Raw genomic sequence first — 72,089 nt, forward strand, 5'->3', positions numbered from 1 at the left:
GAGAGAACAGCATGCTCAAATCCCTTGTAAATTTTTTTATTGTGAATGTATTTGTCGAACTTCCAAAACAAAATAATGACTGCTAGATTATAGTTAAGTGTCGGTGGTGTCTGTGTGTAAACAGGAAGCTGTTATTAGGGAACGACTTTTACATTCATCATTGAAGTAATGATCAAAGAGTATTTGAAACAGAGAAATCATTATAATGTGACGAGAGATGTGAAGGTTCACAAAAATTGGGAGAGGGAAAAACATTGAAAAGAATTTCTGCAAGAACTCTGTAAAGAATTGGCATATCCTATATTTATAAATCAATGGCTAAGAGTTCCACAGAATATTAAGTTTGTTAAGACTAATTCAACAGATACACTTTTTCATGTTTGTTGGGTGAGTCAGAGATTGTTTTAGAAAGCCTGGCTTTCAACACAATACAATGGATCAGGGTACATTTAGTCAAATGATACGGTTTGTCCTTCTGTTGACTTGGTTTGGTTCAATAGCCATATCTTAGTTAAGGTGGGCTTACAAAGATAGATCAGTATGGATTAAAGCAGGAGCCCTTGAACCCTTCCGAAACAGGATGTAGAAGTGGCGGGCGAGCAGTGCATACATCCCCACTTGCACTAGCAGTGGGCGGGCACAGGCACCCATTACTCATGCAAATGGAGTTGCGCACATGTGCCTACCTGTAGCTCGTGTAGAACTATCCCTTCCTCCATAGCCAGTCCGCAAAGCTGGAAAGGTTGAGGGACTGTGGTTTAAAGAAATGAATCTACTTTTGAGTTATATAACTAAAACTTGGGATTGATTAAGAATTATAAATTTCTTGGGCATTAGAACAACAAACGCATTACTCCTCAATGGAAAAAATGCAGTCCTAAGACTTTAATTCAAATTTTTTATGTTTATGGAATGGTAATCAATTGACAAAATTGAAAGACGAATAACTCACCAGTTCAGGATTCAATTGTTCGTTTAAAAACTGGCCCAAATACTCTTATACAGAAAGGATTTTTTTTTATATTCAAGCAAAGAAAATAAAGGATGAAAAAAATCCTTTATTTTATTTTGTTTTTCTCACAAAACAGATTAAACGTGAAATATTTTTTTAATGTTTTAGTTTTAAATAATAGGGAAAGAAATTGATCTGTGATTTGATTGCTGATAGCAATAATGCTTCAGATTCAGAATATGAAATATTTTATTTTATGGGGCAAAATACTTATCCTGCATTTTCCCTACTTTTTATGAAAGCTAGTAAATTTTGTTAATTCAAACCAAAAAGGCATGATAGATGGAATGATTTATATGACATCTAATCATAGTTGCTACTACTCTGCCTAAGCAGAAATATTTGTCACAGAAGCTATTCTCTTTTGATTAATGCATACGAATCCAAGTTTTTATATTGATCTGGGAGAGATCCACTTTTATTTACAATGAAAAAGGAAGAATTGGTAGAACTTTCATTCTGGTATAGAAACATATATTTATTTGTTTGTTACAGTTATTTGGTGTCTATCTCGCTGTGAGGCTACTCTAGGTGGCTTACAACGATAAAAATGAAGAAGTGAAAAGTAGTGTAAACAAATCAGTAGCAAAATAATGGAACAATGGAATAAACAATGAAAAAGAAAACAAGGAGAATACATTGATAAGAAAATAATAGATGAGTGGGTGGGGAAGCAGGGAGCAAGGTGGGGTTTGCTATCAAACTATAAATGGTGCTAGTAGCCACCACCAATATGGTAACTCCCCATTGGATCCCCAGGCCAACTGGCAGAGCCAGGTCTTCAGGCTCTCACAATGCCAAGGTTAACATCAGTTGATGTCCCAGGGTTGCTTGGAGCAATCAGAAAGTTCTTTCACAGATCTAGAGTTAATAATAATAAGCTGTCAGGATTTAGCCCAGACTGCTGTCGAGACAATACATCCTTTCCCTCAATTTTGGAGGACAAGAGAATGGACCAAGATGGCAGACATTTCTCTGCAGAAAACATTTGCTTACAGTTGGATAGATTACATTTTCTTTTACCTGCAATTTACTTTGATGACGACTCTTTTATCTTGCTGAAGATGTACATTTAATACGTGTTTGTCTTTCAGTTCCCCTTATGTGATGGGTCTCATACAAAACACAACGATGAAACAGGAGACAACGTGGGACCTCTAATCATCAAGAGGAAAGATGTGTGAACAGCAAATAGTTGAGATACCATCAAAACGATATTGTCGCAATGTTTTCTGCTCACCAGTGATTGGTGTGAAAGAAGATCTTAATTTCACTGAAGATGTTTAGATGTGGTATACAATGCACTGCAGCACATGTAGTTCATGTTGCTTGCTTTAAAACACTACACTGTATATGTTAGAAACAATACCTGTGACTTGCTGATTTTTTGTGTCTTGTTAAATGCACATCTTCATTAAGTGTAAAAAAATAAAAAACCCTTTAGAAGGTACTTGAAACAATGGAGATGATACATTAAATTATTTTCAAATACATTCTGTTCTCCTAAACTGTCTTTTCCAACAGCCATGAGATTAAACCTATATTTTTGTCAATCTCTAATATATAGCTTTCTGACCTTTTTTTTTTAAAAAAAAGATCTGCAATATGCAAGGCATCAAAGACCACAATGAAGCTACGATTACTAAAATGTATACATTTTAAGTATGCAGAAACATTGCAGATGGAAATTATATTGCACAACACTGGCAGGCGCACATCTTACTGCCTTACATATCTCTTCTTTTCTTACATATCTATGGCAGGGTAAAAAGTGTCTTGCTGGAGATAAGTGGTTGGATCTGTGCCATGGTCATGAATTATTTTAAAGAAGGCAGATGACTGCGTAAGCCCAAGAACTTGTCTAAAAAGAGGAAAATGCTAGAATGACACACATACTTCCTTTAGGAATGTAAAAGAAAAAGCAGGAAAAGGACTTACATTTCAGATGCTGTAGAGTCGGTATTGGAGAGGACGGTACCACCACAAAACCGCGTTCGACTAAAGCGCGCTCGACGAAACCGCGTAGCTGATGTCATCACAGCGCGACAAAAAAAGCACGCTGTAAACGCTAAAGCTAAAATTAACACCTAAACCTAAACCTAACCCCCCTAAACCTAATCCTCAACCTAACCCTTAACCTAACCCTTAACCTAACGCTTAACCTAACGCTAAACCTAATCCTAACCCTTAACCTAACCCTAACCCTAACCCTTAACCTAACCCTAACCCTAACCCTAACCCTAACCCTAACCCTAACCCTAACCCTAACCCTAACCCTAACCCTTAACTTGAATCGGCTTGCTTTCAAAGCGCTATTTAAAGCGCCCTTTTTTCTCTGCGGTCGCTGTTGTCGCCCTGCTGATGACATCAGCGACGCGGTTTAATCGGGCGCGCTTTAGTGGAGCGCGGTTTTGTCGTGCCACGGGAGAGGACATCACCCTGTTAATGTGGAATGAAATAGAAAAAACAACCTAATCTGTCAAAAGTTCAGAATTCGAGCCTCTGGGATATTGGAGCTAACCCAAGTGGCTTGTGCGAACATGGAAAGATATGGAGGATCCACTAGATTGAATATGCAGAGCATCAGATACTGAACAGTAGAACTTTGCGAATCAAAACCTTTAGTAGGAAGACTGCAAGGAAAAATCTTAAGGGACATTCAGGGGCCACTAATGGGATAGGAGTGGAAGAAGAAAGCATACTTTATATACTTGTGTATATGCTGGGAATTTTAGGTGCCAAAATACACGCCAATAATGGCTCAGCTTATGTGTGTATGGGCTTGTGAGAATACTGGGTGTGGTAATACTGTGTTTTCCCAAAAATAAGACTGGGTCTTTTGACCCCCGAAGTAAGCACTTGGCCTTATTTTCGGAGAGGTCTTATTATTTTTGAGGTGCAGGATGTGGCACCTCATGGCTGCTACCACTTACAATATTTTCAAGGAGGGCTTATTTTCAGGAAAGGGCTTATTCTAGCGCTTGCGTGCAAAAGCCCAATTGGGCTTCTTATATAGGGAGTTCTTATTTTCAGGGAAATGATATTTTTTAAAAAGTACCCATGTTTCCCATATATATTGATGGAAAAACCCATCCATGGTTAAGCAAACTCAAGTTTTTAACCAAAATACCATGAAAAATGTGGGTCAACTTATCCACGGATGGCACATTTTTCATGGTATTTTGCTTAAAACTTTGAAAGCCAATTTAGCCTTAGATGGGCTTATATGCAAGTATATATGGTAATCGCAAGCAGAAATTGAGGCAAAGAGGAAAGGGGAATATTAAGGTTACAACTTGATTTGTGTGTATTATATTCTATTCTGAATATAGAAAAACTCTTGGCTCTGCAAATAATGTTTTCACTTGCATAAATCGCTAGATCATACTTCATTATGGTTCAGTAACCAGAATAAAATCCCTCATCTGTTTAATTACCGGCTCTGGGTGTGTATCTATTAGCTCCTATCCTGATCCACCCTCTCACAATATTGACTCTGAGCAATAAACCAGTATTCCAAGTCCTGCTATCTCTGCTGGCTAGTAGGAACCAGAATGCCTGGATTTTTGTCCTTAATGGTAGAGTAATAAACCAATTCTATATTGTTTACTGACCAGTGTATTGTGCTATTTATGAAATAAGGCAGTTCTGTCCAGTTTTTTTAGGGAAAGAATATTGGGAGGAAGATGCTTTGGGACAAGAGATAGCTGGAGTCCTAGATGAAGACCTCAGGCAAAACGAATTGTTTAATGGTTAGAATTGCATACGGTTTTTTTTTTTTTTTTTTTTAGCTATAGTGGCTTTTTTTTGGTACTCTCTTTTTAAACTCTTCTGTGTATCTTTTTGGCACCTTTAATAAAGTTGAATATTGTTTAAATCCTGGGATTCACTAGTTGCCCTCTTATTACCCATCTCAGCCTGGTTGAGCTATTGACTCCCATTTTTTTTGGTATGGTTTCCCTTTCTGCATTTAGCCACCTGAGGTACCCGGTTCCACCACAAAACCGCGTTCGACTAAAGGGCACTCGACGAAACCGCGTAGCTGACATCATCACAGCGCGACGACAGTGCGGAGAAAAAAGCACGCTGTAAACGCTAAACCTAAAATTAACCCCTAAACCTAACCCCCCTAACCCTAACCCTAAACCTAACGCTAAACCTAATCCTAACCCTTAACCTAACTCTAAACCTAACCCTAACCCTTAACCTAACGCTAAACCTAATCCTAACCCTAAAGCTAACCCTAAACCTAACCCTTACCTTAACTTGAATCGACTTGCTTTCAAAGCGCTATTTAAAGCGCCCTTCTTTCTCCGTGCTCGCTGTTGTCGCCCTGTTGGTGACGTCAGCGACGCAGTTTAATCGGGCACGCTTTAGTCGAGCGCCGTTTTGTCGTGCCACGGAGGTACCCCAGGTGGTGTGGAAAGGGAAAGGGGTTGTGGTAGCAGTAATTTTCTAGTCGCTGTTCACCCACAGATGTTGAAATATCTCAGGAGGGACAGATTCAATTCCAAGGCTCTTTTTCTCTTATTATAAGAGATTGGATTGCATGCCAAAACATAATAAGTTTTAAAATTAATATTCCATATGCAGTTCCTGATACCAGCTTTACCTACTGTTCTGAATTGCAAGTGCTGTTCCTCTGTGGCATTTAGCTAAATTACTCTGTACGAGTACTGTAGGTAATAATGTAATTGCACTCTTTTTTTGCACTAGAAAGAATGGAAAATCTTAAATTACTCTCCTGATTCTAAAATATTACAATCCCTTGCAGATGATGAGGATTTCTATTAGATCACTCAGTTTGGGTAATTTGTTGCTTGTAAGAGTTCATCCTGGTATGCATCACCTAATGGCTTGGGATACACATTATTGAGCCACAAATGACTAATTTGGTTCTGGTTTAAAATGCTGTTGAAAAACTATGGAGTGTGTGATTCATACACATACATGCAGTTTGTAGTGTTGCAGAGCTTGGAACGTACTGTTTTGATCTTGAAATACACTGTTTCAATTTCAGAAAGTGTTGATGATCTATGCTTAATGGAAGTGTTCAGAGCTCAGAAAATTTCTGGTAAAATCAGAATGGTTTCTGTAGGATCAGAATGTTACTTTTCAAACTTAAATATTTTGGAACGACAAAATCCAAATACTTCGGATTTAATTTGGAAATGGAAGGTGAGTCTGACTCTACTTCCAGCCTCATCATTATAGCGTTACACAAGATGGATCTTTCCAACTTTTTTGGGGGTTTTCTACATTCTCAAGTCCTGCATTTGTAAGAATATTCTGCTCCCTGCATTTGCTGTGCATGGCAAGACCTTATTTTGACAATGTGGCCCTTTAATTTCTTTGGTACCCAAACAGAATGGGTTGGTTTGCTATTTATTTTTTTAAACCCTACCCTCCTGAAGTAAAAGGGAAAAAAACCGTAGCTTATAAGGTTTTTTTACAGTATTTAAGCAGTCTGTGTATTTATATTAAAAATGCATGAAACTAACAAAAGGATTGGGAAAAATGATGAAAAGCAATTGCATAACTGAATGATTTCTTAGTTAAAACTCCATCATTGTTTGTTACATTGCACATTAAGCTGAAAGTCTGATTATTAAGAGCTCAGGTCCCATTGTATTATATTGTCTCTTTTGCTAGCTGTTCAACTATGCAGCTTTCTGCATTTTCTGAACCTGAAATAACTATGACTTGGTGTCTTACATCTTGACAAATCTCCATTTCTGCTCTTTAACCAAAAATGGTAATTACATTTTTGGTTTAAGCAGATATGATGGGGGTTAATGTAATAGGCCATTATGTGTCGTATTTACTAATATTGTTAAGCTTAGCATGCCACAGAAAAACTACAGTTTTTCTAGACCAATCAGGCAGCTAATTTATAATTCAATATGTTCTGCAAACCCAATCAACTCGGACAACTGAGTCAATTGCAGTCATGGTTAATTATGAAGCGTTGGCAAAACACATTGTGCTTTTATCAAGAAAACTATATATCCATTCAATCACCAGGAATCCAATTCCCTCTTTACCTTTTTAACCCCAGGAAACTACCAATTAATCAGTTTAAAATATATGTTGGGTATAGCTTACACCCTATTTCAACGAGACTTTTGGAGTGAAAGTTAGCAGGGTTTGTGAAATCTCCCTTTTTAATATTGGAATTACTGCACTGTTTTTCCAAGGTAGAGGGATTTTCCCAGCAACATTGATAATAATAAAGAAGGAAGCATGCATAGGAGCCCATCAATCAGGGAGTGCCATTTTTGGTGATAACATACACTCTCCTGGGCCTTTGCCAACTGTCTGTTGTGAAATTATTCTCTTAATTTCGGTAGCAGTTCCTTGGGAAACTCACTCCAACTGGATTTAATAACCCAATAGCAAATGACTCGAGACTTTGAACACAGCTTAGTTTATATGGCTAAAGGTGCTTTAAAAAATGAATAAAAGACAACTCAGATCTTTTTAACGCGCCCCAGTGAATGGAAAGGTGCATGAAATATTTAGCCCGGTTGCAGAGCGGAAGCCACTTTCGGAAACAGCAACGAGGAAACGGCGTATAAAACACCTCTCCTGCCAGTCTCTGAAAGGTGCTTCAACAGGAAACACACTCAGGGCACTCCGGCTTCAATCGCCACCAGCACGCAGGCGCAAAGCGCGACGCGCATGTGCAGTCAGCGCCTCGGGAAGGTAGTCTTTGCCTGGCCGAGCCGAGGAGCCCTTAGCTCCCTCAGGGAGAGAGACGAAGGCGGACGCGCTATGGAGCCGCGGGCCTGGCCGGCTCCACAAACGGACGGACGGGGCGACGGCGGGCCTTGAGGTTGAAGCGGAAGGCGTAACCCTCGCGGCTCTTTAAAAAGGACATGGCCACCGAACCGGCGAGCCGGGCGGAGAACCGGGAGGCCGAGCGCTTAGAAGGACTTCCCGGCTCGGCGCCGGCGGGGGCAGCAGCAGCGGCGGCAGCGGCGGCCAACGGGGGAGAGGTGGAAGCGACGGCGCGGCTCTTCGACGGCTGCGTGCCGCTTTCCCACCAAGTGGCCGGGCACATGTTTGGCAAGGATAAGGGCGGTGAGTGGCAGGAGGAGGAGAGGCGAAAGTTTAACAGTCCCAGAGTTGGAAGGGACCTCGGAGGTCATCTAGTCCGACCCCCTGCTCAGGCAAGAGACCTGTATTAGAGATTCGAACCGCCGAACTGCCGACCTTCCTGATCGACAAGCTCAGCCACTGAGCCGCCTAGTCAAGCCCAGGGGGCGGCTGTGTGCCTGTCGGCAGGCGGGCGGGGTGGCGGTCTGGGGGTCTCGGGGGGGTGTAACTCCCCCCCCCCACCCCACCCCGGCCTCCTGCAATTATATTGCAAGGGTTGCTGGGCAGTTAATTTTATAGCCATTATTCCTATGCTTATTATTGATACTCTCCTAAAGAAGTTGAAAACAGAGAATAGAATCTGGCATTTGAAGACAGAAGAAAGAGATTCTTCCCAGCGTAGACCAAAGGGTGTTTTCAAAGAATGTGTGTAATGTCCTTTCCAAATGCTTTTTTTCCCTTTGCATTTCAGCTTCCTTCCTTCCTTCAAGGCTCTCCGTTTTATAATAATTCTATGGAAGGGGGTATATTTGGATGAAAAGGGAGTTCTGACAGCTGACCTGGACATTGTGAACTGAGTTGTTTTCCCTAACAAATCTGTCAAGAGAATTCTCGGTTTCCCAACCAGCTCATCTGTTTCTCTCCTCTTTCACCGTTTTAGTATCCGATGAGGGCTGCAAGGTTTATTTTATTTTTGTTTTGTCAAGCATGTATAAATGATAGCCATAAGTACATACAAGATTATGAATACATGAAATGGATACGAATAAATGGGGACAGTAGGACAGGGATGGGAGGCACGTTGGTGTGCTTATGCATGCCCCTTACAAATCTCTTAGGAATGGGGTGAAGTTAACGGTAGACAGCCTAAGACAGTGCTTCCCAACCTTTTTTTGGCCATGCCCCACCTAAGCATCTCTAAAATCTTGATGCACCCATCCACACACATATATAATTCTTACTTTACTCAAAAAGTGAACTCTACTCACACAGAGGAAGCCTAAAAGGCCATTAACTTGGTTTAAACAAGTTGCCAAATTGCCCCCATTAAAAATCAAATTGTGGGGCATGGGCCTCACGTTGGGAACCACTGGTCTGAGGTTAAAGTTGTGGGGGTTTGGGGAAGAAACCACAGAATCAGGTAACGCATTCCAGGCATTGACCCCTCTGTTGCTGAAGTCCTATTTTCTGCAGTCGAGTTTGGAGCGGTTTACCTTGAGTTTGTATCTATTGTGTGCTCTTGTATTGTTGCGGTTGAAGCTGAAGTAGTCATTGACAGGTAGGACATTGTAGCAGATAATTTTATGTACTACGCTTAGGTTGGATCGAAGGCGGCAAAGTTCTAAGTTGTCTAAACCCAAAATTTCAAGCCTGATGGCATAAGGCATTTTGTTGCGAGCAGTGGAGTGGAGGACTCTTCCCGTGAAATGTCTCAGAACTCGCTCAATTGTATTAGTGTCCGACATGCAGTGCGGGTTTTATCGGGGTGAGGTGGTGGATAAGGACCGGGTGGATGTGGGAATAACTGCCCCAGAGGGCTGGGTGGGATCCAACAAACCAGTTTTTTATGGCACCGCTTGCATTGCTATTTTGCTGTCACTAAACAGCTCAGGGCAGCCTGAGGTGATGGACTTCCTTTTGTGTCCTAGACAATCCTGCTGGAGCTGTGAATAAAATAGAATAGAATTCTTTATTGGCCAAATGTGATTGGACGCACAAGAAATTTGTCTTTGATGATATGCTCTCAGTGTACCTAAGGAGAATAAAATACATTCATCAAGAATAAAAAGATGCAACAGTAATAGTCAAGGTTACTAATAAGCTATCAAATCATACTAGGAAACAAATAAAAACAATATAAATGGAAAGATACAAGCAACATAGTTATAGGCAATAAGAGCAAGGAAATAACAAGGGAGTGATTTTCGTGGGTTTTGTGTCTCAGTCATCCAAGAAAGAAAGGCTTATTATCCCAAAGGTTTTCTTTCAAGAGGCAACTGGACTTTCTGGTTTTTCTTTGAAGTTGTTTCATTTCTCATCCAAGAAACTTCTTCAGCTCTGACGGGAGGGTGGGTTCCCCCAGACTTGAAGAAGCTTCTTGGACGAGAAGCGAAATGTCTTCAAAGAAAAAACAGAAAGTCCAGTTGCCTCTTGAAAAAAAAAGTTGGGACAACCATGACCTGGATGACTGAGAATCTCCATAGTCAAGAAAGAGACTTGAGTTTTGTGAGGCGAGCAAGGTGGTTGAATAGGGACTTCCACTTGAATTTCCTTGTTTTTACCATTGATCGGGAGGAGCCCCATAACAGCTTCTCTGACACATTTTATTTTAGCTCACTTCCTCGGATGCATAGTGTGGCTAAATGGATGTAGGGTTTAAGTTGGGATGAGGGTGAAAAGGAAAAAAAAGAAAGGCAGATTGTTTATGTAGATGCCAGCGGGTTACAAATGCCTTTAGTCCTCAACTTATGACCACAATGGAGTTCGACATTTCTTTTACTAAATGAGACAGTTATGTGAGTTTTGCCCCATTTTACCACCTGATTTGCTATGGTTGTTAAGTGGATCACTTAAGTAACTAATGCTGTTTAAGTGAATATGGCTTCCCTGTTGACTTTGCTTTTCAGAAGGTCGCAAAAGGTGATTGCATGGCCCTTGGGACAATTGCAGCTGTCATAAATATGAACCAGTTGCCAAGTGTCTGAATTTTGATCATGTAGCCATAGAGATGCTGCAATGGTTGTAAGTGTGAAAAATAGTCACAAACCATTTTTTTTCCTTGTAACTTTGAACAGTCACTGAACAATCTGTTGTAAGTCGAGAACTACCTATATTTATATTCTGTATTTGATGAATGTTTTATTAAATTCCACTGTGGGTTCAATAATTTCTACCCCACCATCAACTTGGACAGGTATATATAGAACAGGTAGAAGTACTTGTACTTTGTATTTGATGAATGTCTCATCAAATTCCCTTGATTTCAACAACTTCCATTCCATTCTATCAACCTCAGACCTTCACCTGTATGCAGACTGCATCACTTCCTTGATGCCAGCATAAGGGCTTGTAATCTGACTCACATGTAACCTGCATCTACATGACTAGCCTGTCTTCTCCTTTCTTTCTCCAATCCCAGTTTTAATCCTTCAGTTTAGCTACTCTGTGCATCTAAAGTGCATAAAAGCTTTTTCCTTTTAATAACCTTTGTTAGTTAGAAAGGGTACTCACTTTTTCTGATTTTTTAGTAGGGTAAGGTGACTGTTTTTCTATTCTCAGACAGACCTATTTTACTGAGTTTTTGCATGAACCCAATACCAAACCCATGAAATTTATCACTTACAGTAATTGTTTTAGCAAAATGTATGAAGAAAAGTAATTGAAAAGTTAAAAGATCTGAAATTCATGTAAACCTGGCTCTTTGCTTCTAGCCTTTTATCAGTTTTATCGTGTTATTTATAATATAACATGATAGTTTATGGTAGATATATTTACATGTTTAATATTTATTAATGGATATAATAGATTGTTTCCCAAGAAACAGTTTAATCCCTCATCTTATATGACTTACATACTATGTATGTTGGGAAACCTATGCTTGGTCTAAATGGCAGGAAATTTACTTATTTCTCTGTTCCCCACAATATTTTTAACATGGCTTCAAAAGTAATGCTACTAATTCTCCAGGAGAAATTGTAAAATTAGTTATTTGGTTAGGAAATGTCTCTCTTGTAGGTTTCTGTAAGAAGCTGAAAAATGTAGGATAAGTAAAGTGCTTTTTTTTAAAGGATCTGTATTCATGTGTGTAACTCAACCATGTTGGTTTGTTTTTATCTGGGTGCTTTCTGTTTTATATACATTTGACATGGGTGGGAGTGACCAAGAGGAAGAATGAAAGCAGGGAGTGGGAAGAAGAAAATAATGAGCTATTAAAGAGACAGTCTTAGTTGTTTTTCAGTCAGTGAACTTCAAAAGGGTTTATTGTAAATGTTCTCATAAAACAACAAATGAAAGAATACCCATTTAGAAGAATTTCTCAAGCCGTAATTTTTGCTTTGCCCATTTTTCCTAGCCTGCTTTTCAGTGTCTCAGATGGAACACTGTAAAGCAACAATTTAGAAAGAACTTTAATTAGCTAATGTCACCATTTGAAATAAAAACTTTTTATTAGCTGCAGTCTCAGAAAAAATGTTCCTTACTCCTGTTTAGGTTCGTCCTCGTAGATTGGACTCAGTATTTTGTCCAACAGAATGTGTGTTTAAATTATCTGCCTGTTTAAGAGTAAAAATCTCCTTCATGTTGACTTCATTTGCTAGAGATTTTATGGTAGAAACCGTATAAAGGGGTTCTATCATTGCTTTTTTAGAATATGTTTTTCTTCTAGTGTAACCTGCAGCTCTGTTGTTTCTGTTGATCTCTCACATGTTAACTTTCTTGGCTTTTTGAAATCAGCCAGGATTGTGTGGCTGTAGGTACTATAAACCATGAGTAATAAGTTTATTACTGGAGAAGACTCCTGCAAGTCCCTTCGACTACAAGGCGATCAAACTGGTCAGTCCTAGAGGAGATCAACCCTGACTGGTCTTGAGAAGGCCAGATCCTGAAGATGAAACTCAAATACTTTGGCTACCTAATGAGAAGGAAGGACTCACTGGAGAAGAGTCTAATGCTGGGAAAGATGGAGGGCAAAAGAAGAAGGGGACAACAGAGAATGAGGTGGCTGGATGGGGGTCACTGAAGCAGTCGGCGTGAGCTTAAATGGACTCCAGGGGATGGTAGAGGACAGAAAGGCCTGGAGGAACATTGTCCCTGGAGTCGCGATGGGTCGGACACGACTTCGCAACTAACAACAATAAGTTTATATTCGGGGTGCTATGAAAGCCAGTTTGTATAGTTTTGATTGTAGAATTAAACTATTTTAGCAGCTTGGTTTTTAAAAACTTTAAAAATTATGGCATTCAAGATTATGATGATAGGATTAAAAATGCACAGAGAATAGATTCTTAATTCTAAGATGCCAAAGTGATAGGTGGAAAACATTTCTTGGTTACAGATGGGCCTGATGCTCTGCATGGTTTTCCCCATCTCCTCGAGAACTGGAAAAAGCAGAATTATCCTAGTTCTATGATAATGTTAAACAATTGTGTATACATCTTTTAAAATAAAGTTATGAGAATAAATGTTAATATTTAAAAGTACCACAACAATTATAAATTGAAAAAATACCACAGCTCACTAGTGCTTTGACATTATTGTTACAAAGTTCAGCTATACCTGCAAAACTTAATTTTTATTATGCTTTCTTTAGTCGTAGAGTCCAAAGAGTAATTTTAATAATCATGATACATATATTAAAATAGGAGTGTTGGTTATTTTTTAACTATGGGTGTAAAAATTAAAGAGCTAATTTCGGTTAATGATTAAGGTATTTGGACTAGTGGTAGGAAAACCTGGATTTTAGTGCTGCCTTAGATGGAAACCAAATGGGAGGCTTTGAGACGCTCAGCCTCTCTTAGCCCTAGGAAGAAGGCAATGTAAACTGTTTTTGAAAATACAGCCAAAAAATTGCACGGACTTTTCCATATAGTCATCAGGAAGCAAGACAGACTTGAAGGCATACACATGATGCAAGATCATTGTTATTTTTTCTAAAGAAGAATATGGTTTCAGTTAGGTTTATCCAGATGCATATTATACGCAATTGTGTGGTAGGATCTGGTGCTGAGTTGTGTAGTGAAACTGCTGACTAACCTTGAATCACTGGTGGGGAGGAAGTGGCTGAAGGGAGAGTCTCCTTAAAACTTTTTTCAATATTCATCAAGTAGCTATGTATGTAGTGTGTGCTTTAGATTCCTGTGTACAGGTGAGCAAGTAATAAAAATATTACTCTGATCAGCTCATTGTGTTGCTTCTTGTGCCTGGCAAATTGTTTGCAATAAATAGGATTTCTAATACCTAGTGTTCACAATATTTGGGGTAGTAGAGTTCTAATCTATGAAATTTTAAATGCCATAATGGCTACGGGTTACGTTTAGGATTACTATTTGGTTACTAAAATATTCATAATTTATTTTTTCTGTAGCCTGCTAACATGCTGTCTCTTTGACAAAACATTGATAATAGAAGAGACAGGTAGAGAAGAAAGGAAGTGGTAGTGGACTTGAAAGCTACATTACAGATGTAAGATGTATGGAAATGAAGGAATATGCATCACACATTCTTTTTTGAAGTATGCTGATTAAATGTCCCTCACCTTGGATACAAAGACCCACATCAATTCCACCAGCATTTCAAGATTCAAATGCTGAGGCTGCCACTTAGGAAATTTCTCAGTGTGAGGCAGGAGCCAAGAGTTCCAATCAGAAACTAGGATGAAGTAATACAGTCTACAGAGTACAGCCTATAGTACAGGGGTGGGTTTCTCGCCCCCGTTCCAACCGATTCGGTTGGAACGGGGCCGGCGGCATCCTCGTGCACGCGCGCAGTGCACGCATGCGTACTAGTGTCTGTGCGATGCTCCAGCTGCTCCTGGAAGATCGTGCAGGAGTTGTATGCATCTTGCGCATGCGTGGAAGCGCAGAACTCGTCAAAACCGGGTAAGGAGCGCGGGCGGGCGGGCGGGCCCTTCGCCGTTCCCAGAAGTTACTTCCGGGTTCGCCGACCAACCGGTTCGTGGGGACCGCCGCGAACCGGTTGAAACCCATCCCTGCTATAGTAGTACTGTAGATTGCTGTGAATCAAAGTGTCCCTAACTAAGGGACCCATTGGGCTATGCATAGATCTAGGTCAGGGGTGTCCAACTCACATCGTCATGGCGGTGCCACGTGACATCGGGATTTTTTTCCCCTTTGCTAAACCGGACATGGGCGATGGCTAGCATGTGACGCTTCCAGCCCGTCCGCCAGTAGTTTGACAGCCCTGATCTAGCTTATGTAATGCTTGTAATACAACCTTTCACCAACTTGGGAAGTAGAGCCTCACCCAGAATGAAAGATGACCTATCTCTGAAATAGGGAGGGGGGGGGTGCTCAAAAAACCCACAGCTAGTTAGTCTTGCCTGGCTTGAGCTGAAGTACTCCCACACCCATAGCCAGAGTTTCTAGACCTATTCCTCTCTCTCTCTCTTTTTTTTTTTGGAGAAAGAATCTTAGTGACATCACTTGGTCAGTCTAGGATAGAATTGCATAGCTGGGTATCATCAGCATATTGATGATACTTTATATTCATGTTGATGAATAACCTCACTCAGTTGGCTGCATGTAGAAGTAGAAAGGGGCCTTAGACTCAATCTCTCTCTCTCTCTCTCTCTCTCTCTCTCTTCCTCCCTCAACACTGATGAATTGGCCTTGAAAAATGAGGAAGACCACTGCACTATTGTGCCTTCCATTCCCAATCCCCTAAACAAATCCAGGTTACCACAATTGAAAGCCCTGAGAAGTTAAGGAAGCTCTGGGATGATTCTACTATCTCCCCCTCCCCACTTATCAGAGATCATCCACAAGTGCAGTCAATGCTGTTTCATTGCTATACCGCAGGGGTGTCAAACTTGCGTCGTCACGGCAGTGTCACATAACGTATCAAGACTTCCCCCCCCCCCCTTTGCTAAACCAGGCGTGGGCCGCGGGTTTGACAGCCTTGCTCTACCAGATCTGGATTCAGGCTTGAGTGGTTCCGGATAATTAATTTGTTCCAGGGCCTCTGGAACTGTAAGCCAAACCTCTTTTCAACAACTTTTCCAAGAAGGTTGAATATAACCAATAATTTAGGTTGCAAAATTGCCATATTCTTGTGATGCTAAGCACATGGATTACAGTTAACTTCTGTAAGTTATATTAAGTTTCAGCAGAAACTTAGATCTGCAGTTTGTAACTAGATCTGGCGTGTGTCTCTAATCAAGTTGAAAATAATGAGAAACTGCTTCCTTTTGTTTTTATGTAGCAGAATTGCATCTTTTTTTTTAGAAAATTTTATTAATTTCATATATACATTCACAATTTTATGCTCTCATAACTGTTATTAATAATATGTATTTATAACAATTTTCCCCCCTACAGTTGACAATATACTTGAAATTGCTTTCTTACCATCCCATAACTCCATCTTATCTTACAACATTCCTACTTCTTCTTCTCTCCGTCCCTCCTTCCTTCCCTCCCTCCTTCCCCCTTCCCTCCCCCCTTTCTTCTCTCCTTCTCTCCTTCCCTCCTCCTTCCCTCCTTCTTCCCTCCTTCCTTCCCTCCTCTCCTCCTCTCCTTCCTTTCCCCCTTCCTTTCCTCCTTCCTTCCCCCTTTCTTCTCTCCTACATTCCCTCCTTCCTTCTCTCCTTTCTTCTCTCCTCCCCTTCCTTCCCTCCTTCTCTCCTTCTCTCCTTCCTTCCCTCCCTCCTTCCCTCCTTGCGTCCCTCCCTCCTTCCTTCCCTCCTTCCTTCCCCCCTTTCTTCTCTTTCTTCTCTCCTTCCTTCCTTCCTCCTCTCCTTTCCCTTCTCTCCTTCCCCTTCCTCCCCTTTACCCTTCCCCTCATCCTCCCTTATCTCCCCTCTCTCCTACTCTTACATTCCCTCCAATTCTTGCAAGAATTGCATCTTGACAATATTATCGTTCACTAACTCTCAGTGAAGTGAAACTCCAGAACTAAGGCAGTTTGTTAAATATAAGAAAGGAATTAGTTCAAAAGCATTATTTTACTCAGTATGTGACAGGTTTATTTTGTCCATGGAGTGACTACTAGACTAAATGCTTCTATCATAAGTGTAATGATGACTTCTCTCTCTCCCTTTGCCTTTCTTCTGAGCATTTTGGATAGCCTCGGAAAACATTTATTCACTATGCTGGGGAAAAACCAATTCCTATTAAAATTCACAAGTCCTTCCTTGCTTTATTTATTTCAAATAAATAATTAGAAATTATTCTACATTAGATTTTATGTTAGAAATGTTCTTCTGTGTTTGAATTTCTGTTCATTATGAAGTAAAACTGAAATGATATCGTCGTTTGAAGATCATGAGCATATTGGGGTTTCGTTTCGTTTGTCTCAGGCATATTGCAGCATCCAGATGGCACTGTCCTCAAACAATTGCAGCCACCTCCTCGAGGACCCAGAGAACTAGACTTCTACAATAAGGTAAAATAATTCATTTCCTAAAACAACTGGAAGCAATTACAACTTTTTTGTAGAATCAAACAACCCATTTTGTGTACTGTCGCTGTAAACATGCCTTGCATTTTATTTTTGTGCTGCTTTCCGTTTTTATAAATTGTATAATCCAGTGTTTCTCAACCTTGGCTACTTGAAGATGTCTGGACTTCAACTCCCAGAATTCCCCAGCCAGCGAAAGCGAAAGCTGACTGGGGAATTCTGGGAGTTGAAGTCCAGACATCTTCAAGTGGCCAAGGTTGAGAAACACTGGTATAATGGTTCTGAAAGCTTTAACTTTTTGGCCTTTTTAACTGTTGTATGTCTCCATTCCTGATGTACTTAAGGACATTTTTCAAGGCTGATTAGAATACCATCTAATCAGATGGTTATGGAATTTATGTACCATCTTGGGACAGTAAAGACTTCTGTGTATCATTAAAAGTTTTGAAACAACTTCTTGACATTTTCCTCTATTATTTTTCTTATTTAGAGATTATGGCATTATTTTTTTACTACTTTTCCTTCTGAGAAAACTCAGAATATAGCTCACAATAATACAAAAATCAACCATAGGACTATTAATAAAGACAATAATTAAATCAAAACTAATTTAATATAGGAAATCATTTATCATCCGTAAAATTGTGCTTTGTCTGATCTAGTGCTTCTGTTTAGAAAGCATAGATAAGCCTCCTTTATTTAGACAAGTATTTATATTGGCTTAACAAGATTTTATATTAATTACACATATAAATTATAGTTATAATTTCCATGTGTGTCAGAGTTGAACCAATATGTGACATTTAAAAATAATCAAATTTAGTTGTTGAAAGCTATTTACAGAACCTATTATGTATCTGTCAAGCTTACATTCCGGAAAGAAAAAAAATATTATCAATAATATGAATGATCAATCACATTTCAGAAAATTAAACATTGTCAGAAGTGTTCATGGCTGTCTCATATGTTTACATAGCAATTATTCATCACTATAATTTAATCATGATTTTGTTGTTGCAGTTATTTATAGTGTTTATATCCTTTTATAATAAAATTTTAAAAAGTATATTTAGACCAGTGATGGCTAACCTTTTTTACCTTGGGTGCCAAAAGTGTGCGTGCATGTGTCCACACCTGTAATTAAATGCCCCCTCCCCGTTGTGCTCAACTGTGCATGTGCGGGTGACCCCACCCACTGCCCCCATGCATGCGCGCATGGCTTTTTTGAAGCCTGTGGAGGGCGAAAATGCCCCCCCCCCGGCCCTCCAGAGACCGGAAACAGCCCGTTTTCAGACTTCCGGTGGGCCCGGTAGGTCTGTTTTTCGTCCTCCCCAGGCTTCAGAAGGCTTTCAGGAGCCTGGGGAGAGTGAAATACGGCCCACTGGGCCCTTTGGAAGTTCATTTCTAAACTTCCGTTGGGCCTATTTTTTGCCATCCAGAGGCTCTGGAGGCTTTCCTGAAATCTGGGGAGGGTGAAAACTGCCCTCCAGAAGCCCGAAAATTAGCTGGCCAGCATGTGCATGCACGCTGGAGCTGACACAGGGCAACGCCTCGTGTCCCCTCAGATATGGCTCCATGTGCCATCTGTGGCAAGCGTGCCATAAGTTTGCCATCACAGATTTAGACATTTGAACATAAGATGAAGGTGAAACTGTGGTAGAGGCTAGTTTAATTTTAGTTAAATATTTATGTTCAGTTATTGCCCCAAAAGGGACGCAGTGGCTAAGACACAAAGATTGTCGATCAGAAAGGTCGGCAGTTCGCCGGTTCGAATCCCTAGTGCCACATAATGGAGTGAGCTCCCGTTACTTGTCCCAGCTTCTGCCAACCTACCAGTTTGAAAGCATGTAAAAATGCAAGTAGAAAAATAGGGACCAACTTTGATGAGAAAGTAACAACGTTCCATGTGCCTTCAGCATATAGTCATACAGGCCACATGACCACGGAGACATCTTCGGATAGCGCTGGCTCTTTCGCTTTAAACCAGAGATGAGCACTGCCCCCTAGAGTCAGGATTGACTAGCACATATGTGCGAGGGGAACCTTTACTTTACCCTTATTGTTCCAAAATCATAAAATCAGGGAGACTGTAAGCAGGTGTCCTTGAAATTGTTCGATTCTCTCTTCCACCCACAAATCATATTTAAAAATGACTTTTTTTTTAAAGAAAAAAAGAATGTAAAATCCTTGCCAAGTTGGAGAGAGTACATCATGTGTCTCCCACTGGAATTACCTAGTATAACAGTAGCATGAACTTAGAAAAAACCTGTAAACAGTTAATTACTGTAGACGTTCTTGAACAACTTGCTCTGAAACATTCAGTTCCCTTTTCAAACCAGTTCATGATTCAATTCCCTTTTCAAACCAAAATCAGGCTGCAGCTGACCCATTTAGAATTATTTTCATGTAACAAAGATTATTTTCTAGGCATGCTGATTAGAATCTGCAATTTCTGTAGTAAAATAATTTGATTCTCAATTTACTTCTGCAAATTGAGAGTTTGGAGAGGAAATGATTTTGAAATGAATAAAATAATTATGTTATAAGAAGTCTAAAACTTTAACTATTAGGGTTCTAAAATTAACTTGCTAACAAACTTCATCTCTATATCTTAATTTATATAAGAAACTGTAAGCCAACCTATATTCTGTCATCTTTTTTGTCGTCTGATTAGTTACATTTTCTATCAAAAGAACTGAAAAGAATTTTTGTTCAGTACTTTTCAGATAGCTTTCCAAGGTTATATGGTTATTGCAATGGAATGTAATTTTTTAGGAGTTTATACAAATAAAAATGTTTACGGACTCGACTAAACATTTTCCTCATTTTTGTTGCATTTAATACTTAGTGGGTCCCCATACTTTATTTGTCCTTACCTCCAGCCAGTTGTAAGGAGCCCATAAAGCTATTTAAACTATTTTGGTTAATTATATTTCAGAAATCCTTTAGGGAATGGTTATCAACCTGTGGTCCGCTGATCCCTGGGGGCCACAATCAGAGGTGGGTTTCTGCTGGTTCGCCCCAGATCAGGTGAACCGGTAGTGGTGGTGGCGGTGGGAGGCTCCGCCCACCCACCCGGACGTTTCTGTGCAGAAGCATCACGCACGAGCAAACCGGTAGTAAAATAAATTGAAATCCACCACTGGCCACAATGTCTTCAAGAAGGGTCCACAAAGACTTGAAGAATGTTATGATTTAAATTTTCAGTTAAGTCTTGGTGTCAAAACATTTAAAGGGGATCTGAGGTGAAGAAAAGATTGAGAACCACTGCCCTAGGAAATTGGGTGCTCTAAACTGTGACAAAAACTATTATTTTTTAATATAATAAAATATAAAACCTGTATTTTTGATAGGAATAGGAAGGTTAGCAACTCACTGATTCTCTATAGCTCTACTATTCACACTGGAGGTTACCCTCATTTTTATTGCTATAAATTTGATATTTATGTAAGGTAAGGTTTAAATTTCCAAAGTTGCTATCATAGCAGAGAAGTAGATAAGTTATTACCGTGTCCAATGTATTTCACTAACATTTCTTTTATTTCAGGTATTTGCTGATGGATGTGAAGACTCTGTGTTTCTTGAGTTACAAAAATACTTGCCAAAATATTATGGAACCTGGTCATTGCCTACTGCACTTAATGGTACTATTGCTATATTCAGTGAGCTAGGCATGAATTAGATGGAAATTTCGGTGGAGGGTTTCCTAAGAATATTATACATTAAATGTTGTCATATAGAACTTAATGAAAAGAATATCTCAGAGCTAATGTACTTAATTACGTCAATTTCCGGTCACCACGATTCAAAAAAGATGCTGAAGACCTAGAAAGAGTGCAGAGAAGAACAGCAAAGGCGATAAGGGGTGTCAAGACTAAATGATACAATGAACAGCTAAAGGAACTACTGTATTTTTTGGAGTATAAGACACACCTTTTTCTCTCAAAAAAGAGGCTGAAAATCTGGGTGTGTCATACACTGAATATAGCATTTTTTGCCTCCTGAAACCCTGCCCGCTTCACCAAAATGAAGAAATTTTAGGAGGCTTATTGAGTGCTCCTGGGGGCTAGGGAGGGCAGAAATGAGCGAAAAATGACCTGTTTTTTGCTCAATTTTGCCCCCCCCCCAGCCCCCAGGAGCACTCTATAAGCCTCCTAAAGGCTATTTGTGCCCCTTTTGTGAAAAAAAACAGGCCAGTTTTTGCTCGTTTTTGCCTCCCCCCCCCCCCGGAGCACTCTATAAGCCTCATAAAGGCTATTCATGCTCTTTTTTTGAAAAAAAAAATGGGCTCATTTTCGTGAAAAACTGGCTGTTTTTGCTCATTTTGGGGGGGGGGGCACCCCCCAGAAGCACTCTACAAGCCTTTTGCGAAAAAGAGGACTTTTTTGGAGGTCTGCAGAGTGCAAAAACTTTTTTTTTTAATTTGCCTCTTCAAAATCTTGGTGCGTTTTATACTCCAGTGCGTCTTCTAATCTGAAAAATACAGTAGTTTAGCTAATGAAGAGACGGCTTAGGGGAGACATGATAGCAGTCTTTCAATACTTAAAGACTGTCATAAGGAAGAGGGTGTTAATTTAGGTTACACCACAAAACCGCGTTCGACTAAAGGGCGCTCGACGAAACCGCGTAGCTGACGTCATCACAGCGTGACAACAGCGTGGAGAAAAAAGCACGCTGTAAACGCTAAACCTAAAATTAACCCCTAAACCTCACCCCCCTAAACCTAATCCTAAACCTAACCCTAAACCTAACCCTAAACCTAATGCTAAACCTAACGCTAAACCTAACCCTTAACCTAACCCTAACCCTAACCCTTAACCTAAACCTAACCCTAAACCTAACCCTTACCTTAACTTGAATCGGCTTGCTTTCAAAGCGCTATTTAAAGCGCCCTTCTTTCTCCGCGCTCGCTGTTGTCGCCCTGTTGATGACGTCAGCAACGCGGTTTAATCGAGCGCGCTTTAGTCGAGTGCGGTTTTGTCGTGCCACGGTTAATTTATTCTCCAAGCACTTGAAGGCAGGACAAGAAGAAAGGGGGGAAGCTTGTTAGAGGGAGAGACAACCTGTAAATAAAGAGTAATTTCCAAACAGTGAAAACAATTTATCAATAGCCTCTCTGAATTGTGAATTCTCCATTACTGGAGGATTTCAAGAAAAGATTGGATAACCATTGGACAGGGATTGTATAGGGACTCCTGCTTTAGGTAGGGGGTTGGATGAGAATAGCAATAGCAGTTAGACTTATATACCGCTTCATAGGGCTTTCAGCCCTCTCTAAGCGGTTTACAGAGTCAGCATATTGCACCCACAGTCTGGGTCCTCGTTTCACCCACCTCGGAAGGATGGAAGGCTGAGTCAACCTTGAGCCGGTGAGATTTGAACCGCCGAACTGCAGATAACAGTCAGCTGAAGTGGCTGCAGTACAGCACTCTAACCACTGCGCCACCTTGGCTCTTGGACCTCCAAGGGCCCTATCATTCTGTGAGGGGAAGATTGGGTAAATGAAATCCCAGGCTCATGAATCCATTTCTCAGCATGATTGTAAAGCCAGAAGCCCTGCTCACCTTGCTCAGAAGAGAATTTCTGTTAGGAAATAATTTCTCTTGTTTCTCAAACCATTTTAATCATTTTTAAATATAATATTTGCGGTGCTATTAGCTGTGGTTAATGTTAAGCAAGCTTTGAAATTGGTTGTGAATTTTGGTTGAGAGAAACTACGGCTAGAGTTAACTAAGGCTAAAATTGATAAGAGAAATGGAGTATGATTGACAGTTAACATGAACAGTTTTCATTCATGAACTGGAGAAATATTGGGCTTTTGGCCTTCCTTTCCAAGATATTGATTGAACCGGTTAGAAGGGGTTCCACCAGTGGACCCGGAAAGCAGGCCACACCTACAGAAGAGGTTCCAAAATTTTTTGAAACCCTCCACTGGCAAGGATCTTATAGCTATAAGGATCTTGTAACTTGACAGCTTTAAGACTTGCATGTTTCAATGCCAGAGTTTCTGAATAGCTACTTGGACCGACCTAAGTACTAATTCATAATTTCATAGCCAGTCACATGGGTGGCAAGCCACTCCCATCCGGTCACATGGGTGGCAGAGCCACTCCCACAAAGGAGGCCACACCCACAGAGTAGGTTTCAACAATTTTTGAAACCCACCACTTATCCCGATTAAAGTAAGGATGTGAAGCAGGGGTGGGTTCCTGCCAGTTCTAACCTCTTCTATAGAAGAGGTTCCACAAATCTACAGTGCCGTTTAGAACAGGTTCCAGCTCCCTCCCCCCCCCGCCCATCCAGACATCATCAAGATGAAGAGCGAGAGGAGGAATTCTGGTATAATAGATTTTTTTTCAGATACTGACAAAGCTGAGGTATCCTTAATTGTTTACAGATTTGTACCTGAAACTGGAAGATGTGACACACAGGTTTAAGAAGCCATGCATAATGGACGTAAAAATAGGCCAGAAAAGCTATGATCCATATGCTTCAGAAGAGAAGATAAAGCAGCAAATCAGCAAATATCCACTGATGGAGGAGATTGGGTTTTTGGTGCTTGGCATGAGGGTAAGGCTGTCTTTTGGATTTTAATTAGGGATGTGTGCAATATAGGCTCACTCCAGATGATCATCTTTTTTTCTTTGTGAAGAGAATTAAGGATTGGTTTGAAGTTCATATATTTTTCTTACCTACATAACAGCTTGCAAATAGCAGGAAACGTTTCCTGTTTTCATCATTACAGGTAGTCCTCAAGTTACGACCAAGCATTTAACGACCTCAGTTACTGCAGCCTCGTAAGAGTGCTTTACAGCCTGTAAAGATTTCTGGCTATCATAAAACGCCACATTGCCCCTTTCTGGTCATGTGATTGTGATCTTGACAACCTGTTTGCACTCACGACCAGCGCCCCACACAGTCATGTTATTGCTGTGTGCAATTTTCTCTGCTGGCTTCCCGAGAAAGTTAATGGGGAAGCCGGCAGAGGAAGTTGCAAGCTGTTGCCACCTGCAGCGGAGCTGAGATTTGCCTCACCCAAGTGCAGGCAGGCATATTTCTCCTTCCTCCCATATAGAGGTTAATCTTCCCTCTATATGTGGAAGAGAACTGCTCCGGCAGCTGCAGGAACAGAGCTGGGATCTTTGTGGCTGGAGCTTTATTTCTGCAGCCAATGAAGGACTTTCCCACTGTCTACTGGTGGGGGGGGGGGGGGGGGAGAAGGAAACTTCTCTGAAGTGCTGCAGGAATGTAGCTCTGATCCCAAATATTCCATCTCCTTTTCTACAACCCGCCGGAGTAGTTCCCTTCCATGTTTGAAGGTGTACTGCATTCTTCTGGTAGGATGGAGAAACGAAGCTTCGAACCCAAAGATCTTTTGTTCTGACCCAGCTCTCCAAACACCACAAACCCTCTGAGGTTAACTCAAAGATTCCTTTATTAGGAGTGCCAGCAGCCCTGCCAAAAAGTTTCTTTCTCAACCCAGGCTAACAACTCCATCCGGCTCGAAGATGAATAGTTGTCTGCCACATCTATTCATCTCTACCCTTCGCCTTTTATCCGCAGAGCTGGTTCCACCACAAAACCGCGTTCGACTAAACCGCGCTCGACGAAACCGCGTAGCTGACATCATCAACAGCGCGACAACAGCGCGGAGACAGAAGCACGCTGTAAACGCTAAACCTAAAATTAACCCCTAAACCTAACCCCCCTAAACCTAATCCTAAACCTAACCCTAAACCTAACCCTTAACCTAACCCTAACCCTAACCCTAACCCTAACCCTAACCCTTAACCTAACCCTAACCCTAACCCTAACCCTAACCCTTAACCTAACCCTAACCCTTAACCTAACCCTAAACCTAAACCTAACCCTAACCCTTAACCTAACCCTAAACCTAACCCTAAAGCTAACCCTAAACCTAACCCTTACCTTAAGTTGAATCGGCTTGCTTTCAAAGCGCTATTTAAAGTGCCCTTCTTTCTCCGCGCTTGCTGTTGTCGCCCTGTTGATGACGTCATCGACGCGGTTTAATCGGGCGCGGCTTAGTCGAGCGCGGTTTTGTCGTGCCACGCACAGAGCTAGGGTGGGGCTTCGCTAGCAGCAGTGGCTGTTTCTTCCTAAGGATCTGCCCACGGATTTCCACTGCTCTCCTCTCCTCTGCCTTCTGTGCATCCATGTTTCAGGCACTGGACCTAGCGGTTCCTCCTCTTCTTCATCAACCACCTTCAGACCTGGGGGCTGCTGACTCTCCAACTGAGGGCTGACAGAAGGCTCAGGCTCCTCCTCTGTCTCTCTGTCTCTCTCTGCCACCTCCACTCCCTCTTCCCCCTCGGGACTCTCAGGTTGCCTTAATGCTGACCTTGACTCCCATGTCTCCTCCTCATCTGATTTGATTGTTGGCGGGGCCGGCGACCGAGAGGCCACAACATCCTACCTCCATTTTGCAGCCATTCTAGAACCTTTGTGGTTCCCTTTCAATTATTTGAGTGGAATACTGTAAAGGTACTACTGTATCACCCAGAAAATAAACTACTTTGTTTCTCCACTATGGAAGAATAAATGCGTTTGTCCCCGCTGAAATCCGTCAGACTTTGTATGATTAAAATCCATAGGTTCCCTTACGTTACAGACACAAGACATACTTTGAGAGGGATTTATATTTGCTTGTTATCATTTCATGCACCTTCAAGGTGTCTACAGCAGCAACATTATTGTTAGCTGAAGAGCTTTACTTACAACTTCATTATAGAAATACGTTTTGGAATTTTTAAAAACTACTTATTGCCTCAAATCTATGTGGAATTCTCCATATCCTCCTCTTTGCTACTTGACTTTCAACATTGAAATGATAAATTTGTGACTCCACTTAGCTGATTGAAAACATAATGTTACTTTTGTAGTTGTTCTTACACATCGGCTTGTACAAACAATCCTTGTTTAGCTACCACAATTGTAACCAGCAACTCGGTCGTTAAGCAAAGTGGCTGCAAAGTAAAAACACAACGGTGCTTACGATCGTACGGTACTTCAGTTTTCCTTTGCTTTACAGACCTGCAAAGGATCTAAATGTGAAAACAGTGTTGTAACTGTGAATGGTCATTAAACAGGGACTATTTGTGTATGGACAGTTATAAAGAAGGATAGTTACCTTTTATTGAAACTGTTGAATAGAGTTCTATACACATCTACAGGTACACGACAAGACCTTAAATATATAATTTTGTGATTGTTTTGCTGTTTATTTAAATGCATTTTGCTGTTTAATTAATTATGAAAATGCATTTTATAAAAGCACAGAGTTTAAGCAGGAAATTTCTAGATTTTCTTTTTAGATGTTTTCTAGATTTTTTTTCCTAAAAAATGCTACTGCATATGTTATATATGTTTCTATTTTTTGTTTAGTTTCTGGAAATTTGAATGTACCAAGTATTCATATTGTTCTCTGAATCAAATTTTGTTTTGTTATGATTTTTAGTTAATTTAGATTCCCAATAAAACAAAGCTATCAATGTTCATAGAACAACTGATTTGAAAGAATATGTCTGACAATTCTTCAATATTGTACACAAAATATTTCATTTGCATTTATTTATTTGTTTGTTTCTTGGATTCTTCTGTAAATAAAGAATTATGGTACTTTTTCAAAAAATACCTATCCATGTGTTTTACAAAAATCTAACTAGGTCTGACTTGTCTAATTCTTTCAGGCTTCTGTGATCTGAAGTGAAATGTCTTAATGAAAGTGTAATATTTCACTGGAATTAAAATGGAAAAAAGAGTTCAAGATATAAACCAGACGTTTCTCTTTTCTTTTTTAAAGGTTTATCATGTACATACTGGCAGCTATGAGACACAGAACCAGCACTATGGAAGAGGATTAACAAAGGAAACTATAAAAGATGGTAATCTTTGTATAAAAGCACTGTATTATACATATGGCTTTAAAAAAAAGGAACAGACAGGCTAGAGTTTGTGTTATGGGCTCTGAACCATGTGTGCTTGGTAATTAAGAAAATAGTTATTAATAGAAAAAATGGACTTTAATAATGCCAAATGAGACAAAGAAGTAGCATGGTTTTTTTATTAAAGTTGGTGCTGTTGTAAAATATAGTGGGAGACATATTCCAGATTTATAGAAGGGATAAAGCTGTTTTATACACAAATCTCTTACTGTTAACAATGAGTAAAAAACTGAGCATTAATATGTTGAGAAAAGTGTGGTATAGCACTTAAGGTGCTGGGATTGGATTGGAGAGGCCTATGTTTTAGTCATCCATTAGGCATAGAAGTTATAGTTTAGGTGACTTTGGTCCAGTTACTTATTCTTAGTTGCAAAACATCTACCATATTTTTCAGAGTATAAGATGCACCGGAGTATAAGATGCACCAAGATTTTGAAGGGGTAATTTTTTTTAAAAAAGGTTTTGCCCTCCCCAGCCCCCAGGAGCACTCTGCATTCTGTTTTTTGGGGGGAGAGCAGAAATGTGATGTGTGGGGGCTCGATCTTCCTAAAGGATAAGGATTTTATCGATTTCAAATCCGCTTTTCTCTACCCCCTCCCATGGCAGGGCATGACTAAACATATATCTCCGCGCTTTATTTTTTCCCCTCTGACCGGTGACAATGTGGAGCCGCTTGGTCCAAGGAGTGGCAGTTGGTTCACTTCTTCTCTTCAGTGAGGAAGGAAAGACACGTGGGGGCTGCTGAACGGCTGCCGCTGCGCTCGACCAGGACGGCCGATTGGGCGAGAAGGGATGGGGATCCCTTCCATTTGGATTAACGGTGGCACCTGAGGGGCAAAAAGGAAGCCCAAAGAAAACACCCCGGCAAGGCTGCCTCCTTGAACAACCGGGCTTGTTCACAGCCCTCTTGACAACCCCACTTCCTTAGTCTCAAGGCAAAAGCAGGTGCCAGGCTGCAGGGAGACTCCTGACCTGGGGCTCCTGCATTTCCTTTCCATCTTGCACTTCTTCCACCAGCCAAGATCCCAACGATGCCAATAGCTTTTCCCAGAGAGAAAGTGAAGATCTAGCATCTTGAGAAAAGTTTGGTGATGAGGAGAGTGGTCCTCTTTTCTTCCTCTACCCCCCGCCCCCCTGATCTGTCATGCAGCTACTGAATCTCTTTGCTGCATGACAGGTCCAAACAGATTGTGTGTGTGTGTGTGTGTGTGTGTGTGTGTGTGTGTGTGTGTGTGTGTGAGAGAGAGAGAGAGAGAGAGAGAGAGAGAGAGAGAGAGAGAGAGAGAGAGAGAGAGTGTTCTAGTCAGATTGACAGTATATAAATTGAGAAGTACAGTACCATTTTACTCTGCCAGGAATGATTGCCCAACAGAAATCATCTCAAGAATGAGGTCTACAATAATTTGCATTATAAGGAAGACACATAGAAAAAGTAGTATTTGGAATCTTCTCCTCTTCAGAAAACATTGCTATTCATTTCAATTTTTTTGAAGACCCCCTGAATGTCTCAGAGACTGCACTATAGGCAGATAAAATGAAGGGAAATGTATGTTTGGAGAAAAAAAACACGTTGAATTCCAATAAAGGTTTTCCTCTTTTAGACCTCATGCTCTAGTTACCTGAAGGTTTTTGCAATGTACTTTATGAGAGACCATTTTCAAGTGGCTTTAAGATCACTTGGAAGCTTCAGTTGGTCCAGAACACAGCAGTGCAGGCAATGCAGGGCATGCCTTGGTGACACCCAGAGGTGGGTTCCTACCAGTTCGGACCGGTTCAGCCGAGTAGGTAGTAACTCCGCCTGACACACCTCCGAACCAGTTCCATCATGTCCCTTAGCCAATAGGCAGTAACAGAAGGCAGAACCCACCCCTGGTGAAACCTGAGTTGCACTGGTTTCCTCTCTGCTTCTGAGTATGATTCAAGGTTCTGTTTATTTCCTACTAGCCGGCGTTGCCCGGGTATTTATAAGGGGAAAATGTCCAGGCCAAACATAATTTCTAACGTTGGATTTTCCCCCTTACCAGAGGGAGCCCCCTTGTGGAGTACTGTGAAACCGTAGGAGTTACCATGGCAACTCCACTGCGCTGTGCAGTAGAAGCCAGTATGGCACAACAGGCTGTATCTTAACAGAACACACACCCAGAGGGGTGTTAGGGGTGTTTACCCCTAACAGTATTTGTCTCCAGAGAGTAAGTCATCTGTGTACCAAGTCTGGTTGAAATTGCTCTAGGTGTTTCAGAGTTACGCTGGAACATACACAGCCATTTTTATATATATAGAAGAAGAAAGAGAAAGCCCTACATGACAGGGCTAGTTTACCTGAGGGACTGCCTATCTCCATGGTTTCTACCCATCTTATACATGTCAAGAAGTGGGTCCTTTCAATAATCAGTGTCACCTATTGGGGCTCCAGAAAGATATTCTTCTCTGCCGCAACACTTATCCTTTGGATTGAAGTTTCCCTGAAATTTGCATGGCTTCCATCATACTGATGTTCTACCCCAACACGCCAATAAATTAAAATAGTTCTGTAAGGAGGAATGAGGACCAAGTAGTATCTTTAAAACACTGTGTGAAGTTGATGAGTACATACAAGAAACATTTTGCAATATTGCTGCTAAAGGAACTGCCACTGGTTGCTCAGTCTAAAGCTTCGCACATTTTTTCAAGCAGTGAGGTGAACATTAGTTCAATCTATTCAGTAAGATTATATAATAATATTTACCCCAAATTTTGTTTCTCTACGAAAATAAGATCACCTTTCTGGACACAAAGCTACAAGGTTGTAGGTAATTTTAAAGAGTTCACTAATTCCTTTGACCAGAAGTATGTATATATAGATATATATTCAAAATTAAGCGTGCAAGTTTAGGGCAGTAATGCAAATTGCTGAAGTGCCGATTTAATCCTGAATTCTCTTAGATTAAGATATTTGTCTGCTAATTTGTTTGTTTGTTTGCTTTGTAGGTGTGGCTCGATTTTTCCATAATGGATTCACCCTGAGAAAAGATGCCATAGCTGTTAGCATTCAAAAGGTTAAAGAAATCTTGCATTGGTTTGAGAACCAGAAGCAGCTTAACTTTTATGCAAGTTCTTTACTATTTGTCTATGATGGTTGGTCTCCTTGCTTAAATGATGGCTGTTTGGTTGAGAAGAACAAAGGAGCCGAGGACCAAGTGCCAAGTGATAGTACAGATAACACATTGGAATGCAACAACAATATTCATATCATCCATGCCTCAGAAACAGGGGAGGTGGAGACTTCAGATGGCAAAGATTTTTCTAACCGGTATACTTTTCACAACAGGCACCAGAATCAGTTTTTGTTAAGAGACCATCTATGGAAGCGCAGTTCTTGCTTTTCACAAAAACATTTGAACGGAAATGTTATACCTCAGCTGGAAAAAGTTTTCAGCCAAATGCCCACATCTCTTCTAGGAAATGGAGAAGTTGAAGTCCGGATGATAGATTTTGCTCATGTGTTCCCTAGCAATGCACGAGATGAGGGCTACATCTATGGGCTGAAAAACTTAATTGCTGTCCTCCAGAATATTTTAGAAACCTAAATTTTTGCAGTAATTTTTATTGAGGGCCAAATATAATGAAAAGCAACAACATTTCTGCACTTGTGATCCTTGGTTTATATTGTTCTACATTTTCTTGTCTTTATACTTTTGGTAGAATTACCAGGTATTTTATAATGTTACTCAGGAAAATTATTCTGTAGTTAGTAAAAAGAAAAAAGCTAATGAGATTTAACTGGTAGTTATAGGAATTTACAATTAACAAACAAAGCCTATCTGTTATTGGATATATCTTGCATTGGTTGGAATGACTTGTTTTACATTCTTACATATTTTAATTGAAAACCTGTCATGCAGCCATAATGTTGAGCCATATCTCTCATGGAATACAGGAAAATCATCAGAGAATACTAAAATCAGAATTTAATAGAGCATTTAAGATGAGGCTGGTATCCATTAAATCTAAATTTATATCACTTTTGTGAATTTACATTGTTTGCATAATTACATATGTGACAAATGACATTATTTGCAGTAAAATAATTAGCAGAGACATCCTTCATTTGACAACAAAACAAAACAAAAACAAAGCAGAAAACCCCTGCATTGGAGTCTGAACTAAAAATTAGACCATTATTTCAAAAGTCCATCTAAAAGAAGTCCATTAAACTAAGAGTTTACTGTATTATTCTTGAGTATTTGATATATTTTTAAAACTGGAGCTAATAATATTTTTAAGTAGTACATATTTAAAATCTATTCTAGCTTAACAGATTTTTTTAAATGAGAGATAATCATGTTCTGCATTATTAAACTTGGGTAAAGGTGTTAATCTTTTCATGGTCGAATATTCTTACCATGTAATATGTAATATTTCCCCTCTAAATTTGTGAAATAGAAATGAGCCATAGAAAGAAAAGCTTGCGTTTTGGAGGTTCTATTAGAAATGAATAATGAAATCGCTAATCAGAAGTAGTTTTTGTTATTGGAAAGGGGGTGCTAAGTGTCTGAAGTTACTTTTTAAATAATTTGGTATTCATTATACAGGTTTGGATTTGCAAATGGAATGATTGGATTTGCTTTGTAGAAGAAAGAAGAATATTATAAAAAGCTTTTTTGGAGGAAAGGATAGCAGAATAGTGATTTTCACTTAACTCTTTCCCCTATTTCCTTCCTAAACAGTATGGAAAGTGATGCTGGGGATTGTAGAGAAGAGGAGGAATTCGTAAAAAAATGTCCTTACATTTATTTCCTTCAGTTCCATAGAACTTTGTGCGATATGAATTCAGTTTTAAACTGGTGGATAGTAGATGGTAAATAGCAGCAGTTTAATTTTACATTTATATTTTATATTCCAAATGTGTTATATAAATCTCTATTAAGTAGTTTTGTTATAGGTTATATAAAGAAAGCCTTAATCATATCAGATATTCAAAGTTAATATTAATTTAAGAGTGATCACAAGAATTTGGTCTTCTGTCAGTAATTTAAGCCATATTGTTGAAAAATCATTGCTATGCGGAATTGTCCGAATCAGTTTCCTTGATCATTGGTAGGTTATTCTGTTGCAGTTTCTCATTAACGGCTATCAGTTAATTTGTCTACATATGTATACCTAGTGCAGACTGGGAATGTTTTTATTGTAGGCCAGTAAGAATATATAATTTTACATCTTTCAGGCAATAACCTCTGTGCTTCATAGTATTTGTAGTATAATTATTCTTTCACTAATAGTTTAAGGTTCTGGAATAGTAAACACTAAACATCTAATTTTCAAGTTTTGTAATTGAGTCATTACAAATATATTTAATGTAAATATGATTTCTTTTGAAAAGTAAACTGCTTTAAATTGGAAGCTAGGGAGAGTTGGTTACAATTATCCAAGTAACCCCTCATTTTTTTTTCTAATGAAAATCATATTCCAGTTACTTTTATTGTCTACTAATTGTGAAATAAACATTTTGCAATTTTCATATGCAACCAAATCAAAAACCTTATCTAGAATAGTTTGGTTTTCTAGACCTTACTGGCTAATTCCATTTGCTGTACTTAAGAAATCCTATAGTGTGATGTCCCTTGAATATATAAATATAAAACTGACCTTTATATTTCATTTTCTGTCCTAATCCTACAGCTTATTCCGTATGTTACAACTCTATGTATAGAGGATACAGATGGAATCTTTTGTAGTCACATTATGGAGGAGTTATCTCAGTCTTATCCATTTAATTGCTTGCTTCTAATTGAAGTAAATTTGAGAGCCTGCATGTTAAGAGTTTGTAATGTTGAGCTTCGGATTTAAATGTGTAAATAGAGCAAGGAGTATTTTAGTATCTGACCTAAACTGTGTTCAAATTAAGTTACATTTTTTTGGAAGGAAGATTTCTAAACTCCTTAGGAATAGATATAAATAACAACTAATGACAACTACTTTGTAGCTGTCCCAAACACTCCTGACTTTGACAAGCTTATCCTTATCACTAATGCAGAATCTTAAACATTGCTTCCAATGAGATTATGAAGATGCTCCCTTAAAATATATTATATGAAAAAGTAATATAAGAATTTTAATTCTATTTTTTTTTTTTATACCAAACAGTTTCATCCCTGGTATTCTGGATGTTTTGCTTCTTGTTGCATAGATCTATTTAAAACTACGGTGTTATGAAATGTTAAAAACTATTTTACCTAACTAATTTTGCAGAATTATGCAGTTGTGTATAAATCATGTTTCACATGAAGGGCATATATTGAGATGGGAATTATTTTTGTTATACAGGAAAACAGAGCTTTCTGCTTATGTTACCATCCCCTAATAGATGATTACATTTTAGGAAGGGACTATTTTCTGTTAATGTGCACCTAATCCAAGACTTGGTAGATTATAGTCTTGACTCCATGCATATCTGAAAGTAAATCCCCTGAAATATGCAGCAGTCATTATAATATTTAAGCCCCTGTCTGAAATAGTAGAATTAAAGTTTATATAAAAATATGTGCTCTTTATCGGAGTGGAAAGGACTGCCCAAGTTTTGAAGGAAAAAAAAGACATCGGATACTTTAGAAAGTGAAAAGGGCACAACCACTAGTCTTTCGTGTAAACCATTTTCGAGTGGTTTATATTACCTTTTTAAAGGACCGCAGCTTGTATAAATAGTCATTCCCTTTTATCCAAATTATTTTTGAATTAACATTATTTGCAATAACATCCCCTACTGAGTGCCTTCTGCTTCATGTTTGGTACCATTTAAGTTACATTTATACAGCATCCAGGGTGACAGAATGGAATGCTTTAAATTAAAAGCTTGAATATAGTAATACCCCACAATAGTTAGGGAGCACTGTTATAATACTTTATATTTATCCTAAAACCATTTTTGCTGGTAAAAGTTTTTGTTTCTTTGATTATGAATTGTGTTTACAAACCCACAAATTAACCGCCTCTTCAGGAACTAAAACTCTTCATCCTGCCAATTGTAGGGCTCAGCGGATGTTGTGTGTGGGGTCTCTGTTTACAGTACCAGCAGAGGCGATGACATCTGTGGCCATAGCAATTTGGGAGTGGCACATTTGACAGAAGGGAAACTGGGATGTGGAATTGACATATTTCCCCATCTTCTCTTAGCTGGATCTCCCTCATACCTGACCAGGATATTTCAAAACCAGAAACTTAATACACAACCATATGGAACCCTATGGCGATGCTTAATTAGAATGAGTTGATTGTAATTTTTGGTAAGAGGGATTTCCATCTTTGTGAGTATGAATAGGCCTTTAGATTTACGAACATAACTGAATGAGGAGCCTCTATATCATGCCTGGTGAACAGTTTGAACATAAACAAGTTTGACTTGTAGATTAAAGTAAGCAAGAGTGTTTTGTAATTCACACTGAATTGAAGACAATTTTTTTCCTTAAAGTGGAATTGTTGCAAATCATCTCCCTTGTGAAGCTTTATATCATTTTTTTTCTCCTTGTTTCTGTGCTAACAGTTTTTACTAGCGAATCATTGCATTCAGTTGTAGAATGATGGGCCTTTCAACTGAAATGTTACTCCATTACATATCTACAAGCTACATACTGCACACTTATAATTGTGAATTACGGTTCACTGAAGAGTTTATGCACATTTAAAACTTCCATACTATGAAAAGTCATATTAATCCTGCCTCTTTTTTTTTAAACATAATTTATTTGTCCTTACTTTTTGTAGGAATGGCTTCTTTGTATTTAAAATTGTTCATTATGTTAGATATTGATATATAAATTAGCAACAGGAAAGAGAAAGCAACAGTGATATTGGGAACAAATATATTTTTACACATTGTAAAAGTGGTATGCTTTTGAAACATAATACCTATTGGCACTGGATAGAAAATCCTGGCTGAACTGACATTGAATTAAAGCATCCAAATATGATGATATTGCACATCTTACCATGAATGATATAAGTGACATAAGCACTTTAATATTGTGGGAACTGTACTGGAAAATACATGGAAACATATGAAATTGCACCTATAGCTACTGTATATTAATTTTCAGTTTGTGATGGGTGGGTGAAAGGGAGAACTTTACTACTTTAAGTGTATTGTATCTGAATGAATGTACTTAGTCTGATCTCATTTATTTCTTGTTCAAGAAGCTTGGATTGTGTTGTGTATTATTCTTTAATGGGTTGTTTGGTTGTATTATAAATGCTAATTTAGTTAGGGGGAGTACTTACAGAATTGCAGAAATATGTTGGTTACTTTATAGTTTAAAAAAAAACTATTATGCTATATAAAGCAATCATTTTGTAATTTATGCGATATTTAGGTAATTCTAATAGCTGTATATTTGGCTCACTATTAAAATTTCTTCAATTTATCTTGACATCTTTGTTTTATATGATATATGAGAAAGCATCTTATCCCTTCAGGGTACAAAAAACAGAAATACTATCAAGCCTTTCAGGGCTTCCTTACTAAATATCAGTATCGATGATAGAATAAATTAGGCCAGTTGGAATTCCTGAGCAATTTAGATGAAAGTTGAAGAGGGGTAAAGAACATATAGCAAAAAGGTAGATGGGGAAAGGAAAGGATGAGCAAAGATGACTTCTCATTGGAGAGCTAAATTCCGTTGTGTTGGGACCCACAACTATTGGAAACTCAAATGTGTGACACAATTTGTTTCTATTGCGGGAAACAGGGACATTGGACATCCAATTGCCAGAGGAAAAAAAATCAATATTCATGCTTCAGTTATACACTCAGACCCACAAAATCTAAGTCAACAAATTCCCAAACCATTAATATGTCAACTTAGCCTCTTGAATCTGAAACGCCTGAGGAAAACACCAATCTTTTTTGTTAGGAAAGTTGGGAGTCCAATTCTACTAGCAAGGACACCACTTTTATATCTATTGATTAGGTCCCTTTGTATATACATTAATATCCGCCAGAAAGCTTTTTTTCTTTCTTTAAATAGTCTATTTCTTCCTGAGCTTTCAGCCTTGGAGAGATTGATAGAAGGGGTGGCAGGTTTCTTAATCTTTTAAAATCTTTTAGGATAACTAATGAACATGCTTTCTTACTATTCTCCGATTACTTACTGAATTGATTAGGGAAGGATCCAGTGGTGGGATTCAATTTTTTTTTTACTACTGGCTCAGTGGGCGTGGCGTGGCAGGGGATGCATACTGTAAAATCTCCATTCCCTTCCCACTTCAGGGGAAGGTTATTGCAAAATCCCCATTCCCTCCTGATCAGCTGGGACTTGGGAGGCAGAGAATAGATGGGGGCATGGCCAGTCAGAAGTGGCATTTACCAGTTCTCTGAACTACTCAAAATTTCCACTACTGGTTCTCCAAAACTGGTCAGAACCAGCTGAATGCCACCTCTAGAAGGATCTATTGTGTAAATTGGATGCTAATTAAGGATGACATAGAAGACCAAGAAGCCAACTAGAATATCTCTGATCTAGACCACTTTGTGGGCAACCTCTTCTCATGATGTAGTGATTCCAGTGAAAATAGATTTCACTTCTGGAGGAAAAAAAACCAATCTTTATGTTTTGCGACATAAAACTCTCCTGAGGCAGAGAAATGAGCAGCACCACTGATACCCTATTTTAGGTAGGGAATTCTCTCCTACCAAATGGAGCCCCCTTTTGGAGTACTGGGAAACTGTTATCATGGCAACTCCACTGCTGTGCACTAGAAACCATTTTATGGCATACAGTAGAAGCCATTTTAAGGCACAACAGACGGTAACACCCCAGGAGCGTTAGAGGTGTCTTACCCCCACAGTATGTGGTTGAAGCACTTGGTGCCAAAAAGGTTCACCATCACTGATATATACCAATGTTTCTATAGCCTTCTACAGTGACGTGTGGTCAGCTTTAAGGCTGGTGAGGCACTTTTTAGACTTGTGGACTTCAACTCCCAGAATTCCACAGCCAGGCATGCCCAGTACCGATTTAAAGCGACAGCATTTTCCCCCCTTGCAAAATAAGTTTTCCCATTTTTTTTCTTCTCCCTCCCCCACCTTCCTCCCTCCCTCCCTCCCTCCCTCTCAAACAAACACAGAAGTTGGATTGGATATATTTTCCAAAGGCTTGAAAGCAGCTCCTCTGCCATACCCCCCTCCTTCCCCTGCTGCCTTCCGATCAAACGTTTTAAATTCCTCCCCCCTCCCCTCACACGCACCTTTTTCCAGCTGTTTCAGAGACGATTTCAACTCTGCTTCTCCCTGCCCTGCCCTCCCCTCATGAAAGGCCAGAGCTCTGTCAGACTGAGCTAGTTGCTCCCAGAGAACTCTAAAAAGCCTCTAAAAATGCCCTCTACAGGAGGCGAGAGAATACGTGCCTCATTTGCATAAGGAATTCTTTGCATTTTAACCCTTGGTTATCTCTTAAAAGGCAAAAAATTCCTTATGCACAGGAGGCCCCTGTTTCTCTGGCCTCCTCCTATGGTTAACACAAAGCACTGTTCCAAGTCACTGTGAATCTGGTAGCAACTACCTTGGCTTTAATTATTTTTAAAAAATTCTTTAAAGTTCCTTTTCCTCATGACTGCTGAGGCCACGCATCCCCTGCCTCTAGTGACTGTACGTCCCTGGCCTTCTATAGGTTTTGAATTTAGTTTGCCCTATAGCAGTGATGGCTAACCTTTCCTGGGGCGGGTGCCCAAAGCGCGTAAGAGTGTCCCTGAATGCGTGTGTGCACCCCCCAAACCCCTGAAATGCAATTAGTGTGCATCCCCTATGCATGCGCCCCACCCCGTGCATGCACATGTGTCCCCCCTGCATGCCCCTGCCCCCACGCATGTACACATGCCCCTGCACGTGCCCTGCCCCCTGCACATGTGCATGCAGCTCCCCCACAAGCTCCTGCCCCCTCATGCATGCACGGCAGAGACCCGAAGTCCAGCTGGCTGGTGGGAGGGGCATGACCCGTCAAAACCGCGCTCGACTAAACCGCGCCTGATTAAACCGCGTCGCTGACGTCATCAACAGGGCGACAACAGCCAGCGCGGAGAAAGAAGGGCGCTTTAAATAGCGCTTTGAAAGCAAGCCGATTCAATTTAAGGTAAGGGTTAGGTTTAGGGTTAGCTTTAGGGTTAGGTTTAGGGTTAGGTTAAGGGTTAGGTTAAGGGTTAGGTTAAGGGTTAGGGTTAGGTTAAGGGTTAGGTTTAGGATTAGGTTTAGGGGGGTTAGGTTTAGGTTTAGGGGTTAATTTTAGGTTTAGCGTTTACAGCGTGGTTCTGTCTCCGTGCTGTTGTCGCCCTGTTGATGACGTCAGCTACGCGGTTTCGTCGAGCGCAGTTTAGTCGAACGCGGTTTTGTGGTGGAACCGGGAGGGGCACGCAAATGCGTGCAGAAGCTGAACCGGGGTGACGGCTCGCGTGCCATCAGGGTGCTGCATGCCAACTGTGGCATACGTTCCATAGGTTCGCCATCATGGCCCTATAGGATACAGAAAGGAAAATCTGGAAAGGTTCCTATTCAGAAACTTAAGAAATTGAGGCTTTTATAGTTTTTTTTTTAAGTTTTAATCCACATGTTTAGGCATTGCAAAAATAGGTTGGTTTTTTTTATCAGCAAAGTCAGAGATTGTTTTTAAAATAATCCTGGACTCTTATCAAAACTTTGTAGATGAAATATCCTTCTTATGAAAGATAATCCCATAGAACAGAAGAGCCCTAGATTTATTAACTGCAACCCAGTGGAGAGATTAAGCTTTATTTCAGAGGTGATATTTTTTATGTTGATAAGAGTGGAAAGATTGGAGAAAACGCTAAAATTCTGAAAAATGCGATCATGTTTTCCCCCGATAAAGACGCAAAAACACCCCTTTTCCCCAAGAGGGCTTCTGGAGTTTTTCATAGTTAACTTAATTTTTCCCAAAATTAAGTCCTTGAGGAAAAACTGTCCTAATGTGATTATAATCCCATTTTACTCATTTCTCCTAATATATTATAATTTTTTTGGGGGGGAAGAGGGGGAATTAATTCTGGTAAATAGCTAATAAGGCTGTTTTGTCCTAAATATAAAATGAACAAACACGTTTCTGAAAGAGAGGGATGAGTTTTATATAATAAAAAAAAATGGTATATGACCAGTAAGTAAGTAAGAAAAGTAAGTAAATCTTTATTACGGTCAAAGACCAGCAATACACATTAGTTTTTACACTATGTTAAAAAGTACTTACATTAAGATATAATTAAAAGGTATTGACATTAAAAGTGGAAAATAACATACATGTTCTCACATTGTTCAGGTCACTCCCTGGTTTACCTGGGTGCAACACTGTTAACCAGTGGTTCCCAAACTTGGCAACTTTATGACTTGTGGACTTCAACTCCCAGAATTCTCCAGCCAGCTGGCTGGAGAATTCTGGGAGTTGAAGTCCACAAGTCTTAAAGTTGCCAAGTTTGGGAACCACTGCTGTTAAGTATAGGAGTAAATACAATGGTCCAAAGATTGTTAGAGATATATCCAGATAATTGATACCAGATGACAACTATACTTCTGTAGCCATTTTTTTTCTTATGGACATTGCAGCAGCACAGAACTTTGCCACTGCATACGTGGTAACCGGGTTAGTGTCCTGGAGGAGAAAGCCTAGTTAAAAATTGTCTGCCCTCCCTGGCAATCTCTCTAATTGCCAACTAACGGAAACAGAAATTAGAAATCCAAAAGTATGAAAGAAAACACCAATTATGTAAGGAAAGGTCCCTAAAATGTATAAGGAAATATTACTAGATCATTATTAATGCGTAGATAACTGCGGGACATTACACACACACACACACACACACACACACACACACACACACACACACACAATGACAGTGCCAGGAAAACACCAAAAAATAAGAATCCCCCCCCCCAAAAAAAAGACTGCCAATGAAACCAGTTTTTTTCCCCTAAGACTAAGGACAGGAAAGGCAAAGTCACTGGAATAAAAACCATCAAGGCATTGTGGGAAGTTATAAAGGACAGGTGCTCACAGAACCATCAACCACCTCAGAATTACCTAAACAACGAGGGTGAAACACACTAAATCTAGCAAAGCTGCCTTGCACCAACCTGGCCTGCCCATAGAAAAGCAGCCACTTTGAGACACATAAACCTGGTCTGAACACTTAAAAGCAACATATTGCATCGCAAAGAAAATGTGCAAAAAGGAATAACATTTCTTGTAATAAATATATTTTATAAACAATTAAAAAATAAAATTTCCCAAAAATAATTAAAAAAAGATATTCTATAAATAAAAGAAATCCTTAAAAACCATTGTTAAGTATTACACCAGCAATAATTTATACTGTAACTATTTCAAGGTATTGTACCAGCCATAGTATACAGTAACCATTATTCCAATGCACCAGCAATAATTTATACTGTAACTATTTCAAGGTATTGTACCAGCCATAGTATACAGTAACCATTATTCCAATGCACCAGCAATAATTTATACTATAACTATTTTAAGGTATTGTACCAGCCATAGTATACTGCAGGGGTGGGTTTCAGGCGGTTCGAGGCGGTCCCCGCGAACCGGTTGGTCGACGAACCCGGAAGTAAGTAACTTCCGGGAATGCCGAAGGATCCACCCGCCCGCCCGCGTTTCTTACCCGGTTTTGATGAGTTCTGCGCTTCCACGCATGCGCAGAACGCATACAACGCCTGCGCGATCCTCCAGGAGCAGCTGGAGCATCACACAGGCGCTAGTACGCATGTGTGCACTGCACGCGTGCACGAGGAAGCCTCTGGCCCCGTTCCAACCGAACCGGTTGGAACGGGGTGAGAAACCCACCCCTGGTATACTGTAACCATTATTCCAATCCACCAGCTATAATTTATACTGTAACCATTTCAAACTATTCCACACACAATAATTTAAAATGAAACCATTAAAAATATTCCATAAGCAATAAATTACAACAAAACTATTTTAAAAAATTCTATGCACAATACATTTCAAAGTATTGAGCATAGAATTTTTAAAAATGGTTTATTTTAATTTATTTTGGATAGAATCTTTTTTTAAATAGTCTAAGACAATTTAAAAAAAGAACCCACAAACAATAAATTGAAGTAAACCATTTTAAAATATTCTACACTCAATACTTTTAAGTAAAACTATTTCAAAAAATTCTATGCACAATACATTTCAAAGTATTGCGTATAGAATTTTAAAAAATGGTTTATTTTAATTTATTTTGGATAGAATCTTTTTTTAAATAGTCTAAGATAATTTAAAAAAAGAATCCACACACAATAAATTGAAGTAAACTATTTAAAAATATTCTACATTCAATACTTTTAAGTAAAAACTATTTTAAAAAAATTCTATGCACAATAAATAAAAGATTATTTTAAAATATATTAAAAAAATAAAAGAAAAAAACCCCGGGTCACTTACCAGCAGGCAGAATCAGCAGCACACCGATGCGATGGATTCTCGTCGTGATGGATGGAAGCAACAGGGAGCAGGCAGGCAGAGAGGCAGCAGGAACAGGTAAGACACTAAGCAGGTCACCTGTCAGGCTTAGCCAGCCAGGCGAGGCTGGAGAGGGGGGGCGGGGGGGAAGCTAGGCTGCCTTCGCCGCCAGCCTGTGGCTTTTGCTAGGGAAGGCCTGAAGGCCTTTCCTTGCGAAAGCTAGGCCGCTGCCGCCCCACACCCACCTTCGGCCGCATGGCATACGCCAGCCCATGGCTTTCATGAGGGAAGGCCTGAAGGCCTTCCCTTGCGAAAGCTAGTCTGCCACCGCTGCTGCGCTGCTACTGCCCCCCACCCACCTTCGGCTGCGTGGCGTATGCCAGCTCGCGGCTTTTGGGCTTAGTTGCTTACCTGAGGGGGAAGCAGCAAGCTCCTGGAAGGCGAAGGGAGATTTCAAATGGAGGTCAAGTGCGAAGCTTTTAAACGCTTCACCTCCAGCCCGTTAACTGATTGGCTGGACTCCAGCCAATCAGTGAGTGGCAGGCTGGGCTGGCTTAGTGCGGACGGGCGGGGGAGCGAGCGAGTGAGTTGCGATGCACCAGCAAGGGCGCTGTGCAGCGACAGGGGCCAGGACCGATACCGGCATTCCCGGAAGTTAATTACTTCCGGGTTCACCGACCAACCAGTTCGCAAGGACTGCTGTGGACCGGTAGGAACCCACCCCTGCCAAACACGGACCATATGGAGGCCCCGGGAGGCCCCTATGCAGCCCGTTTTCGGCCTCCAGGACCTCCTTCAGCACTTTGTGGGCTGAAAACGGGCCATAGGAGGGGGACATGCATTTTGGCCAGCAGAGACACTGTGGGCTGGTCCTTTAATATTTCCAGGCTGGCCCCATTGGCCAGATCTAAGCATCCTGCAGGCTGCATTCGACCCATGGGCCTTGAGTTTGATACCCCTGGTCTGAATAGTAGGCAACCAAGTCTGCCTGCCTTCCTTAAGGATTTCTTGGCCCAGATAAGGCTGCCACTGGAAGAAAACTCTCAAAATTGCACACCAGTTCAGAGGGTGGAAATGCAATCCCATTTAGGAGTAGAGATAGAACAAGACCAGACACTCACTGCCACTTCGTCTTGTCAGGATGAATCCTGAGCTTTGTCCTCCCCATCCAATCCCACACAGTTTCCGGTCACTGAGGCAATCCCAAGTCCCCTCTTGCAGGCCCTAGTTAATTATCTGGGCTTAGCCAATCACCTTGGCATATTTATTTTATTTTTGCATATTCTAGAACTTTCCATTTTAGCTGTTTTTTTTAAAATAGATGGAATGTAGCTAATTGCCATTGGTAGCCAGCTAAAACAGTTCCTCCCAAACCCCCAATTACTGCTAAAAAGGACAAGGGATTATTTTTTTTTGACAAAAAATGACATATTTACAAATAATTATGCATTGATTTATATACATACACTCAAATTTGAAAAAAGACACAGTATTGTAAAAAAAAAAGAAACAACTTATTATAAAATTTTTGAGAATAAATAAAAATAAAATCAGAATATTATTGCTCTAGGATTTCACTAGGACTAGTGAAATAAGACAGAGGAAGTAAAATTATGTTTATCAAATCAATTTTTTATTCGGTCATTGACCAGCAAGGAAAATACAAGTAAGATAAAAGAAAAAGTATAGTTATTCTAAAATATTTAAATAGGGTTAAGTACAGTATAGAACAGTGTTTCTCAACCTTGGCAACTTGAAGATGTCCGGACTTCAACTCCCAGAATTCCCCAGCCAGCGAATGCTGGCTGGGGAATTCTGGGAGTTGAAGTCCGAACATCTCCAAGTTGCCAAGGTTGAGAAACACTGGTATAGAATAATAAGAGAGTACTTGGCTGTGGTCAAGGAAATAAATCAGATTGATTCACTAATAAAATATTGAGATAAAACAAATTGGAACAAAAATGATACTTAGTAAATTGATTCAATTCTTCCTTTAACACATGGACACAGTCTTTGTTCAAAAGGATTGTTTTTCTATTTTCTTTCAGTAATGGCAGTTTGGAAGGCATTGAATCTGGCTAAGGATAAAGCCCTACTGAACTTTGGGATTGCAACTGACACGGGTGGCGCAGTGACTCAGCGGTTAAGATGCTGGGCTTGCTGGCGGTCCAGGTTTGAGACCCGAATGCATGTGATGGGATGAGCTCCCGTCCTTGCCCCAGCTCCTACCAATCCAGCAGTTCAAAAGCAAGCACATAGAAGTAAATAAATAGGTACCACATCTGTGGGAAGATGTCACATCATGTAGCCACATGACGGCAGAAATGTTTTTGGATAGTGTTTTGACTCAATGGCTAAGATGCTGACCTTGTTGAAAGTTGGCAATTTGGTGGTTTGACTCACTAGTGCCGCATAATGGAATGAGCTCCCGTTACTTGTCCCAACGTAGCAGTTTGAAAGCGTGTAAAAATGCAAGTAGAAAAATAGGGACCACCTTTGGTGGAAAGGTAACAGCGTTCTGTGTGTCCTGGGCATTTAGTCATGCCAGCCACATGACCACGGAGATGTCTGGCTCGCTCTTCGGAGTTGAGCATCCCCCCCCCCCGAGTCTGGTACAACTAACACATATGTGTGAGTGGAACCTTTACCTTTAGTTCAATGGCCTTGAAACTCCCTATACAGATATATTAGGAATGATACAAACAGAAGTAAACAACTCATAATGAAGCATATTAATAGCTTGGAGAAAATTTTGTCCAGGTATTAATTTTCATGCTGAGAAAAGCACAAATATATTTGTTCAGTGAAGAGTCAACAAATTGTATAGACTGTAATATTTGATTATGAGTAACTCTTGAGAATTCCTCTTTGGTTAGCCCAAGCCACCAAACCTCAATTTATTTTGAAATTGTTAATGAAATAGGATTTGGAAACTGAATTAGTTACAGACTCTATGATTAAATGGATTCAGAATTTAGATACAGTAATTGACATATAACCATGGGAATTCCAGAGGAAGAGAAATATTAAACTTACAATGAGTATAATGCTCAGACAAAACGAATATGTTTTACTGCTGATACATTATTTCAGTACTGATTGCTAAAATGGACAGTTCGTTCTCTAAATATTGTTAGAAATGTGTTAACCAGGTTGTACTTTTTTTAATGTACCGTATTTGGTGGCATTGTTGTAAGGTTCAACAATTTGGAAGTCTTCAATACGGTAGTTCAATAAAACAATAATAGAAAAATAAAAAAGCAAAAGGAACAAAAAAAAACATCATTATAAAAAGTAATGTAAATATAAAACATAAATATAAAGCTTAAAAGAGATCATTGTTGATTTCAGATAGCCTCACACCTTTGTGTATTAATGATTCACCTGTGGAGGTGGTTAGCAGCATCATGTTTGTGAGTATCCAATTAACAAGTAGCTAGCTTGGTCACTCAATGAGATATTGATAAAGAGGGCACAGCGGCGCCTACAATTTCTGCATCACATGAGAACAGTACATATTCCTTCCCTTGTCCTTACCACTTTCTATAGAGGACCAATCAAGAGCATCCTGTCATATTGCATTCCTGTCTGGTTTGGAAGCATTACTGCTTCAGATAGGACGGCGGTGCAGAGAGTGGTGAGGATGGTAGAAAAAATTATTGGTAGTTCACTTCCTTCTATCCAGGACATAGAACACAAGCAATGCTTGAGCAGGTTCCGCAGTGTTGTTGGGACACTACATATCCTCTTCATAACCTGTTTTCTTGTTACCTTCTGGGAGAGGGCTTTGTGGTATCTGAAGCAACACATCTAGATTCAGCTTTGTCCAAATAGCATCAACCTTGTGGTATTCAAAATGGACAGTGGTTAATATATATATATATATATATATATATATATATATATATATATATATATATATATATATATATATATATATATATATATATATATATATATATATATATATATATATATATGTGTGGTTTTTTTATTTTTTTTATTTGTGCTGATAAATAAATAAAGGGAGACTAGTATAGATCTATTTCAAGCTGTTTAGCTCTCATCAGCTAGCCACACCCTTACTAGCTGATGAGAGCTAAATAGCTTGAAATAGATCTATACTAGTCTCCCTTTATTTATTTATCAGCACAAATTAAAAAAAACAAACCACAAATATAACAAAGGCAACAGTAAAAATATTGGGTTTCTGTCATGATGGACTCTTGTGACGAGCCAAAGGACAGATGATGGAAGCAGTTAACTTCCTCCCATAATTGGGGCTTACCAGGGGTTGTAAAAATCTAATATATATATATATATATATATATATATATATATATATATATATATATATATATATATATATATATATATATATATATATATATATATATATATATATATATATATCTGTGTGTGTGTGTGTGTGTGTGTGTGTGTGTGTGTGTGTGTGAACAAAGGCAAAGCACTGAGGATCGGAAGATCCTCACTCATTAGCACCTCATTAGGGCTGAAAAAAGGTTTTGAATATTTTTCCCTGGGTTTGTTTCAGCTGTGAGAAGCCAACAACAAAAGATTTGAAGACTGTCTTAAGAGGTACTTCTTTTGTCCAGTTTCTATTTTTGGGAGATAATTCTCTCAAGGGCATGGCAGAGAGTTCCTTTGGCTACCGATTTCTATTCTTTTGGGGATAATCCCTTTAAAGGCAAGGCAGAGATTTTTCCTATACGGCTCAATGATTTCCTTCAGGCACGCGCTGGGTTGGTTTGTTAATTCAGCTTTGTTACATGCCCAGGCATCTAGTTAAGATTTTCCCTAACTGCGGGAGAGGGGGGGAGGGGAGTGGCAAAAAATGTCACTTTATTATTCTATTGTGTTTGCTTGATTTTCTGGTGCTATGGGAATAAAACTGAATTCCTGGTAGGCAGAATATTTTTTCCTATTTTCCTCCTCAAAAACTAAGGTGTGTCTTATACTCCGATGGGCCTTATACTCTGAAAAACGTGGTATGTACATAGCATGTGTATATACTGTATGTGTATATGGTATGAGTTGATACATACTTTCTTTTGAGAGCTGGCAACAGAATTTCATTTTTAATGTGTGCCAGTATCCACACAGTTAAAAAAAAAGATTAAAAGTTATCTAATCTTATACCAACAATTTGGAAAATCATTATGCTAAACAAATTCAAAAAATTAAATTTTCTTTTCAACTTGCTACTTTTAAATATTAATAAACTTTAGTATTGTGCGTTGTCCAAGGATATTCCATACTTCCTAATGGAAATGTCTATGGAGAGTCTCAGTTAGAACTGAAGAAGCTTCTTGGATGAGAAGTGAAACAACTTCAAGAAAAAGCAAAGAAAGTTGCCTTTTTAAAAAGCACCTTTGGGACTTCCTATTGGAAAGTATGTATAATTACCTCTGTGGAAGTGCGGTTAATTAAGTTATAGGAGTGTGCCTTGGTATACAAAATAATGAATTGGGACCACATATAAGCAGCCAAGAAGGTAACCATGTTCTATGCTTCGCTGTATGTTCTATGCTGCAGCATGATGTCATGCTGGCCACATGACTGTGGCAATATCTTCAACACTGGTTCTTGGGCTTAAGAAAGAGAGATGAGTACCACTCACTAAAGTCAGTCATGGCTAGTCGGGTAAAACCTGCAGGGACACCTTCACCTTTATAGTCAACTAGCTGATAACACGGCATTACCCAGGTATTTATTTAGCACAATCCTGTATTAGACAGGAATGGTGATGTCAAGTGGCAACGTAAGTGCGGAATGGGCTGTCCTCCCTCCTTCCATTAACTTCGCCGCAATTCCTGAAGAGGCGATGGCAAGAGCGACATCTTCTTCAGCCCTGATTTTGGTGACAATTAAATTAGTTAGAAATGTTTTCCCTGTGCCCCCAGAAGCATAATTTCTAATGTTGAATTTTCCCCCTTGCCTGAAGGAGCCCCCTTGTGGAGTACTGTGAAGCCGTTACCAATACAGAAGCCATTTTAAGGCAGTACAGTAGAAGCCATTTTAAGGCACAACAGGCTGTATCTTAACAGAACAGACATCCTGAGGCAGAGGTGGGTTACGGCTTCTGTTACTGCCAGTTTGCTCAGGGATGCTCTTTGTGCGCATGCTTGATGCACGCATTGCACACTACTAAAATATTGCTTCTGTCCATGTGCAGAAGCAAAAAAACAAGATGGCGTCGCTTATGGCATTGCTGATAGAACCAGTTTGGTGGCGTGGCCGGCTGAGTTACTACCTACTCGGCCGAACTGGTCCGAACCGGTAGGAACTCACCTCTGCCCTGAGGGGTGTTAGGGGTGTTATACCCCCACAGTATTTGTTTCCAGAGAATAAGTCGTCTGTGTACCAAGTTTGGTTAAAATTGCTTGAAGCATTCCAGAGTTATGCTGGAACACACACACACACACACACATTTTTATATGTATAGAAGAAGAAGAAGAAGGAGGAGGAGGAGGAGGAGGAGGAGGAGGAGGAGAAGGAGAAGGAGAAGGAGAAGAAGAAGAATTCGATGACCACAGACTCAGCACACTTGCTACAACTTGTAAATCCCATTACTTACCCTTCTGTCAGGATTTCTGATATCTGCCTGCAACAAAAGTAATTATTTCACAAGCAAGATGCCCACAGGATGCCTCTGGCGAGATTTATTGAGAAGAAAGGATAGGGTTTCAAACTATTTCCTATTTAGAAATCAATATATTCCTATATACATCGGAACAGAGACAACTTTATCTTTTTGCTAACTCCTTTAAAGTAAATGAGTGAAGTGGCAGGTCTGTCCATTGATAATAAAGGATTCTTCCTCTGGTTATTTGTGTAACATCATTTTTATCAGTCTGAGAACTAACCCTTAGAACTTCATTTGGGCTAAGTAATTTCTCCAGGAAGAAAGCAAACCTAAATCAGTTCTATGTTACGAAGCCAACAGGTGCCCATTAAGTTAACAATAATTGACTTTGATGTAGGAAGTAAAAAAGTTTTGCTCTTTTTAAAAGTAATTTTCAGGTACCTCCCAACTTTGAATTACTATGGCTTCCCTGATGTAGGAATTGCTGATAAATGGCAATGAAGGGTTCTTTCTCTTAAAATTAACAAAAGGTTATGAATCATTTTTGGAATAATACTTTTTATAATGATCCTGTTCAGGGCAGGTCCAGACATTACTTCACAATAAAATTGTTTCCATTTCTGATGGAAAGGGAAGAATATATGTTTTGCTGTAGGCAACTCGACTGATACAATCCTATATTGCTTTTTCAAAACTCATTTGTTGCTGTCTGACAAAATAAGATTTTCTAGTGATGGGAACAGAAGTCTTAGTTGTTGCCGAGTGACAATCAGCATAGTAGTAATGTTAAATTTTGATGGAGTATGGAGCCCATTATGAGAATGGCATCATAGTCATACTTTTGCAAGTACCCAGTGCTGCATTCAAAAAGTAATTCATTTACAATTTGTGTAGTTCTCATTAGATACACAGCCAGTGTTCTCATTTAGCATTTTAAGCAAATTCACTAAGACTCATTGGGTTTGCGCTTGTTTGCGCTTGAATTTTAACAGCTTCTTACCCATGCTGCTCTTGTTTGGTGTAAGTTATGTTTGCAGGATATGGATCAGGGGTGGGTTTCAACCGGTTCGCGGCGGTCCCCGCGAACCGGTTGGTCGGCGAACCCGGAAGTAAGTAACTTCCGGGAACGGCGAAGGGCCCACCCGCTCGCCCGCGCTCCTTACCGGTCTTTGAAGGCTTCTGCGCTTCCACGCAGGCGCATGGCACATACAGCACCTGCGCAATTCTCCGTGAGCAGCTGGATGGCACATACAGCGCCTGCGCGAGTCTCCGCGAGCAGCTGGAGCATCGCGCATGCGCTAAGACGCATGCATGAACTGTGCGCGTGCACGAGGACGCCGCCGGCCCCGTTCCAACCGAACCGGTTGGAACAGGATTAGCAACCCACCCCTGATATGGATATGTCTAGTCTAACGAAGAGAAGAACTAGAGGTGACTTGATAGCAGTGTCCCAATATTTAAGGGGCTGCCACAGAGAAGAGGGGGGTCAACCTATTCTCCAAAGCACCTGAGAGGAGGACAAGAAGCAAGCTTGGAAGTTTATCAAAGAGAAATCTAACCTAGAACTAAGTAGACAGTGAGCACAATTAATCAATGAAATGGCTTGCTTTCAGAAATTGTGGGTGCTCCATCACTGATGTTGAATTTATGTTTATTGACAAAGACACAAAGGGAGACTAGTATAGATCTATTTCAAGCTATTTAGCTCTCATCAGCTAGCCATACCTTTCTGGGATTCAAACATGGGCTACTTGCATATTAGGGGGATGTATTAACCTCTAAGCCACAGGCTCTCTTTGCTTTGTCAGCTATATCAGGGGAAAGATTAAGTGTCCCTCCCCACTTTACCGGTGGAACTGGTCTATCCCTTTATTTCTTTGTCGGTAAACATGAATTCAACACAAAAATAGTTTGTCGCAAAAGTGACTGCCTGCAAAGACTCCTGGATTGGGGCTGAAAGGTGAAAACAGAAGCAGTATGCCCCTTCCCATAATTGGGTAGACCAGTTTCCCCTGATAAACTCTATCACTGATAGTTTTTAGGAAGAGATTGGCCATTTGTCAGGAATGGTATTAGACACTTCTGGCTGAGAAGCTTGCTAGTGACTGATTCAGTTTATAACGAAGACATAAATGCCCAGTTTAATCTCTGTGATTCTGCATCCTAGTATCTTCTGGCAATTTGCACATCTGCACTGATAAGATTCTCAGAAGAACTTTTTGATGACTTCAAGGTTTTCTTTCAAATAGCTAAAATATCGGCATATCTTAAAGATCACTCAAATTAGAGATATAAACGAGACTGGAAAAAATGGATTGACTATATACAAAATAAATACGGGACCAAGAAATTCCAGTTAGCCTATGCTTAAGATCAGAAATGATTTAAATTGTTTAAAGTTGGTTCAGCAAGAAGAAGCTAAGGTCAATGTAGAATGTTATTAATTTTTTTTATTTCTTTTTTTTTCTCAATAGATTTTAGACGGTGTTTGTTAGAAATCCATACCGTGTACGGATTCTGGGAAGTCGGGGGGGGGGGGAAGGTGGAGGGGGGTTGGGGGAGAGAGTGGAGGGAGGGAGGGGTATATATTAGGCTAGACAAGAATTTGGTGGTAAACTAGAATTATTTTGATATACAAGAAATTGTACTTCGATGTCTTACTGATTGAGGAATGATGAAATGTTTGCCTTAAAAGAAATAAAACTTTTGAAACATAAGGTTTTCTTTCAGAAATCATTACTCAAGAGCAGATTTTCACCAATGCTCTCTATTATACACACATCAATGTTGATGTAAGCATTCTCAACATTAACCAGTTTGCAGATTCCCCCCGCCCCCCAGCTACTTTCTCTGGGCATGAATAAAAATAATGATAGGGACAAATAAAAATACTGATAGGGACGAATAAAAATACTTTGGCATGAGCCGTTTATGATTTCTTTTAAACAAGGCACCACCAGATGGTGCTATGCTCAAATATTTGGTACCCGCTGTAAGTTGTTTGTTGAGTGTGCATTCTCATTAAAGACTGGTCGTTTTTAGACACCTTTCTACACAACCAACGTGTTGCTTTTTCAAGTCTCATTCCAGTGTGATCTTTTATTTAGTCATCAGAATATTCTGCGTCCACCTAACCTGAAAGACAGCTCATTAAGCCTGTCCTAGTTGGTTTTACTGCTGAAGGCAATCTGTTTATAAATATGAGATAGACCCAATACAAGAACTTTAACGAAAGTAACTGCAAAAAGTTCCCATATTGTAGGAGGTTGTGATGAACCAGGTAGCATTGAATTATGAATAGTGAGAAAGGCTATGTTTTCCCAAGGGCAACTGTGTCTTTGTAGCCATTAGACCAGGGGTGGGTTTCAACCGGTTCGCAGCGGTCCCTGAACCCGAAAGTAAGTAACTTCCGGGAACGGTGAAGGCCTCCCCTTGCGCCCGCGCGCGCGCGCGCACCCACGCCCGCACCCACGCCCGCACCCACGCCCGCTCCTTACCCGGTTTTGATGAATTCTACGCTTCCACGCATGCGCAGGACGCATACAGCGCCTGCGCGATCCTCCAGGAGCAGCTGGAGCATCGCACAGACGCTAGTACGCATGCGTGCACCGCGCGCGTGCACGTGCGCGCCACACAAGTGCGCGAGGACGCCGCCAGCCTCGTTCCAACCGAACCGGTTGGAACGGGGCGAGAAACCCACCCCTGCATTAGACACAGGTTATCATTTCAGCAAATTGGGTATACAGTAGCTGGCTATTTTAAATCACTCCTATCACAAATATCTCTATCAAGATATTCTGGTCTTTCTACTGAGGGGTTGTTGGCATGGAACAGAAAGTTTACTTTTAAGGAGTGGGCAGCAGGGTAGATTCCATCTATCTGAAACCCGTACTGCATATCAGACATTAATACAATCGAGAGAGTCCAGAGATATTTCACGAAAAAAGTTCTCCACTCCTCTGCTCACAACAGAATACCTTATGCTACCAGGCTTGAAATTTTGGGCTTGGACAACCTAGAACTATGCTGCCTTCGGTCTGACCTGAGCGTAGTACACAAAATTATCTGCTACAATGTCCTACCAATGACTAGTTCAGCTTCAACCACAACAATACAGGAGCACACAATAGATACAAACTTAAGGTAAACCGCTCCAAACTCGACTGCAGAAAATACGACTTCAGCAACAGAGTGGTCAACACCTGGAATGAGTTTCATTCCCAAACCCCCAAAACTTTAACTTTAGACCAGGGGTGGGTTTCTCACCCCGTTCCAACTGGTTCGGTTGGAACGGGGCTGGCGGTGTCCTCGTGCACGCGTGCGGCGCACGCATGCGTACTAGCATCTGTGCGATGCTCCAGCTGCTCCTGGAGGATCACGCAGGCACTGTATGCGTCCTGCGCATGCGTGGAAGCGCAGAACTTGTCAAAACCGGGTAAGGAGCGCGGGCGGGTAGGAGGGCCCGTCACTGTTCCCGGAAGTTACCTCACCCCATTCCTAAGAGGTCTGTAAGGGGGCATGCATAAGTGCACCAACGTGCCTACCGTCCCTGTCCTACTGTCCCCACTTATTCGTATCCATTTCCTGTATCATGTTTATACTTATATATGTTATCTTATATGTGCTTGACAAAATACATATAAAAAAATAAATAAATAGATTGGCATTAAAGATTCAAAAAGTTCACTCAGCACATCCTCCACCTTTACTTAATTACAACACATTAAGGACAGCTGGGAATAATTTTTAGAACTAGGTTTTGTGTTAGAGCAAATGAGGGGAATTTAAAACTGTCTGCCGTTGTTAAACTCAATTTCCTAGTTACCACTTCCTTTGGCTATTCTATCTGAGGCTATTTAGACCCGAAACATAACCAGGGTAGTGGCTGCTCCTATGCAATCAAAGCTTCATGTCTGAAATGGTGTAGGTAGGGTTTCCTGCTTGAGAAGGGGGTTGGTCTAGATGTTCTCCAAGGTCCCTTCAAACTCTGCTATTTTGAGATCTCCTGGCTTTTTTTTTTTTTTTTTTACTATCTTGACTTTTTGGATGCCAAAAACAACTGGAGAGCTAATTTTGTACTCCTGCTTTAAAACAATTGGATAGTTCCACTGCATAGTAATCCTCCATGATGGTCCATTTACAGAGGAGCATTTTAGCCAAGAGATCCTAAGCTTTGAATAGGGGAGGGGAGTAGCCCATGGCAAAAATTGGAATATATGAGTGATAACATCTTATTTTTTGCAGGCAGTAGGAAACCTGGCTTGTGTTGATCCTATTTTGGCTTACTTCAAGGTTAGTATATGCAGAACAGAGGTGGGTTACTACCAGTTTGCACCAGTTCGGTAGAACCAGTTCGTCAAATCTACAAAACCGGTTAGAAGAGGTTCCACCAGTGGACCTGGAAAGCAGGCCACACCTACAGAAGAGGTTCCAAAATTTTTTGAAACCCACCACTGGCAAGGATCATGTAACTTGACAGTTTTAAGACTTTCATGCTTCAATGCCAGAGTTTCTGAATAGCTACTTTGACTGACCTAAGTACTAATTCATAATTTCATATCCGGTCACATGGGTGGCAAGCCACTCCCATCTGGTCACATGGGTGGCAAGCCACCCCCACAAAGGAGGCCACACCCACAGAGTAGGTTCCAACAATTTTTGAAACCCACCACTGATGCAGAAGCTCAAGAATCCAAAAGAGATGATACCAGGATGGGCTTCAAAATTTTTAGCAAGGGGTTCTCTGCCAGGTTGCTGGGTGGGCCTAGTTGGCCTCCTGCATCATGGCCCTCCCAGAGGCTCAAGGAAAGCCTCTGGAGGCCAGGGAGGGTTTTTGCCCTCCCCGGCCTCCGGAGGCTTTCCTTGAGCCTCTGGGAGGGCGAAAATGGCCATGTCACTCTTCGGAGGCCCTCTGGAGGCCAGAAAAGGGGTCCATTTCTGGTCTCCTCAAACTTCCAGTAGGCCCGTTTTTCACCCTCTCCAAGCCTTCACGCGCACCCTGCACTTACCTGCATCCAATATGGGCCATGTGGGGACTCCTGGGAGGGGCAGTGTGGGCAGGGACAGCCAGGAGTGGGATTTGGGGGTTCTCCAAACTGCACAGAATCTTATCTAGGGCTGCTCCGACCCTCTGGAACGAGCTCCCCGTGGAGATTCGGACCCTCACCACCCTTCAGGCTTTCCGCAAAGCCCTTAAAACCTGGCTGTTCCGACAGGCCTGGGGCTGACGAGTTCCCCGTCCCCGCTCGAATTGTGTGGTTGTTGACTGTTTTTAAATTGTTGTAGTTGTTGGTCCGTTGTTGTCCCCCTGTTTGTATCCCCCCCTTATTTTGGTTTGTGAGCCGCCCTGAGTCCCTCTGGGAATAGGGCGGCATAGAAATGCAATAAATCAAATCAAATCAAATCAACCCCCTGCGAAACCCCAGCAGCCCACCCCTGGATGATACCCCCATGCTCTGGTAGGATGTTGGGTGAATATTTCCCAACATGCTACCAGTGTTCAAAGAGAACCTGGGCATCTGTAGGGAAAGGGCAGTCAAGCTGGGTGAGATGGTGGAGGGAGTCTGATGATGCAAGTCTTGCGTCTTTTGAACATGAGAGCAACCCCATTCCTTAGCATGGATGACGTTAGCTACCATATTTTTCAGAATATAACATGGACCTTTTTCCCTCAAAAAAGAGGGTGAAAATCTGGGTGCGTCTTATACACTGAATACAGCAACCCCGCCCCCTTCACCAAAATGGCCGCGCATAGCCTTCAGGAGGCTTTCAGAGTGCTCCTGAGGGCTGGGGAGGGCAGAAATGAGCAAAAAGTGGGACATATTTTGCTTGCTTGTGGGGCCTCACCCCCCCAGGAGCACTCTACAAGCTTCCTAAAGGCTATTCATGCCCTTTTTTTTGAAAAAAAAAAACAGGCTCATTTTCAGGAAAAACGGGCCATTTTTGGGAGGTCTGCAAAGTGCAAAATCTTTTTTTTAAATTTGCCCCTTCAAAATTTTGGTGCATCTTATACTCCGGTGCGTCTTATACTCTGAAAAATACGGTAGTTTGGTACTGAAATATCTGCAAGAAAACAACCAAGCTCAGAGAGCACCAACTCTTTTGAACATGCATGAAATAGATTTAGAAGATTAGAAGGAACCTTGGAAGTCTTATAATCCAATTCCCGGGCCAGTGCAGGAACCCTCATACCACCCTCAAATGTCTGTCCAATCCTTTCTTGAAAATGCTCTGCTGATGGAGCATCCATAGCTTCAGGAGGCTGCTCCATTGATTAATAGTAGTTGCAGATAGGAAATGCCTCCCTATTCTAAGTTTGGTTCACTCCCTATTCAGCTTCCATCTAATGCTTAGGGTGCAATTCTCGGATGCTTTAGAGCAGGGGTGTCAAACTTGATTTCATTGAGGGCTGCATTAGGGTTGTGTTTGACCCCGGGGGCAGTGTGGGCATGGCCAGCTCAATGTCATTCCTTTTGTGGATTGAGGCAGACAGAAGACGCAGGAGCCAGGACTTCCAAACAAGCAAACGATTTATTGAAGTATAGAACAGATGACAGCGATTCAAAGGAATGGAATCCGCGCCAAGGTATTTATATTCGGTATTTATATTCGGTATTTATATTCGGTAAAGACAGGGAACCAATAGGGAGCCGAGTACTGTCCAGCAACTGCTGACGCAGTACCTCAGCCAATCAGAATGCGTTAGCTGGCTAGCAACAGGCTATGCTGCGTCCCAGCCAATCAGGGCGCAGCATAGGCTGTTGCTGGCCCTTTAGGAATATTTACGAATATTCTACAATTCCTGTCGGGGGCATCTGTGGTGGCCCAAGTACTCTGCCAGGGAAAACAGACCCCCAAGCTCTGTTTTCACTGGCAGAGGGTTTCAGGAGGCCGTGGCAGGCAAAAACGGAGCTCGGGAGCCTGTTTTTGCTGGCAGAAGCACTGCGGGCTGGTCCTTTGTTGTTGCCAGGGTGGCCCTATGGGCCAGATCTAAGTACCTCATGGGCCTGCTCCGTCTCCCCTGGGCCTTGAGTTTGACACCCCTGCTTTAGAGAATAAATCCACATCCGGTATGTTGTTTCATCCTTTCCTGTTGTTGTTTGTTTGTTTGTTTGTTTGTTTGTTTGTTTGTTTATTTATTTATTTATTTATTTATTTATTTATTTATTTATTTATTTATTTATTTATAGGGTTTGTATGCCGCCCACTCTCGAGAGACTCAGGGCGGCTTACAGATAAAAGGAAGGAGGAACATACAAAAATTAAAAAACAACATTAAAATTCCACAACATTCATAGCTTAGGATGGGACTGGAAAGATCAACAGCCCCAGGCCTGCCGGAACAGCCAGGTCTTGGTCACTTTGCGGAAGGCCGGAAGGGTAGTAAAGGTCCAGATCTCCACGGGAAGATCGTTCCATAGGGCCGGAGCAGCTATAGAGAAGGCCCTCCCCCGGGGAGTCGCCAGCTGACATTGACCGGCAGATGGAATCCAGAGGAGGTCTAGTCTGTGGGATCTTATGGCTGCCATCATGTCTCTCCTTAGCACTCTGTTCTTTAGGACAAACTTACCAAATCTTTTACCATATCTGCCATTTTTCTCTGCAGGCTTTCCAAGTCTTCAGTATCCTTTTTGTATTGTGGAAACTCAGAGCTGGATTTCATATACTAAGTGTAGTCTAATGCAGCATAGAATGGTACTATTACTTCTTGTGATCCTGACACTATCCAATTCATGTATCAACCAGGGCTGGCATCCCAACAGTCCACCTTGTCAATTTTGACCACAGTTGGTGGATGTCACTGCTCTCCAGTCTAAAGGTCAACCTGTTGTGGCCTGCCAGCAGCCAGCAGAGCAGGCAGGAGAGTCAGACAGTGAGGAGGCTGGGGAGGAACATGGGCCAGTCCTGGAGGCTGGGGAAGGCTTGGATGAGGCTCTGCATTGGAGACAGAGATGGGGCCAAGGCCATCTGGCAGTTGTCACCTGCCTTTGAAGCTAGGCAGCAGTGAGCAGAGGAACAGCTGGAGCCTGTTCCCAGTGTATGTATGTGCAGAGCTGCCAGAAGAAAAGAACAGCTAAGAAATCAGAATTGACTTGGGAGTAAAGCCACAGATGGATGGTGAATGGCCCCTCCCATAGGAAATAAAAGAAGAGCGAAAGGGGAATGGGCTTTTGCAGGAAGCAATTCATCCGTTAGTTCATTCATTTCAGGAGTGTGAAGATCTGTCCGTGAATCTCAGAGACTCTGTGCCAAGTCTTTCCTTGCACAGCACTGTGTTTGGAAAATATTTACATGGCAGCTTTCCAAGCTAGATAAGGTCTGTGGTCATAAATTCACCTTTGAAAGACCCTTTGCTGAATGTGGATGAGAGGAATTCACATTCATTTAATAAAAGGAATTTTGTCGGGACCAGAAATCTGCTTCGTGCTTTTTGGGGAAGCCTAGGTCGGAACACAATCTTCATCGGTTGAAAGATGAACCTGAATATACCTGTAAATTGTCAGCATCTGGGTAGTAATCTGAGGAAACTGAGGCAAATTCACCAGGGCTGCTACTAGAGTGAGATGAAATATTATATGAGAATTATGGTTTTTATATCATTTCTTTGTTTTCAGTACAAATCAGCTGATGGGGCACTGATCAGTTCTGTATTTTAAAAAAACAACTGTATTTTCTAGCCACTCTAACAGAAGGAGCTATCGCAAATTAAGGGTGTTATTAAAATGTTGGTTACTGTGGCTTCTTATAAATGTTTCATCACTGAGATTTTGGAGGGCGGAGGTCATCACGGAAGCCTTGCCTGAAGTATTAACTGCTGGATCCTTGTGTTGTATTACTGTTTTCGACTTTGCCCTAAGAAAAATAGTTCTGCTGAATGTGAAGCCTATTAAGGTTTTTAAGTAAGACGTAGCGCCCAAATACCACTCTCTTTTATTTTGCCTACAGCTCAGATAAACACTTAAAAAAATAATGCTTTGAACAAAGAACAATATGCACTAGGATTATTAGATTCCAAGACTTGCAATTTAGCTCTGGAGCAACACTTTGTTCTGTGGCTGTGGTTGCTACTAAACAGGAAAGGAAGATTAAAATTTGGCTTACTCTTTTTGATTTTTTTTAAATTATAAGTTTTAAAATGAGCATAAGCACTAACACAAACTAACCAAGAGTAAAAGCAGAAAAGAAAGAAAGAAGGAAAGAAAGAAGGAAGGAAGGAAGGAAAAGCTAATAGTTATGCAGATAGGTGCTTTAGTCTGGCAAGATTCCTGTCTGTAGGCAATTTGGGAGTCTTCCTGGACCCACAGCTGACTCTAGAACACCATCTGTCGGCTGTGACCAGGGGGACCTTTGCCCAGGTTCGCCTAGTGCACCAATTGCGACCCTACCTGGATCGGGAGGCCTTTCAGACAGTCACTCACGCCCTTGTGACCTCAAGACTGGATTATTGTAATGTGCTCTACATGGGGCTGCCCTTGAAGAGTGTTCGAAGACTCCAATTAGTCCAGAATGCAGCCGCGCGAGCGATTGTGGGTGCACCAAGGTACACCCACGTTACACCTATCCTCCGCGAGCTGCACTGGCTACCTATTAGTCTCCGAATCCGCTTCAAGGTGCTGGTCGCTACCTATAAAGCCCTACATGGCATCGGACCTGGGTACCTGAGAGACCGCCTCCTGCCGATTACCTCTCTCAGACCAATTAGATCGCACAGGTTGGGTCTCCTCCGGATTCCATCTGCCAGCCAATGTCGGCTGGCGACTCCCCGGGGGAGAGCCTTCTCTGTTGCAGCTCCGGCCCTTTGGAACGAGCTCCCTGTCGAGATCCGGATCCTTACTACCCTCCCGGCCTTCCGCAAAGCCACCAAGTCCTGGCTGTTCCAGCAGGCTGGAGGGAGCTGAGAAGCATCTACCTCCATAGAAATTGTGAATGTTGGTTTTCTTTTTAATATGTTGTCTTTGTCTTGTTCCCCCCTTTCCCTTGTCTTTTGTGAGCCGCCCGGAGTCCTCCGGGAGTAGGCGGCATACAAGACAAATAAATAAATAAACAAAACAAACAAAACAAACAAACAAACAAACAAACAAACAAACAATAAAGAAATTACTATGAGAAACTCCTTGAGTCCTTCTTGGTTCCTGGCACCTGACACTGTCAGGCAAAGCCAAGACAGAAAATGAAAGAACATTGAGCTCCAGTGCTAATGAGAGTTGTTACTAGTGTCACAGTGCTATACTAAAGTCATCTGGGATATTCACATGGAATTAAAAAAGTAAAGCTGGCAGCTGGATTTGAAGCCCTTCTTCTATTTTATATGAATCACAGACATCCCTAAATGTTAAGTCTAATTATTTATTGCTTTAGTAAATCATATAAGGTTTACTTATTTACTTACCCATCCATCTCACCTAGGCTACCCTGGGTAGTTTACAACAGGCTAATAAAATAATATAAACACATGGCTAAAGTATAGCTTAAAAACAGAGTTAAAAAGTTAAAACTTGTGAAGCTTTCCTTATAATCTATATATATAAAAGCCAAATACCACTAACTCATCATGAAATCTCCAGAACTGTAAAGCCTACAAACTTGAAATTTGGCACATATGTTTCTCTTGGCTTCTAGGTGCTTGCGAAGAAAGGATTTTTTTTTAAAATGACCATCAGATCATTACTATTTCTTATACCATAATTAACACCCTCTGATGCTAAGCAGTTCTACTCCCCCTCCCCACCTGAAAAGAACTCTGTTCCAACTGCCAGTTGCCTTATATTAACACACTCTGATGCTAAGGAGTTAGACATTCTACTCCCCCTCCCCACCTGAAAAAACCTTTGTTCCAACTGCCAGTTGCCTTATATTAATACACTCTGATGCTAAGGAGTTAGACATTCTACTCCCCCTCCCTCCCTGAAAATAACTCTGTTCCAACTGCCAGTTTCCTCACATTCCGTTACCTCAGTTCAAACTGGCAGATGTTCCATTCCTTTACTCAGGAGTGGTCTCGGGCTCCCTACAGTCCTAAATGTTGGTACCTCACCAAAATGTCTATGCCTCCCACCTATGGAACTGCTTCCATACTCAAGGCAATGGGAGCGGTATTCCCTTACGTGTCACATAATTTTGTAACAAAGCACGGGTATCCAGCTAGTTTAGCTTCCTTACAATTTGTCTTAGGGATAACCAAATCACAGTTACACCAAAACCAACAAAAGAGCTAACAAAAAGAACTCTTTATTCAAAGAACCTTTCCATTTAACTATATATAATGATTCTGGGCTAGATTTTCATTTTACAGTTATTCTCTTTCATAACATTTCCAGAAAGGTCTTCCACTACATTGCAAAGAAACCATCTGCTACTGAGATTTATTCCACTTCAGTTTCTGCAATTAACTTATTAAGTTAATTTGTTGATCTGCAAATTTGATAAGCTGTGTTGCATTTAATTATTTGTCAATCCATTAACTCACATAATGAACGAGATTTGACAACATCAGACCTTTTCCTTCTTCATGGTAAGAAACTTTTATTTCTTTGATTTATAAAAGAGGAATCACCAGAATTACACAGACTTATTTTGTTATTGAATATAGAATACGTTTTTATGGCAATACCTAGAGTTGAAATGGCTTTTTAACTGAATTATTATATATCGATCAAACTGGATTTGTTCCAGAGATACATCATGGACAATATTGTATATATTTTGTACGTGTATTGTATTTTCCTACTATTTCTTATGTCATTTAAAAAAAAATAATCACAGGATGGGAGTCTAGAAATTACAATCACAGAAGAAACATAACTACTTAATTCAAAGACTTGGAAGTCTAGTGGTGATACTGGTTTTTCCAGCCTGTGGTGTCCCAAACACCAGTTCCTGCTGCTAAAATTTAGCAATCGATTGCTAAATTCTGCTTTTAAGATTTCCTGCTGCTTTTTAGCAGGAAACAAATAAAAGAAAAATGCAATAAAAAAAAACGTTTTTTAAAACAGTAATTTGGGATTTGCTTAGTTTAAAAACAACATGGACCATACTTCGGTAGTTTTGTATGGATTTCTTTTTGGCTCAATGATGGTAGAAAGTTATATTACCAAATTTCAGAGTAATGATCAAAAAGTGATTTAGGACATGCAAAAAATTAAGCTGGAGTTGAAGTTTTTACTTTCTTCCTTCCTCCTCACCTTCCCCTTCCGTCTTCCCTTGCCGCTCCTTTGCTCCTGCTCTTCCTCTTTCCTTTCCTACCCTCTCTCCTTCCTTTTCTCTCCCTTCCATCCTCCTTTCCTTACCTTTTTCCCTCCCTCCCTTCTCTACTTTTGCTGGAATATTGCCTTTAATGTAGAAGATCACTCCTCTTTTCTTGCGTATCCTGGCCACTTTTTATAGACACACACGACTGAGAACGTTTTAACAAACTGCATCACGGTTTGGTTTGGTGGCAGCAGTCAGTGCCTCTGATAGAAAATCCATACAGAATGTGTGGTAAGGAGAGCCGAGAAGATTATAAGAAGATCCTTCCCACTACTCAGCACTACTATGTGCTTAGCGCTCAAAGCATTGTTAAAGACCCCCACACATTCAATTCACGGTCTGTTTCTGTTGCTCCCCTCTGGGAGGAGGTTTCGAATTATCTATAGTAAGATTACTAGATTCTGTAACAGCATTGTTCCTAATGCTATCCATCTTGTAAACTTGCAGAATTCTCTCTTTTTTTGCCATGTATATGTATACATCCGAACTAGGATGTGATGTTTCTCTGTGTCATATATGTGTCATATATGTGGGTATATGTATAATGGTTGTCTTTTGAGAGCTGAATGCAATGAAATTTCATTTTAACGGATGCTGATTAGTGTACATTTAAAATGACAATAAAGATTCCATTCCATTCTATTTCTCCTGCTTGAGCAGGGGGTTGGACTAGAAGACCTTGAACGAACCTTCCAGCTCTATTCTGATTTGATTCTGATGAGGATGAGCATGATGAACATGATAGCTTCTACTTGGTTCATATTTGAAAATCCTCTAGCAGCAAATAATTGTTTTGTGTAAAACCCTTTTCTTCGGTTCAGGAAAGCTTAGAATTTTGTATGGCATGTGAAGAATATGAACTTCAAAATTCAAATTCAGAATTTAAACATTTGTTGCTGAAGCTACTTGTTTGACTAAGAGAAATGAGTCAATTCAATCATCCTCATGATGCCTGGTCATTTAGTTTATCTGCTTAATTAAGAGTCTGTAGCTTTTCTAAACATTAGCATATGATTTTGAAAGGAGGATCTGGATGAAGGTATGGCATCTATGCAGGTCAGTGTTTCTTAACCTTGGAGACTTGAAGTCCTGCACAGCTGGCTGGGGGATTCTGGGAGTTGAAGTCCACAGGATTTCAAGTCTCCAAGGTTGAGAAACACTGATGCAGGTGCTGGTATAACATGCTAAAAGCAAATCTATTTTGCAACCCATTGATCTTAACATACCCCCAGCTCTTCAACTTAACCAACAGCATGTTGAAAATGACTGCTGGAACAGCCAGGTCTTGGTTGCTTTATGTAAGGCCGGGAGAGTGGTGAGGGTCCGGATCTCTGCAGGAAGCTTGTTCCACAAGGCCGGTGCAGCTACAGAAAAGGCCCTCCCTCGGGAAGCCGCCAACCGGCATGGTCCGGTGATGGCACCCGGTGGAGGCCCAACCTGTGTGATCTTTTTGGTCGTTGGGAGGTAAATGGCAGGAGGCGGTCTCTCAGGTAGCCAGGTCCGATACCATGTAGGGCTTTAAAAGTAACGACTAGCACCTTGAAGCGAGTCTGGAGACTGATAGGAAGCCAGTGCAGCTCGCGGAGGATAGGTGTAACATGGGTGTACCTCGGTACACCCATTATCGCTCACGCGGCTGCATTCTGGACCAGCTGTAGTCTTCGGACACTCTTCAAGGGCAGCCCCATGTAGAGTGCAAGAGAGAGAGAGAAAGAAAAACAGAATTGTTATATGTATTGTTTTCTTCTACTTTTTCCACAACGTTGAAATACAAATTGTAAACTCCCTGAGATGGAATGGGAGAACCCGCCATAGCCAATTCACCATAGCCAAATCACCACAGACAATCCACCCCAGGACCACTAGCAATGGGACAATTCAATGCTGTATTCATCATTTCATTTGTTTACTTTTATTATGGGTGGCCACATTTTCATCGAAATTAATATAACTCTTGTATTTCTGGATTGATTTTATTTTATTATTATTGCCCATACTTCCATCAAAATTAATTTAACTTTTGTATTTGTTGAATTGTCCCAGGGTGAAGTTTTCACATCAAGTGAGTTAGCAATAGCAATAGCAGTTAGATTTATATACCGCTTCATAGGGCTTTCAGCCCTCTCTAAGCGGTTTACAGAGTCAGCATATCGCCCCCACAGTCTGGGTCCTCATTTCACCCACCTCGGAAGGATGGAAGGCTGAGTCAACCTTGAGCCGGTGAGATTTGAACCGCTGAACTGCAGATAACAGTCAGCTGAAGTGGCCTGCAGTACTGCACCCTAACCACTGCGCCACCTTGGCTCTTGAGTTGACCGCAGTGAGTAAGCCATGGCGAGTTGTCCTAGTTTCCCACACAAATGGGAAAATGTAGGAGTGCCTTTTGCAATTCCTTAAAGGAGGAATGAACAAAACAAAAATTTAGACAACTCAATATATAGTTTTCAGAAATTGATTTTAGATGGTTTTCAAAGAACAGTTGGAGAGATGGATATAATTGCACAATATGCAATACAGGCTGTCTTCAACTTACAACCGGTGAACTGAAATGAGTAAATTGACATTTGAAATTAGAGAACAAGAAGACGAGCAATTTTATAAGATATGGGACTTGTTTTATCAGTGGCTGCGGGAAAAAACTTGGAAATGAAAAATGTTTTACTCGTGTTTTAACTGGAGGAGTTAAATGATAACACAATTATGCTGTGAAATAGATTAACAACGATACAATGAAAAACTGATACATCTATGAATTGAATACTTTAGAATTTTTTGTTTTAAAAAGGATAAGGATAACAATGATTTTATGTATACTTTATAGAGGATTGGTGATATAATTTATAACCCTAAGAACATATTACAATGATACCTTGTTGTTGATAAATAATCTTAATAAGGGAATAATTAAAAATTGGTGTATATATATGTAGCGACTTTTAGAATATTTTGTTGAAAAATGAAGAAATAAGATTTCTGTTTGAATGTATGATGTAGAAGGATAATAATGAACATAAGCATACCTGATAGTTGATTGGTGGAATTATGCATAATTGAAAATAATGATATACAAATATAAATGGTTGGTAATTTTTTTTTTCTTTCACATTGGGATTATATAAAGGTATACTGTTATCAAATAGACAATCAAGAACGTAAGGGAATTATGATTTATTGGGAAAAAAATAATACTAATTGTAATTGAACATATACTGTACAATGAAAGTGAGCTATTTAGTTATACTAGATGAAAAATCTATGATGGTTCATAGAGCAGAGGTGGCGCAGTGGGTAGAGTGCAGTACTGCAGGCCACTTCAGCTGATTGTTATCTGCAGTTCAGCGGTTGAAATCTCATCGGCTCAGGGTTGACTCAGCCTTCCATCCTTCCGAGGTGGGTAAAATGAGGACCCAGATTGTGGGAGCGATATGCTGACTCTGTAAACCGCTTAGAGAGGGCTGAAAGCCCTATGAAGCGGTATATAAGTCTAACTGCTATTGCTACTGCTATTGCTATTTTGAGCATATGTGCTAAAATAAGCCCTCCCCTGAAAATAAGCCCTCCCCGATAATATTGCAACACATCAGCAGCCATGAGGTGACCACGCTTGCCGCCTCCTGCACCTCAAAAATAATAAGACCTCTCAAAAAATAAGGCCAAGTGCTTATTTCAGGGGTAAAAAGAAAATAAGACCCTGTCTTATTTTTTGAGAAACATGGTATAAGAAATAAACAGGTTGTATATGGTCATCAAAGTTTTTGTAGGAAGCAAAGATGGCAGAATGATGAAAATAACATTGAGATATAAAACCTACCCATTCTGTACACATTAATACTATACACAGGTACCAAAGGGCAAGGCTCATACTACAACGTTGCAATACTTAGAAAAGCAGTAGGCTCTAACAGAGGAGAATGAGTCCAAACTCTATTTGGATTTTTACTAACTGTCAAAATGTGCTATTGTTCAGCGTAAAATATAGGGAAACATGAGATAAAGAACTTCTGATCATGTAGTCAGTTTCTTGATGAAATCAGCTATTCCATTTTTTTATTGTTGTGTGTGTGTGTTGTCTGTTTAATAAAAATAAAAATTTATATTAAAAAAAAACTTACAACCAGTCACTTAGCAACTGTTCAAAGTTCCAACAGACCTACTTAAGGGGTACCGTACTTACGATCAGATTCAAAGTTCCAACAGTTAATCTCACCCCACAGTCACATGATTAGACTCTAGGTCCTTTGCAATGTCCTGCAGCCATATGACCATATCTTACAATGATTTTGCCACAAAAACAGAAGTAAATGCTGCTTTTCTAACAGAACCATATCCATAGTGAACCATAATGACTGGGGTTCACGTAATTCTGATTTCTTAATCATGGATGGATGGATGGATGGATGGATGGACGGATGGACGGATGGACGGATGGACGGATGGGTGGACGGATATATGGACAAACAGATAGGTAGATCATTCAAATTATATCAAGATATAATGGCCTATAATTCTCAATCAACCCGTCAGCCTCTGCTTTGCTGCTGCTTCGGCTGCCATTGAAACGGGGAGGGGGGGCATGGTATTTGGGAGGGGAATACTAATTGTGCTGGAGGAAGATTCTGGAGTTTCTGCTGCCTGTCTTACTGCGCATGCGTAGGAGATTCCCGCCAGGACTAACGGCACCGACATTCCATCTTCGTGATGCCTTTCGAAGTTATCTCACACCTGACACTTAGGAGAATTATGATTGGACTGTAACTGGGATGCCAAGGGGTGGGGAATGGGTTATTCTATATATCAATCGCTTTCGCGCCTAAATAATCAGACTTCGCTTCGCTATGCCTTTAATCATTTATAATTAGTAAAAGTACACTTGATTTCTACCCACGGAGTCTCGTGGTCTTCTTTCCTAATTATCTAATGGAGAGGTTCTGACAGATTCCTAAAATGGACCTAACTTAAGAGAGAGGATCATTGTAAATAATCAGTTTTTGCCAGTTTTTACTGGTTTGGACCGGTTCATCCGAGTAGCAATAGCAATAGCAGTTACTTATATACCGCTTCATAGGGCTTTCAGCCCTCTCTAAGCGGTTTACAGAGTCAGCATATTGCCCCCAACAACAATCCGGGTCCTCATTTTACCCACCTCGGAAGGATGGACGGCTGAGTCAACCTTGAGCCGGTGAGCTTTGAACAAACGAACTGCAGAACTGCAGTCAGCTGAAGTAGCCTGCAATGCTGCACTCTAACCACTGCGTCACTTCGGCTCATATATAGTAGGTAGTAACTTGGCCTGTCATGCCCCCGAACCAGTTCTATTGTTGGCGGTGCCATCTTTATTTTCGGTTCTGCGCATGAACAGAAAAATCTTAATTTCAGAAATTCATTTCCCCCCCCCTTTTCTAAGGTTGTGTGCATTCGCAGACCTTTTTAGGTGCAAATGCGCACACACACATTTTTTGCACGCCAAACCAGCAGTAATGCCAGCAGCAACCCACCCCTGGACTGATCCTAACCTGCTTCTATGTTGTGTGGAAAAGAAAATACCTTGCTAGATCAAATTTGAGAGTCTCTCTGAGATCCTAAACTTTGTCCCTTAATGCTAACCCTACTTCCTCGCTATACCTCACAAATTTTTATTTAATACTAGCTGTACCCGGCCACGCATTGCTGTGGCCCAGTCTGGGCATAGTGGGGTGGCAGGTGGATGCTGCCGTTGGTCAGGATTCGGGGCTGCTGGGCTGGGCAAGGCTGGTTGGGGGAGACGGCACCAGGGCTGCCGGCCTCGTGGAAGTTGTTGAGCATCTCGGAGGAGGAGCTGCGCTCGGGCTCCCACAAGTTGGTGGCCTGGGAGAGTGAGACACCCAGGATCTCGGAGGAGGAGAAGTCCTTGGTGTGCCACCTCACAGGGCACCCAGGGGCCGCCCAAGCCCCGCTGCACCTCAGGCTGACACTGCTGCCACCCCCCATCAGAGCCGCCTTGGCAAAGCCGTAGCTAGCTTGCTGTGGGGGGGTGGGGTGGAGAGCATGCGCGACTGGCTGGGCTGAGGAGATGCTCCGCCTTTGCCTCTTCTGGAGCTCCACTGGGCTGGCCGGGGGTAAGCCAGCTTAAGGACGGGGGGAGGCGGCTGAGGGATGGTGCAGGTGGCGTCCCGCCGCAGACAGCAAAGGCCCGGTGGGAGGGGAGGGGAGAGAGGGGAGGGGGAGGCTGAAGGGCTTCAGCTCCCCTTGGCGGAAATGGCCGAAGCTCATCAGAGGAGGGGTGGAAAGTGAAAAGGGTGCGGCCGCAGCCCAGCCACACATATAAAGGGATCGTCGGGACAAAGCAAAAGAGAGGCCGAACTGTTCCGAATATACTATACTCACTAAATGAATGCTATGGTACACAGCTCAATTCCAACGCAATGTCACACAAAATAATTAAATCAAAATGAAAATAAATCTAAATCTATGAAAATTCAATATAACAATGCAATCGGAAACATTGAAATGGAATCATGAAATATTTAGTATAGTGTGTGTTGCTTTTACGTCCACCAGATGGTGCTGGTTTTCAAAAAAGCATGTTTTAAAAAAATCATGTTTTTACCTGTCACAGGTGTGACATCTATATAATATACATATATAAAAACATTCGCGTATTCGAATGCAACGTTGTGTCAAAACTTCAAAGCAATCGGTGAAGAACTTTAGGAGATTAGCGATTTTGAACAAACAACCATTACATTTTTATTTATATAGATTAACTGTATTAGAATAGCTTGAGATATTGATGTTCTCTCTTGGGAAATAACACCCAAATATACAAATATACGTATTGAATATAGTTGTTGTTTTAAAATATTACATTCAGTGAGTTTTTCATGTTTATTGGATACTTTACAGAGTGTTTGTAAAATGTTGGTTGTTAGCTTCAGTATGCTGGAAATATAAAATGATGGAGGAGATTTACAGAAATGTAATGGGCCTGCCCCACTGTCACCTTCCTTTATTTTAATATCTGTCGGTTTGTTAATGCTTTTTGAATAAGAGTAATGTGGTTAGAAGGCATGAATGTGGATTTATATCCTTATACGAAGAAGCGCAGCAGAAACAATTACTCCTTCATGTCAGAAAAACAGTGCCAGCTCCAATTTACAATTTTGGATTAATAGTATGTGTTTGCTTTCTGCTTATGAACTGGTGCTATATAGATGTAATGAAAAGACTGATCAATATTGCTCTGATTGAACCAAGTGCAATGCTATATCTCAAATCTGAGCTGTTTTTTTTTCTACATATGCATTATATTTTTGCAACTTTTTCTGACAGTTTTCCTATTTTGGATCAGATATTTATTATTTCTGCATATTAAAGCATATGCATTATAAATCCATATGTTCTTTTATAACTTACAGTGATTATGTATGGTATGGGGCATAAAGGTCAGAGGTTCTCCACTGAAACAAGCAGATAGTGAAAAGCTTAAATGCCCTTAGCTAGAAGTATTCTCTAAATCCTGATTGACCCAGATTTCTTTCCATTTTATTAAATTTAAACCAAAACAACTGTCAATCAAATAAGTCAATAAAATGCTCTTTATTATACCCTAGGAATTCGGACAAGGAGAAAGAAGCGGTAAATAAATAGTTGCTGACATTTCCGATTCCTATATTTCCCTGGTGATCTTAACTCAATATGCTTTTAAAACATCATGGGAGAGACAGTAAATCTTTTATTGGATTTTGGATAATGTCCCTAATAGTAATAAGAAAGAGAGAGAGAGAAGGAGGGAGGGAGGGAGGGAGAGAGAGAGAGAGAGAGAGAGGTTTTTGCAGGTTGTGTAGAAATGTTGTGTAATAAAAAATAGATCATGTAGATTTCTGTATGGAAATATGTTTTCTTTTTATTATAAGCAGCATTCCAAATTAAGACAGTAGATCAGAGGTGGGTTCCTACCGGTTTGAACCGGTTTGGCCAAGTAAGTAGTAACTCGGCTGCTCACCCACCCAAATTGGTTTTATCAGTGGCACCGAAGGTGCTGCCATCTTGTTTTTTTGCTTCTGCGCATGCACAAAAGCAATTTTTGACTACTGTGCATGTGCGCATTGCGCGCACGAAGCGCATCCCTGAGCAAACTGGCAGTAAAAGAAGCCAGAACCCACACCTGCAGTAGATATCTGGAGATAAGAGGTTTTTCCGGAGAGAGTTGGTGAATGTTATATTTTCTAACCCCTCCTCCCAGAGTGTGCCATAAATCACATTGTCCAATGAGGCACTTTCAAATCCAGCTATCTGCAAGGAGTATAAATCGTTCCATTCCCCACCTTCCAGTCAGAACTGAACGAGCTTCTTGAATAAGAAGGGATAGAAATAGGACTTCAAGGAAAAACCAGAAAGTCCAATTGTCTCTTGAAAAAGCACCTTTGGGACAACCATTGCATGGATGTTAGAAGAAATGTCCTTCTGGGTTCAGTTCCAAGTGGGGAGAAAGACCCTGGAAACATGGTGGCTGTTTGGAAAGATGGTTTTTAATGGTGGACAGGACCACATGTTTTGAGGTCCTGGGCGGAAAAGGGGGACCACGTGCCTTGAAGATCTCAAAGAAAGAAAAGGGCTCAGATGCTGAGAGTCCCTGGGTTTTATGCACTCTCTTGCCCCCTCCCCTTTAGAGTTTCCTGTTCCTGTATAAGAAATGTATCCCATTGGCTGTCAGATTCCCAGGGGTGGGGGTCTTAGCTAACTTTGTAGGCTGTCTGTGTCCCTGGTTTAGATGATGCAATCTCCCCAGGTGCCATTTTTGTCCAGTTTTCCCCTTCCCTTGTCTATTGTGAGCCGCCCGGAGTGCTTCGGGAGTGGGCAGCATACAAGACAAATAAATACAAATACAATAGCAATAGCAGTTAGACTTATATACCGCTTCATAGGGCTTTCAGCCCTCTCTAAGCGGTTTACAGAGTCAGCATATCGCCCCCACAGTCTGGGTCCTTATTTCACCCACCTCGGAAGGATGGAAGGCTGAGTCAACCTTGAGGTGGTGAGATTAGAACCGCTGAACTGCAGATAACAGTCAGCTGAAGTGGCCTGAAGTACTGCACCCTAACCACTGCCGCCACCTCGGGAGATGGGTATAGGGTTAATCCTATCATGTCCTGAGGGCCATGTCTTAATCCCATCACCCTGGAACTGAAGGAGGTAGATCTTTGTTATCTAGAATAGACTGACTCATGCCTTAATGGCTCATTGACAAAGGTGGGGGGTGTTTTTGCGTTGCTTTTAGGGGAAATATTCTGCCCTTTTAATATTTCCTAAAATATTTCATTTTCCTAGGAGATGGCTGGGTGCTAACTTCCTACATGGATGACTGAGTTTCTCCATAGACAGAAGGAGTTTCTTTTCACTCTGGTGAGCTACCTCAGAGTTTCTTGAAAAGGAAAACAACTTTGGATTTGCTTCAAGAGCTTGCGTGTTTCACATTAAGGGGGAGCCAAGTACAGTCTCCTTAGCAACTGCCTCACCTCACCTGGTACAGGAATATATTCTTCAAATAAGATTGATGGCTTCTGGTTGACGGTGTTTAACTGTTTTCATTCAGGCAAATATAACATTCAAATCCAGGTGTTGCGCCTTCAAGGCTGGCTTTTAAAATCTATTTCTAGCTGATAGTTTTAAATCTTCCTCTTCGGTGCATAAGACAGCGTGAATCAACAAGAATGTTGTAATGCTGGAGACTTGTTAATTGCGATACGAAGCTGTAGAATTACAATTATTTTTTGAGAGGGTGAGAACTGCTGTGAGAGAGTTTGCTTTCCCTGATTTGCATAACTTTTTATCATTGCCTCTTGACCCTACTAGTTAATCAAGTTTTTAGAGATTTCTAGCTGAATGCAAACACCCACGAAGTAGTTTACTAGAGCTGAAATCTCAGATAAGCATAACATTATAAGCCATCTTTTCAGATAATTTCAGCTCCTTGGAGAACTCCATCCCTCCAAACTATTGTAAAATATATGTCTGTATATATGTCTGTAATTAATTTGTGTTTTTCACTCAATTCAATCAACAAAACCTCTGGGCATGTTACACAGGGATTTAAAAGAATCAGAACAACAAACAATTATACCACAAAACGTTTCTTATCTTTACTGAGGCAAAGTTCCATCTACTTTAGCACTTTAGTATTTTCTAGACTGCTTATGATTGTAATTAGCAAAGACAAGAGTTGAATAATATTTATTTTCTTCCATTTAGTTGTGTCTGATTCTCAGAGACTACCTGGAAAAGTCCTTGCAAGTCTTGGCAAGATTTTTCAGTAGCCTGCCATTGCCTCCTTCCTAGGGCTGACAGAAAGTGACTGGCCCAAGGTCACCCAGGGTTGAAATGCTACCGGTTTGCTCAAAGCTGTAGTAAAAAATGCTACCAGTTCCCCCGAACCGGTAGTAAAAAAATGCTACCAGTTTGGGCGAATCAGTAGTCACAATCAGCTGTGACACGTGATTTATATTCGCTAGAAATCACACAGCACAGCTGATTGTCGGAACTTAAAAAAAAAACTTTTAAAAGCATTTTTTTACTACCAGTTTGGGAGAACCGGT

General features: G+C 40.7%; 2 protein-coding genes across 2 annotated transcripts in view; both read left to right on the forward strand.

Annotated features, from left to right (window-relative positions):
* The window catches only part of CISD1 (CDGSH iron sulfur domain 1), a 21,170-nt gene extending 18,598 nt beyond the window's left edge, over nucleotides 1-2,572 (forward strand). Inside the window, exon 3 of the mRNA XM_032232305.1 lies at nucleotides 2,107-2,572. Coding sequence (XP_032088196.1) covers nucleotides 2,107-2,196 — 90 coding nt within the window. The 3' untranslated portion in view covers nucleotides 2,197-2,572. The remainder of the gene's footprint in view (nucleotides 1-2,106) is intronic.
* A 5,144-nt stretch (nucleotides 2,573-7,716) lies between these two features.
* IPMK (inositol polyphosphate multikinase) lies at nucleotides 7,717-35,213 on the forward strand. The gene is made up of 6 exons (XM_032232106.1): nucleotides 7,717-8,095; nucleotides 17,145-17,230; nucleotides 20,793-20,889; nucleotides 23,643-23,815; nucleotides 27,066-27,147; nucleotides 30,175-35,213. Exons 1-6 carry the CDS (start codon nucleotides 7,891-7,893, stop codon nucleotides 30,771-30,773), a joined length of 1,242 nt encoding a protein of 413 aa, XP_032087997.1. The 5' UTR covers nucleotides 7,717-7,890; the 3' UTR covers nucleotides 30,774-35,213.
* Nucleotides 35,214-72,089: the final 36,876 nt, after the last annotated feature.

Source organism: Thamnophis elegans, chromosome 15 (assembly GCF_009769535.1).
Source record: "Thamnophis elegans isolate rThaEle1 chromosome 15, rThaEle1.pri, whole genome shotgun sequence".
NCBI lineage: Eukaryota > Metazoa > Chordata > Lepidosauria > Squamata > Colubridae > Thamnophis > Thamnophis elegans.

Bases quoted from the DNA above. Each gene is read 5' to 3' on its own strand.
- IPMK (XM_032232106.1), top strand. From the start codon at position 7,891: ATGGCCACCGAACCGGCGAGCCGGGCGGAGAACCGGGAGGCCGAGCGC. The intron at 17,231-20,792 runs GTAAAATAATTC...CTTTTATTTCAG, and splicing joins AACTAGACTTCTACAATAAG to GTATTTGCTGATGGATGTGA. The intron at 27,148-30,174 runs GTAATCTTTGTA...TTTGCTTTGTAG, and splicing joins AAAGGAAACTATAAAAGATG to GTGTGGCTCGATTTTTCCAT.